We start from the raw sequence: 72,089 nt of genomic DNA, 5'->3' as shown, positions 1-72,089 counted from the left end.
GCGGGTTTGGTTTTATACATTAAACCTAGTTGTCAGACTAAATAGGGAAGGTAGGCATGTTATGTTGAATCAGTGCAGTTGGAACCTCAGGACATTAAAAAACTGAGCTGTAAACTGTAGAGCCTGACCTGGACAGCTGAAATACTCTACAAAGTAGAACGTTATTTAAAGACCTTTTCTGAAGGTAACAAACAACCCTCTGGTTTAAGTCCTGAATAGAGCTCATTAAAAAGTGCTTCTCCAATCAGCATTTTCCAGGAAAATTAGTTGCCCTTTAGCGGCAAGTCAAATACTAAAAATTTTCTACCAAAATTCAGAACGTGCTGATGTAGAGATACTACTATGCTGACCAGAAAAAAATAAATATATATATATGTAATTCAGACATTGTCTGCTCTCATTCTCTCCTGTTGGTCCACTTTGCAGACAGTTTTCACCTCCGGAAAGTCACTGCAACCTTTCCTCTAGGATAATGCAAAGGCAACGCGCTGGAAAACATCACACAGTGTATGTCTTTGGCTTCAGTGCATCTGTGAGAAATACCGAGTATCTGGGAAGCCTGTCCCTGAAAGAGCATGGAGACAAGAAACTATAGCCCCACAACTCTCAAGGAGTCTTATTTCCAAACCAAAATACTTTGTTCTTCAGCCAAAACTATATATAAACTGTTATGTCCTTAAAGCAAATATAATTTTTTTAAATCTCCCTTAAAGAAGTCTGAAAGAAATAAAAAAATCCTTAGCAAAACTAACAATATCTGATGAAATTAATTTAACTATACAATTACCCACCTGACTTATATTTCATCTTTAATAGTCTCAATTTTGGCTACAACAAATATTGTTAATGCAAATATAGGTATTTGTAGAAAAAGTAATAGAGGTTCAACTAAGACTCATACAGAAAGCTTCATATACTTCTTAAGAACAAATCCAGAAATCATAAAGGATATTTCAGAGTTGCCTCATATGAAAAAGTCACAGACATAATTTTATATTGTTTCATTCTTCAGAACAAATTAAACTTCATAAAACATAAAATCCATCTTTTACCTGTCTATTATATAGTGTCACGAAAGATAAGAAATAAATATTTTATCACTGTCAACTTGAATATGCAGCTCCCGCCTTTCTTGCTCCATTTTGAGAATAGTTAAGAAGGAAAAAAAAAAAAAAAGAAAAAGTATACTGAAAGTTGACTAACGTGCTCTGTACTGAAAAGGTTAAAAGGCACTTTTAAAAGGCACTTTTAAAAGATCTTCTAGGTGAACACACCCAGAAATGTTGTTATATAATTCTAAAGCATATTTTTAATTTTGTTTTTCATGCTACAGCTTGTAACTCATCCCAGTCCTGCTTATTTCAACATGCAAGGACAATCTTAAGTATTTTCTAAATAGATGTAAAATCTGAAGAGTTTTGGTTCTAATTACAAGTATTTGTCAATCTATTTCAATTTCACGATTCTACTTAGGTTGCTTAAAAAATAACCTCTTATTTCTCCAATTTGGGTAAGTCTAATATACATTCCACAAATTATTTTGGTTTATTTAACTAGCACATTAAATTGCCTTAATGAAATATGCTGCATCTACCCAAGGTCTTGCATCTACCCAGCATCACCAGATTTGAGCCTATTTTTCTGCATTTTCTCCATTACTTCATACTGTTGTCAAAGACAACCAGGATGTTTTTCCATCATTTAAATATAGACACAGTGGAGAGCACAACACAAGACCGTGTGAAGTGTAATAAGCAGTATGAACAATAAGGCTGTGATGTCCTGATGCGGGTTGTATTGCTCTTAAGAGAGCCACTTGAAACTTGTATTCTGCTTTTTCCAGCTGAATAATGCAAAGTATACACATATATTCCTACACCATTACAACAGCAAATTCTGTACATCCCCCTTAATATACTACATTACTCCATCTTATTATTATAGTAAATGTTATTATTACTAACACTAATATATTTTTTTAAAATATGTACATATTTTCCTGAAGATGACGGTGGAGACTGAGCAGTCAAAAACATGGAGAGTGTTACCACTAAAACCGGCTGGAAATACTTCTGATGGAATAATTTTTTGAAGGAAATTTCAAAAGTATCCAAAGTAAGACACTTCGGAAACTTACATGGGGTTTTGCCAAAATTTTCTTTCAGAGGAAAACGAAGACAAAAGTTCCAGCAATGAAGAAAAATGTACTGCTTGGATATCTTCCAAATGAATCATTTTGTTGTGGGTTTTTGTGCTTGTGTTGCAAGCTTGTGTTTTTCAATACAAAAGTATCAAAAGGAAAAATTGTATTAAAAGGATGTGATTTTTCCAAAGTGATGGACTTTGATTGATCAGCAATATTCTGATGGGTGTGGAAGACAGGATCTGCTATTTTTCATTGCAGAGAAATTTAATGCTTGCATCTGTTACATTCCTTTTCCTTCACCTGCACGGCGTCAGGTAGGGCATGGAATGGCAAAATGAAGGTTAAATGTGCACTACTGAAAGTCTTCTTACACAAGGTGATATTTTTTTTTCTGCAAGCTTCACAACCAAAACCTTCTGTAAAACAACCTGCAGTGGTCCTTATGATGTTCAATAAGTGGCCAAACAGGTGCATCTGTAGTTTAGTCTACAAAAACCTCAGTAGATGTTATTTTCCAGGGATCCAATTGCAAACCATGACACATTCTGGGAAAGGTCCTGCACAGGTAAAGCACCTCCACAAGGTACAAAAAGTCTTTCACCCAGTAGTATTGGTAATGGTACAGAGTTTCTCAAATTATTTTGGTGTAGTTGCAAATTGGAAAAACATTTCTATACTTCAGTGAAGGAGCATTCTGGGTACAAATTCAAAAGCTTCATTTTCTCCAGTGCATAAAAAGAAACTTGCAATTCTACATCCAAATCACTGGGAAAAAAAATAACATTAGGAATAACTCCTGCACAGATTTTTGGCTAGCATCAGTACTTTTGACTAAGGACATTTTCTGTCTCACGCTGGCTGCTTGCTGCTTCATAACACTTGACAAATTCTTGGTTCCTAAAAGCAACCGTAAATGTTTTGTGGATTGCTTCATTTAGCAGGGAGTTCTCAGGACCTCACCCTGGTATTCAGTTTGTTTCTGTCTTCCCTCTTTAGTTTACCTTTATTTTTATACATTTTCAACTCTGATAACTTTTTTTCATCTCCTCCCTCCCATCGACCATAGGAGAGATTTACCATCTGTAAACCGGAATTTCCCCAGGTATGAGAATTTCTTCTGGAGGGGGCTCTATTTTGGGAGGGCTAAGGCATACAGGAGCAGCACTTATAAATCCAGTGTTTGGGAAAAAAAGAAGACAATAGAGGAACTAGGGATTTTGTGCAAGTGCACAACTGCTGTGAATTCCTACCAAAGTAGTAAAATGAGACTACCAGGGCAGCTATTATATAACCTCTCTCCAGAACCACAATATCATACGTTTTGAATAATAACAATTCAAGAGTCCAGAAACGACATGCAAATGCCCAAATAAAGACAGTGAGGGGAAAGAAGTGAAAATCCAGTTGAAGGAGAAAGCTAAATTGACAGACCTGCTCCAAACACTAGCCTTCAGAAAGGCAAGATATCAGTACCTTGTTTGGAATATTTTGCTGGATAAATTCTATTAAAAATTAGATACTAGACTGTAAATATAGGATCGTGGGTTCAATTGTTGTCTCAGCACTCAGGGCTTCTGGTTCATTCTGCAAAGTACAATAACCCAAATATTATACCAAGTCTGCTCAGTGCAGGTTTCCATCACTCAGAAATGCTACCTTTTAAATTACAGTATGTAAATGAAATATTTTACACTGCAAAAGTAACCTCAGGACTAGTGTAACATAATCTGGGTTCACTGCTGTCTGCAGTACTACTAAAGGTAGAAATCTTGCACTAATGAGAAATATCATGCCTGATTTTATTAAGCACATAGACAGGCACTTAAATAATAATTCCATGCTTCTAGCAAGATTAGCAAAGCAACACTCAAGTCAACATGAAAAAAATCAGAAAGTTCAAGTTGCATTAAATATTTGCTTATGAATAGCTCCAATTTTGCTTCGATTGTATGTTTGAAGTCCACTTTCCAAGAATTCTATAATAATTGCCTGTATAACATTTGTTTTGCATGCAACTAGGGAAATTAAGTTAAATGATCTATTTTCTCTAGTATCTCTTGGTTGCTAGTCATAGTAATACCCAAAACGTATATTATTTTTGTCGGCTTACTGACTTTTTGAGTTTGGCAACAGCAAAATAACAAAAAGTACATCAGAGGACATCAATTCCAAAGCATCACAAGCTGATCTAATTCAGCTACACAGGGAATATATTTGCCAGGAAGTACCATGGGAATCCTTGGATATGCTCCTAGGATCTCTTACTCATTTCTAGGACAGCTCTGGTTAATGTTTCCTTCCTGTGAAATCAAAGACAGAGTTCAAGAGGAAAGGAAAAACTCTTGGAGTTCTCCTTTTAATGTAATAGAGTCTATCCACTTAAAAAACCTAGAAATTAGCCTTGAAGAACAATTGCTTTAATCACATTAAGGGGACAAATAAGTACCTGAAATTTCCAATTGGCCAGACATTGAAAGACAAAAAGGCTGATGAGGAAAAGGAACTATATGACCCGCATATGTATGTAATTCATGCTGTTTTTAAATAGTAGGTTTTGAGGAGGATGTTTGGAGGTTGTTGCTGCCGCCTTCTTTTACTGCTCATGACCTACCAACTGTGCAAGTCGATATATGCTTGTCTTCATCTCAGCCATGATTGTCCATGAAAATCCATCTTGGACTAGGCAATATGCAAACAGAACTAAAAGAAAACATTTTCTTTTCCCACAAGACATTTGTGAAAGACTATTCCTTCCTTTGCCCATATTTCGTTGATTTACAACACGTAGAGTCTATGAACATTTCCTACTTTTTTTAGTGTACCTGTTTGGCTATGTGTGCCCAGCAGTCTACTTTACACCTCTACAGTGTTTCTAACCCTGTACGCAAGTTACATAAACTTAAAAAAAAAAAAATCCAAAATGTAGTCAATGTGGAATCAGTTTCAAAAAGCTATGTGGTGCCAGAGAAATCATGCCCAAAACCTTGCTGACGTTCATCCCAGTGTAATCAGCACTATACACCACTTGCATCCACAATGTGTATCTTGAGATATTTGTGAGCAACAGGGTCACTCATATTTTTCAACCTTGTTGCAAATCTTATCCAGAAAATTTCAGTGTTTCAGCTATAAACATGATTAAACTACAACTAACACATAGTAGTTATCATAACATATCTTTATGTAAACTTGTTATTCTGCTGTTCTTCATTTGGAGCAGTGACAAATACAAACATGTTTTATGTTTCCAGCCCCTTGGAGCAGTTGGGTTCCCACATAGCCTGAGCAGATCATGGCAAGGGGACAATGCAGGTGAAAGCCCTCTGATCCTGCGGCTCTTGGCCTCAGTAAAGGCAAAATTAGGCTTGTCAAAATCAAGTGCCCCCTTTGTTCCTCTTCACTATGCATCTGAAGAAAAGCACCCTTGCTGCTTTTCCAGCACACGGCAGCCTAACCCTGGCTAGCTATGTCCTTACTTCCTCTCTGATTTCCTGAGGTCTCTATGTCTTTTCTCATTTCTAAGCTGTCTTCATTACACACCAGTAGGTAAGCACCAAAATGTTCCTGGAAGATCATGGGAGGCCTAGGTAAGATCTAAATTCCTCATCTCTTTATCAGGGAGTGTAGTTATAGGAGGAGGGGTAACAGTTTTACACTGAAAAAGGGTAGATTTAGATTAGATATTAAGAAGAAATTCTTTACCCTGAGGGTGGTGAGGCACTGGAACACGTTACCCAGAGAAGTTGTGGATGCCCCATCCCTGGAAGTGTTCAAGGCCAGGCTGGATGGGGCTTTGAGCAGCCTGGTCTAGTGGAAGGTGTCCCTGCCCATGGCAGGGGGTTGGAACAAGGTGATCTTTAACGTCCCTTCCAACCTAAACCATTCTGCGACTGACTCTATGGGCCCCTGTGTGGGTCCGGCACCAGGGGCCCATGGCCGGGAAGGGCAGGGCTGTGGGGGGCTGGAGATGGGACCTGCTGCGGTGTCTCTGGGGCAGGGGTTGATGGCCCTGGGGACTGACATAGGCTTCTGGGCCCTGGACAGGGTGGGAGTAGCCCCAGGGTTGGGCAGGGACAGGCAAGGCTATGGATGCCTTCAGGGCCACGGCAGCCAAAACAAATGGCAACACGCAGCACTCTCTCACCAGACTCTGCCTCATTGACTGAGCTTTAGTCCTTCTCACCCCCGACCCCAGCTCTGACCTAGAGCTTTTATGGGGTGATTTTTTCTTTCCACTTTGGGTTGTTTCCCCCATGGAGAGTGAGAAGCCATCCAAGAGCTGCCATCACTGCCAGCACCATCCTCCCAGCAAAGAAGGGGAGGTCGCAGGCTGTGCAGGGCTCTCTCAGTGCTACCTAAAACCAGAGTTTAGGCTCCTCTACAAGAAAGCATGTGCCCTAAATCTTAGCGAATACTTGTCAGTATGGATCACTGAGATCTGCTGAGCTACACCTAACATCAGTCCAGCCTGTGATGCCTAGAGATATGTAAGCATTGCCTGGTTTCAGATTTCCACAAGAACTGCTGGTAACCAACTGGAAGAAGGAGCGTGCCTTCCCCCATCTCCTTGGACAGGTGGGGATAGGATAATCCGCATTAGGAAGATATTCTACTGTGCAGACAGAAGCTGTTCCTTTATAAATGTCTCAGAATGTAAAAGTAATCCTATATGATGTGATGGACTGCAATGGATAAGGACCAGGCATGATGAGACAGAAGGGCCTCTTTCTGTTTCCTCAAGCACCCATGGGATTTTGAAGACAATACAGTACAACATCCAGGAATTGTGAGGACACAGGAGACTGTGGTGAATCAGTGTTTAGGTTATTATTTTTTTTGGAGCTAGGTATACAGGATAGACTAGAGCAGTGGGGGAATTAAATACATACACAGCCCTGCTGTTGAAGGGACAGCACACCCTTCTTCTATCATGATCTCTTCAGCTAGGCACGTTAAGAGCAAGGAACAAACTAAGTCCCTTTAGAAACTGTATAGTTCAAGTGTATTAAAGAAATTACTAACCTTCACCCTTGTTCCAAAGGAAATCAACACAAAAATAGAAATACTGACTTCAGGAGGGGAAAAAACCAAACCAAACCAAACCAATAAAATACTGACATCCACATTTTGTAGTAATTTTGGAGAAGTCATCAATTCACAATAACAAATGTAACATGCAAATTTTGTGAATAGGTTAGGTAGAGCCAAGCCTGCCTTTTTTTGGCAAATAAATTATTCTCTCCAAATTTTATTTCCTTCCAATTATAATAAAGCCATGCCAGTACTGAACAACCTCTGAAAGCTCTCTGAGTTTGAGTGCAGTGCTTACAGAGAAAGAAAAGCTTCCTGACACCTGCCATTTTTCCTATGTATGGTAAAAGAGTTCACTGCATTTGAACTTTGATCACGAGCAGGCCTGCATCATTTTGCCCATGTGTTTTATTGAAATAAACTAAAATATGCTCTACCTTATAGCTGGCTATCTCAAAAGAAGTAAATATCTTGTACATCGTTCTGTCAAAGTCTTTTCTCCATTCATTGTTGCATTTTTGAAAAGTTGTTGCTTCGCATTTTATTTTTTATTGATACCACTAGTTATTAGGAGTCTGGAGAGGAAAGGAAAAAAAGTCAGTGGAAAAAAGTTGCAAGTACCCCTGCAGCTGACCTCCCCTGTAGTCTACTCAAGACTTGAGCAGGACATCTGCTTTTCAAGGCAGTGAAAGCTCTCTGTTACCTACAAGCAAGTTAAAATGGCAAAGGAGCTTTGAGAATCGAAAACGCAGCACGACAAGCATTGGCTAGTGAAGCACAGTCCTTGGGAACAGATGGTTTAATACATCACAATAAATCTCTTACCACCCTTTGCAACATAGTAGTTCAGATAAAAATAAGTTTAAGTTACAATCTGTGATCAAAATGTTGTCCTCAGAGGCAGAGAGGAACTGCTTTTGATTTTATTGAGAGTTGCAGATCCATTTTAGAAAACATGTAATTAATTTCTGTTTTTAAAGGAACTGATCTAAAGTTCCTTCTCACCTTATTTCGTAAATATGAAATTCAACCCAAAAGACAACATAATGACTCAACACTAACAACGCCCCAAGCCGAAAAAATGGCATTCAGAATTTTTCCTCCTCACCCAGGACACCTGGAACAGCAGCTCATGATCCACCTGCTTCACAGATATTAGAGAGTGCAGGCCAATGATCAGAGCAAAGTTAGAACGTCATTTGAGCTACAAAGTGCCCATGTTACATACAGCTGACACATCAGAATACCTGCCTTGAGCAACCGGATTTGCATAAATGAAAGAGCTACAGACCATAACTGTCACAAAGATGTCATATCAATTGGACCACAATTCCTTCTTCATTAGGTTTGTGTAGGGGCAGTCTAGGTAAGGGGGAAGAATGAGAAGAAAGAAGGGTTAAATATTTTGGATGACACAGTACAGCTGCAGTTTCTGTTTTCAACAAGTTAACGACTGTATTTTTAGAATTAAGAACTTAAAGGGGACTGGGTACAAGCCAGTAATTTCTTGATCTAAAGAACATTAACACTCATTTCTAATTCATATAAGTTGGCATGCATCTTCAGTTGCATCTGCAATGTTTATTCCATCCTTTGCTTCGTTTCACATGAGTTCTTTCATTTAAACAATATTCTTGTACAGTAGGGGTGATGGGTCCTGAGCTCTCTCCAGTGGCATCAGCAGCTTCTTATGTCTCCCTTGGAGAAGTTAACAGCGGGAAAAGAGTTTGTACTGCATAATTTATCATACCCATGAATGCAGTTCATGAACAAATTGCAGTTTTTACAAGTTCGTTTTCTATTTGAAGCTGTCCAATAAATGTTTTGTGCAAACCAATTTCAGCCTACAAATTGCTCATAAACTGCTCACTGTGAGTAGTACTCCCAGTATTTGCTACTTGTAATTCAGTAGTCAAGCCTTTGGGACGGGTCAGGCCGACCACGTGGCTTGGCGTTCTCCCCTGAATATTGAGCTAATCCTACCAAACACCAAGCAGAGGAGAAAACGGGAGGTTAACCAGGTGATAAACCAGGACACAGTCGGTGTAATGCCCAAGGGCACTGGAGAAGATACGAAGGACAGTAAAGACAAACTAGTAAATGTTAAAAAACAGTGTCAGCTTGGATGTTAGCGGTACAAGAAAATGAACAGCAGTTCCCAGTGAGGAGCTGTAAGTAAGTTTATTCTCCCTATTCTTTATTTAGGCGGATGGCCTAGACCAAGAGGAAATTCAGTCTTGATCTGGCCAAAATTACTAGGTTTCCCATGATAAATAAAGCCGTTTGACTTAATCAACTTGTTAAAAGTTGCATTTTTCACTACTTGACATATAACAAGACTTTGCCCTTCACAGATAATTTATTTCAACCACCAGTTCACAACAGCCAGGTAGGGAAGTAGAAAGGTTTGCGGAAGAATATCACCACTGATTTTCCAGCACTTCTCAACCAAAAAAAAATGGTCATAAAAATATTCTTTGACCTATTAGATATGTTTATACCGTCCCCTACTTCAGACTCCATGTTCTAGAAAATATAGAAATACCAAGCATGGAATATCCCCTCCCACTCCCCAAATAGTTGCCTTAGAATTGAGAGAGAAAATAAAAATGTTATTTCTCTTTACTACACGTAAGTTTAATCACAGTGCATTTTTCTTCCATTTGCCTCAAGGCAAAACAGAAATTTTAGAGAGGACTGAACAGTTACCAATAGATCACAGAGGTAGGCAGAACGGCAGGAAAAGGACATAAAGGTATTATTGGCAAAGCAGAATAAGCAAAGGGGGACTCAGTAGGAGAATTAGCAGAAATGTAGGTCAGAGCTAAGGTCTTCGTGTCCCTGGAGGCTAGAAAAGAAAGTCTGAAACTACAGCAAAGTCACACAGAGGCGTTTTTCAAGGCTTGATTGTACACGTGACCACTGGTGCTGAAGAAACTTCAGAGAAATTACTGTACAATAATAACCGTAATTTCTGTAGTGGATATCACAGGAGTTAAATTCTAAAACACTCTGGCAATTTCATTTCTGCACAGAAAATGGTATTAAGCAAGGTCCAGAGGTTTTTTCTTCCAGCCGTGCAATCACTATTGGAAAAAAAGAGTAACTCAAGGCAAGTGAAAGGAACTCCGAAAGATCTAGGCATCTGCTTCATTTCAGAAGGTTGGGGTTTTTTTGAGATTTGGTGTGCTTACATTTTGCTGAGACTTCAATTGCTGGCCACTTTATTTGCTGCTTCAAACACAGCAGTGGCCCAGATCTTTCCAGTGTAGGAGGTTCCTCCATTTGCAATGCAGACCTTTAACCCAGAATCTGCCCCGGACTGAAACCTTTTGAACATGTGGTATCTTGCCAGTAATGGACAGTTAGTTATCTCCAAATGTTAGGGAGAGGAAATACATGTTGAAGAATAAAAATAACCCATAGAAATATTTTTATCTGATGAGGTGAGATTTGGAGGTATTTATGACAGTTTTCCAAACATCAGTTATGAAGAGAAAAAAATCATCTCCAGCAGAAAATTATCATGAAAAAGTTTGATAATCTGAAAAGCCAAAGTCGAGAATTGAAGCAAGTGTGAAGCAGAGGTAACACCTATCATTGCTCCTCCATCAGCTAGTGGCAATAGCTTTGAGAAGCCAAATATTCATCACCTCCCACCATACAGGTGAACTGTAATTTTGCAGCTTGGAAAAATGTCATCCTTCAATTGTGTCTTGCTTTTCAATAGGTAGTGAAATATTGCCGTCATGTGTGGGTACATACCATAATGCTTTCGATGCTTATCTTTGCACAGATAATTTCGGTCTCTATCATCCAGAGAAATTAAACAAGGTCATATGTAAAAGACTAAGTGCTATGTGAAAACCAGCAACACAGATTACATCAATGCCAGTAAAGCATCATACTAACAATAGTAATAAAACCATTTGTCCAATATTGTTGGATACACACAATTTCAACTCCTGCAGATGGTAGTTATTGTTCAGAGACTTCTAGAATGATAATGCATTGTGCACGTAACAGTTAGGAGGCTTAAAATAGGGATGAGACAGATGATCTTTCCAACTTTCACTCACTGGATTCTTCTCAGCACTTGGTTTCCATAGTCTATCCATTTCATCTGGTCACTTGGGATGTCAGCAAGCAGTGATGATACAAGCATACAGTCAGGTGCTGCTATTTACCAAGCACCATGCTACACCTATTGCTTGAATAAATCTGAACAGCATCTTAAAGCAAAGGAGACACTGCTGCAGTAACATTGACAGAAGACCTAGCTATTAAGCTGTCTACAGAGTCTAGTATCAGTGAAATGTTTGACAGCCGCAGGGACAAATATGTATTAGCAACATTGCTTAATCCATGTTTCAAGGGCAGAATTGAAACCATGCCTTCACCCTATGCAGGCACAGATTGCTGGAAGGATACTGTCATAAATAATAGTGCTGGAGGCCATACCATTATGCACCTCCTCTTCTCCCTCATCCTTCCACTTAGCTCCCCTAGGCCAAGTATATCTCATAAAGCAGAAGATGCACAAGCTCCTGGAACATCACAGAGTGCAAAAGAAGTAATCACAGCATACCTATAGTTCCTGGGTCTTCCTTTATCAGCTCAGAGTGGGGCAGTACCTCCCAGGAAAAACTCAATTTGTCCGTATCATGGGGAGAATCTGTTCATTATGAAAGGTCTATAGGTGTCATGGGAGACCTTTTCATATGCTGGGAAGTGAGAAGTTGACTTTCGAAAAGATATGCTCTAGTTCAGACAGGAATTAATTCAGCGGAGCCTATGGCCTGTGTTAAGCAGGAGGTCAGATTTGATGCTCACAATGGTCCCTTCTGGCTTTATAATCTATAAAGACTAACTACATTAAGGGGGGGAAAAAAGACAAAGAAAGAAACCGATACCAGTATTTTTAAACCTCCAAATTCCCCATCATCCAATACGTGCTCAGCTTTCTTTTTTAGGTGTGTGTCTGTCTGGCACTGAGACGTATCGAAGAAGTGGGCTTAATAAACCACAGCACAGAGCACCTCTTCCTTAAAGGGCGTAATTTGAAAAGCTTAGCAAGTTATACATGCAACATGCAGGTGACTCTCTAAATTAGCCTAATGGAGGAGACTGCAGAGGAATCTATCAATCAAAATTCTTACAGGAAGGTGAAGAGGCATATTACCAAGTGTTGTGCTTATATTCCCATTCCTTTTTTCCCCACTTCCCAAATATTATATAAAAGATTTTCTCTGCTCTCTGCTTGAATAATTTGGCAGAAGATAAGAATTGTGCAAATCTCAGTTCTGTAAGAGCTTTTCCCGAAGCTTTGGTTCACCTGGGTTCATAAATCTCTGGGTTTTGCTTTGAGGTTTAAGGACATCTGAGCTGCAAAACTGCAAACTGATCTCACATTAATAGCGTGCAAAATTGCAAAATTACAAAGCCATAAATGGATTTACATTTGCAACTTAGCAACAATGGGCTGACTTTCCCATTTGTAACAAAAATCTACTGCCAGGCACATTTAACCGTACATCCACGGCACATGGGCACACAGATACACATGCAGCCGATTTACTTGCTGGAAATTCGTGAGTGAATCCAAAGAGTGAAAGCTCATAGAAAGTAAACAATTTGGAGAGTATTCTTTCTCAAAGCATCCTTCATCTTAGGCTTCTGGATTATTTCACTTTTATTTTCTCTTGTAGTACTGAATGCTAAATCAAATAAAACCCAGACCATGTAAAACAAGAAATCAGTCAAACTATTGAGACTGTAAGGTTTGTGTTTATACTAGAATATTTAAACAGAAAATACAAATCCCAGATTTGAACATACACATTCAGGTAAATTCAGCAGGTATCATAAAACTGGGCAACCTCTTTTTTCTCTGCACTAATTTCATAACACAGGAAAGTTCTTTGAAGAATAAATCAGGAAAGAACAGTTGTACCAATATCAAACTAAGTATTATGTTTACATATTTACACTAAAAGCAAACTAAGCAAACTGTAACACAAAAATGGTAAATTTATCTTCATCTGAAAGGGAATATTTTTGTGAGGATAGTTATGGTGGCCTAAAGGGACCATTTTGCTTTGATAAAAACAATTTGTCAGGGGATGGAGAGGATAAGATATTTACTTCACATTTTCCACCCCAATTTCACCCGTGAAACAAAACGGGAGGGGTCTATCTCACTTTCGACAGATGTTTGGCTTGTGAGAAGTCACCCATACCAATTTCCATCATTACTCCTAGGCAGGCACACAGTGCAGAGACAAGTATGTCTCTTATTATCATTATCATCACTGTTTATTCTGGGTGGCCAAGAGAGAAGCCAGGCTTAAGCTTCATTGTCTTAAGTGTTGAGATTTCTTCTGAAGTTGGGCCCCAACAAGTCTTACTAATATGCCTCAAATGGGCACCATTTGGGTTAGCTGCAACTCTAAGAAACTACAAAACAGCAACAGTTAGAGACACAAACTTGAGGAAACATCCGCATCCAGAAACAAACCAATTTTCAAAGAGACTTAGGAGCAACAGGATGCAGACAATTTTGAAAATCCCACTCTTAAGGACTCCTGTCCCTATGAGGTACACGCAAGTTAGGCACATACAGCAAGATCCACTATAAGGCTATGCATTTTTTGGGTTCCTGAGCCATGCAAAAGGTTCAGCTGAACTGTGCAGGGCTCCTTCACCTCCTGGTATCCTTAAAAGATATCCCATAAAGGGGCCCCATTGTTTCTGACTGTACAGATATGTAGGTCCTCCTCTCCTGGGCAGGAGTGCCAAAATCCTTCCCTTTAGATATTGCAGCTTGGAGGAGTGTAGCCTGTTACCAAAATCCATTACCCTTGTGTCTCCTTGTGCCACGCACTTTGCAAGGATCACGTTACATCTGTCACGTCAAAGCGCAAGGACTCACTTACGCTACCTGCTGCTAAGTGTAGGGGAAAAAGGCACTTTGTAGGTAGAGATGGGGCTGACTGACCAGAAAGCAGCAAATCTTGACCCATCTCTCTGTGCAGGGGAAGAGGAAGAGTAAACCCTTCTTGCGTGAAAATACAGACCTGCTTCCCACCTCCACGCCGTACGTACGCTCTCAGCTCTCTAATCTCAAGGGTACATGCACACAAACTCACAAGCACGCTATTACGTCTACTCTAAGCAGGTCTGGTGTGTGTCTTCTCTGTCACTCTCAAGGCAAGTTAGTCAAAAAGAAACTACTTTGAGGCTCCTGCTGCAGCCAGGTAGCTTTACGAACAGGTACCAGCTAGCCATATGAACGCCCATCAGCAGAAACTTAGGCACTTCAGGGCAGGGAGTGTGTCTGTCAGAAACATATGTGACTGGGAAACCTTACTGCTTCCAGGTTTTGGCAACAAAACTGCTGTAATTCTGAGAAGGTTGGTGCAGCTTCGTCAGATAGACATGGGCAACAAGAGATTGCTATGGGCTTACTTAGATCTAGAGCCTTGCCTTCACTAGCAGCACTGAGAATCCTAATGCAAAGGCAATGATCTTTCCTGTTGTCATTTTAAACACTACATTATTTATTCCCGCTTGGAACAGACCTAGTAAACACAGTATTTAAAAATTACTTTGTCTTCCTCTATGAGAGCTCCCAATGGTTTTGGACCTGTGAAGCAAGAGAAAGAAATATCTGCCAAAAAACCTCCTTCAAACCAGGAAGCATTAGGAAAATGTCTCAGGAAAGCCTAATCCCTCAGTATTTGTAATTCACAAAAGTTTGGCTGAGTCCCCAAGCCCTTGGATGTTTCTGTGAATTGGAATCACTGGTCTTTTTAAAAATTCAGTCCTCCTTCAGAAGCATTTGAAACGCTGTCGTCTTGCTGCTCATTTAAGCTCAGGTAAAAATCAAAAAAGCTTTATGCCCGCACTGCCACTGAAGGCACACCTACAGCACAGATGGGATCCTAGCTGGCATGGGTGACAGCAGATCTCTTGTCATGGACTTCAGATCAGGCTATGAGATCCCACCAGGGATCTCAGGTATGTGCTAAGATCACTGGTCCCTACTGAAGCCTGTACCAGTGCGTGTTCATGCCTCTTGCTAAAACTCAGTAAATTCCACAGTTTCCTGTCCAAGTGACTCAATAAATGTGGAACACCAGCAGTAAAGCAGTTTTTTTTTTAGAGGGCAAGGAGGACTTGGTCTTGGCAAACCATGCTCTGCTACCACCGGCCAGCTTTGCTTTCCAAATGTGGCAAAGTCCTGGCAAAAATAAATATATAAATAAATAAGTGAAGCAATCAGCATGAGGAAAGCAGGCAGAGGAGAAGGCCTTGCCCAGCAGCAGGCTGAGAGGGGCTGATAATGAATGACTGATGATGATTACATGCAATTTTTTACTTCCTGCAAAATGAGAGGTACTGGCCAAGTCAGACCCACAGTGCCATAGAGTCAGGGTGGAAAGCTGTCTCAACAGCAGATCTCTGCGCCTTCGGCAGGTGGAGCGTCCAGCTTCAGGAGATGAGTTGCTCCGGGCACCATGGAGCATCTTGCAGGCAGCAGCTCCTGGGCCACCGCCACGGGCAGCACAGCCCCTTGGCAGGAGCAGTCAAGGGAAAGGAATGTCAGGGGAATGAATTCAGAAGGGGAAGGGGAGGAGGAGGAACCCACATAACAAAAGTGCTTAAGATTAATGAATCGGAGATGAGAGGAAAGTTTACATATGCACTTGGAGAGCAGGAAAGGATGCTCACGAGCTTCCTCCTTGACAAATGTGGGCAAGAAGGAGGGAGGAAAGAGCTATTAATCAGTGGTAGAAACAGACTTTTTTTCTTCCTCTCAGGAGAAGCCAGGCCAGGTAAACTGCTTGCAGTGGTTGTTTCCAGCTTGCCCTTTACAGAGGGCTGCTCAGCAGGCCCCACTGCTGCCTGCAATAAGCCAGCGGCCTTTAAGCCCAGCTCCTCCTTCATCTCCTAGCACAAAGCGGAAAAGAGTCCTAAAGACAGCATATGAGTAAAAACCTTCATGTTCATGTTTCATCCACTGTTGTTATTCACAGCACAACTTACAAGCGTGGCTACCTGCCAGTCAAACAAATACCACTCTACCGAGTCCCCTAAACAGCCATCTGATCCTTTTCTAACTGTTGTTTAGAGTTGTTTAGGGGTGCCCATGGAGTGATGATTAACAGCCCCAGGCGCTGTGCAAGCACTTGGAATATGCATTTCTTACTAGTAGGGACATTTTTTCCTTCATATTTTTATTGGTTGTGTTTTATTAGTCACATTGCTCTTCAGCCTCCCTGCAGCATTGGCAGCAATGCCATTAGCTCGAGATGAAGGTGCATGTCCTCCCTTCATGGCTGAGGTGAGGTACCACAATAAAAGCAATATCAATAAACAGTTCATTGCAGAAAATTAATAAGCAGTGTGCTGATGAATTGTTGGCAGCCGGTAGTGACTGCAGAATAGGTAACACACTTAACATCAAGTCATTTCTTGTTTTGGTTGCTAAGAAAGTATTTAGGAGTCTTGATAGCATGTAGTAAAACAGACTGGAGAAGGTATACAAATATTAAGTGAAGTCCAAGCACATTAATTACTTAGTAAGTGCTTGTAATTATCTGACAACTAGAGCACCTTGCTTGATCTGACATATGTAGTGTTACTCCCTTGCACCAACCACAAGAAACATTGTGGAAACATTGGCGCTGTGTGATAAAATATGCCGCGCTCTCACCCCAGTATCTCAGAGGTCTACACAGCAGGGCAAAGCCTCACAGCATCCCAGCAGTTGGATACGCCTTTCTCTACCCCTTTTACAAGTGGGCAGGGAGGAGCAGGGACCCCTGGAAGGTCTTAAACTGTACACTGAGGTGAAAATGAACAGCATCATCGTGCACCAAGGCTCTCATCCAGGAATAAGGACATCTGGCTTTTAATTCCTGGCTTTCTCTGGAGCCTCATTTTTCCATACGTAAAATAAGGATGATGATAGCACATCGTACGCACATAGGTCCCACACGATGACAATTAACATGTCATCCACCTAAAAGGCACTTCCACATCACACTTTAATAGTAAGCCATGAACATCACTGCCTACAGGATTGCAGTCTCAGGCGGCAAATTCTTCAGGGGTGAGGACACCCTTTCTTTACACACGGGCAGAACAGAGCACGGGGGGAGGGAGGGAGTGATTTTGCCTGGTATTTCTAGGTGCTGCTGCAATCCAACCAACAAAGAGCACAAGCACTCACACGGTATTCTCCATGTATGGTGGCTGAGGTGGAAAAATGCAGAAGACGTTACACACCAGCAGCAGTTTTGCAAGGAGAAATAAGAGATGCTACTACAGCTAACTACTCTTTTCTTTCCCCCCTCCATTTCCAGAACTTTCTGTAATGCTTTATGGTTTACTCTTTTTATTAAGTTGTTTAAAGGCATGAAGGAAGAAATTATGTGAAGGAAAGAAAAAGATTAGCGTATTTCCAAACACGCCATTAAGAAAAAAAAAATGAAATCACCTGATCCCTACCAGAACTTCACTGACTAAATTGTTAAAAGGGGGGGGAAATCCTGTACAACATCCCATCCAGATGGTAGTTCCAGTGCTCCGTGGTCAGCCTGTTTATTAATGAACATCTGTTTTCCTTACAAAACAGGGTGAACTTTCTACTATAAATTCTCCTTTCACATATTTCTTGGAAAACGACATTAGGAGTTATTCACTGTCACATAGATAAGCCAAATTTATTTTTAATTTTAGAAATTGCATGTTAATTATAGCATTTCTGTCACTCACTAGATTATTGATGAATGTATTGCTAAAACATATAGCTAGTTGAATATTGAAAAAACAAAAAATATTACTTTGTCTTTGAAGATACTTGGCTCCAGTCCCTTTAGTTGTCCTTTCCTTTTAGCTTTCTGCACAAGTGGATGAATGCTGCTGGTAAAGATGATAATGGACGCCAAACTTCAAAGCATTATACACATAGTGATAGAGTTCCCTAAAATAATGAATAAATTTGAGCATATCACTGTCTAGTCATGGATACTTTTTCAATGAAAAAATTGCTTTATTGTGATTCAAGGTAAGTTCCTTCTAACCATATCTTATCATTTACTGAATGTTATACATTGAATTACATAGAAAGACTGAGATTTGGTAATCTAAGAAGCAGTTAAAGTTTGGAGACAGACCAGAGTTATAACTACAGCACCATATGTAAGGCAATATTTTAATTACAAATGAGAACGTGATGGAAAATTTCAGTCCAGTCTCAGGATTTTGAAACACCACAATCAAAAGACATTGAAAGAGAATGTTGGGATGCAACCATTTTAAAAATAACATTTAGATTTAAATTCAGAGAGATTTAATTGTCCGTTAATGACATATACCTTCCAAGAATATAAGGATCTGAAACTTGTCTGCTACATTGTTTTTTTTCTCAGTACAACAGCTGTTTTAAAACAGTGGTGCAGAACAATAGTGCTTTTACAATGTCTTTCCTTTTGTGCTGTGACATTACTTTAAGAGAGAAACAAGCTTGGAGCTGGCACACCTGCTTATGCAGAAGATTCAAAACCACAGACAAGTGATTTCTGTTTGTTTGTTTGTTTGTTTCTTAACACAAAAATTTCAAGGCTTTGAAGTTGTAAGAAATACATGTGTGTGTGTGTGTACAAGCATGTCTTTGATTCTATGTTCACCCTGATAACCAAGGTGCATGACTTATCTTTAGTTCAATGGCTGTGAGATCACTATGACACGATAGGTCAAAAAATTGAATAAATGGGGTATTACTTTGCCATTGGAAGCCACAATTCTGAGGGCGGTGAAACTGTGCTACATAAAGACCATGGCTCCTTTCTAGTTTCAAACTCTGCAGCATAGCTACCATCAAACTCATCTTTTCACCTCCGTCAGAGCGGTAAGCATTTCAGTTAAAAAATATGAACAAAACAAACGTAAAAACCCCAAGCACTCAAATGCATGAGACAAAAGCCAGACAAAAAAATGTGGTTAAATTGTTACATTGTCTGGGTTGTCCATCCTGCAATCTGCTCCTCCGGAGAAAGCGAGGACATTCCCATAGGAAACAGGGCAAAGCAGAACAACACTGAATTCAGAGAGGAGACCTTGGGAAGGGGGTTTGGCTTTTATGGACTGAGGAGGTGACTCTCTTTTTCTGATTGCTTTCTGTCACCGCTAATCAGGATTGCCACTGCAGGAGTTAACTGACCTCATAGAAGCAGGGAAGCACGGACTTCATTGTGGCTGTAGCTGGAAGCCCCAGTGGGCTTGGAAATTGAGGGAGCCCCAGACATCCCGCAGTGGCAGCTGGGTGGCTCCCACCTTCCCCTTGCGGTTGCCATCCCCTCCTGACCGCTCCTCTCTCTTGGGAGGATTGCACCGTCCGACAATGAGCTGCTCAGCAGTGGACAAGAACTCTGCCTCTGGTGCGAAGTTGTTGCCAGAAGAGTTTTGGCATCCAATCTGAAGTTTTAAATAAGCACTTAGAAATCCAAATGCCCCAACCCACACCCATGGAGACTTCAGGAAGCAAAATTAAGCCTGGGATTTCTTTTGTCTACAAACTGTGAGCACAAAAGAGGTTTTAAGTATCTGGCCTTAAATGCTTCTAAAACTGCAAGTGTAAAACCGCACAGAAACGTCCTCCTCGAGGAGGGCTTGCAGCCGAGCCATGGAGCAGAAACTGCTCTCGGGTCTGTTCCAAGTCCATTACAGATGACACAAGTGGTATCATTTTTCTGTGCCTCACTGCCACACTTGGACTCTGCTGCTCAGGCAGTAAACAGTTTCCAGAAGGAATCATCTCTGTCTATGTCTGAGTTGCTCTTAGTGCAGTGGAGCTCAGCTGAGGCAGTATTGTAACTAACTGTTTCCCTGCTGCAACAGCAAATCTCTAATTATAGGCCTAATTGAATGGCCTCAAAAAGGGAGCAGAGCATCCTCTCCTATGCATATACATTTAATAAAAATGGGACTGGGAAACAGAGCTGTTAGACTTTGCATCTTTCAGAAAAAAATAAACACAGTAGGATATTTCAGGATTTTCAGGGTCAGCTCGTGACACCCTTGCAGTGCTGTGCATGGGGCATGTACCTTTTAAGCTCCCAGGTTCTTTCAAGAGTCCTGGCCTCAGTAGCTAACACTGTTTTACCACCAATCTAGGGATCCCTTTCTAACCCTAGGGGAAGTCAGTGTGATCTACTGGATAACACAGTGGCCTGGAACCGAACAGATTTGTCTCTAATCCCAGCTCTGCTATTAGTTGACAGACGACCTTGAGTACTCCCTCTGCAAAGCTTTTATTTCCCATATGCAAAATGGAGACCCTGACAGTCACTTCATTTTTAAAGAACTTGAAGATCTACTGGTGAAGATGTCTTAGGTAACAGCCACATATTATCATTAATAACTCACGGTCCTTATGCAATAGTCTCTGTGCCAAAGATGGAAGTCATTCAATTTGCAGAACTGCCATTAATTGCTCTCTTGCTGTTAAAAAAGAAGAATAAGAGCTTGAAAAACTCTTGCAGTAGGAGTAGTGGGGACAAAATCAAGACCAGCTTTCGTGTGAGACTGGTTGAATTTATTATTGATGCAATTGCCTACAACAGAAAGAAGGTAGGCCCGCTGACCCGAGGAACTCCCTCACTATACTCTTTCTGGAGTGTCCTAAATGCTCTTCAAAATTATAGAGCTCTTTTCAGATCCTCAATCACCTCATCTCTAATTATGCTGAAAAATATTTTGACCCTTTGCTCAGTTTCAGTATTCTTACTCACAATAGTGTAATGCATTTTAATTAAAAGCAGACTTTTTGATGCGGGTTTTTTTTCCTTCTTCACTGACACCTTGAAATTACAAGGTACTAGGAAGCTGCAAAATAAAGTAGCCTGTTTGCAGGGGTTTTTTAAATGAAGAAGGTTATAAAAAGAGAAATTCTTGTGGGTGCAAAGCAAATGTTTGGTAAGTAAGTTGTAAGCACTTCTCTTTATTCCATAATTATAAGTGAAATGTTCTTTAATGTGCAGTAATAATGTTCAAGATACGCTATTTTGCAACTAATAATAATATACAACAGCATGGGGCATGATAGCTAACAAAGTTTTTTTAGCTTAATATATTGCCCACATCTATCTGTCTTGTTTTCCAGTGCCTTGGCTTTTCAATCCAGCCTTTATGCTGGAAATCTGAGACTGAGTGGAGCAGTAGTTACTTACCTTTTTAAGGAAAGAGTCTGAAGCAAGACTGCTGAGTAGCTCAAATAATTCCCATACAGAGCAGTGTGTAATAGATTTCTTTTTCTTGTTTGTTTGTGTCAAATAGAAAAGCTGGAGATGTGACTGCTTGAATCCTTTAGTCCTGGAAAGCCCTAAGTTCTTTCCAAACTTGCACAATGTTATGCAAACAGGAGGGAAAACTGACAGAAAAAAGCGGAGGTCATCAAGACCCAGCAATGTGCATCAATTTTGCTCGCTAATGAAGGAATAAATTCATCATCGCAGAGGTTGCATTAGTTACCTTAGACATGCACCATTTCCAAGATTTCTCGAGGGGTGAGAATACTGCATACCACAGCCAGCTTCTCCATTAGGCTTTTAACCGCAATGCTTCCTTGTTTTCCCGATGAGGAGTTAGATTTAGAAGCACAGGGAGGGGAAAGAAGCACACACACAAAAACACCAACCCTCTAGCTAAATTAAACTAAAACCTAGGTGAAGCCTCAGTGGGAAGCCTGCTGCACAAATTGGATCTCCAAATGCAGAAAAAATTAATTATGTGATGCACAGCAATGAAGTAAGCAACACCTTGAAGTTAACCTGGACAGAGCTATTGATTCAGCAAAAAAATAAGCACTTTGCTTCACCCTCTCTGTTGTTCTAATGTTAGTTTGGACCATTGCCTGACCATTTCCAGCTAGTGTTTAGTTCATTTGCAGCTGCTCTAAATGCGTGCTCTTCCCCAACATTTCAGACAAAAACTGATCCCATCTGAGTTAATATGTTGGTTTGAGGGAAAATATTGTGTGTGCAAAAAAGAGTTTGTTGTAAACACAGCAGAACAGACCTTGCCACCAGCCTGGACCTCTGAAGTGGACGGCTCTCAGGGCCTCTAGGGAAGCAGATAGAATTGCTCAAGCAGTTTTGCCTACCTCTGCTCCAACAGTGCCAGTAAATCACTGGCAACTGATGAGTCGTCCTCTACCCAGAGATACAAAGCTTTCTGCCGTCTCCACTTTTACATGCTGCGTAAATGGCAGTGCTGTCTAGAAAGATGACTTGGGCTGTGCGTGCGAGTGATGCAGGGAGCACACAGCCTACCCAACTGCAGCAGCAAGTGCGCTTTACCTTCATACAGCTGTTATTAGTCTGTTCTGCAGCCTGAGAGGGCCTTCCGAACAGCAGTGCCCACCTTGCTGCTCAGAAACACCCTGAGAGCCGCAGCGTTGCTGACCAAAAAGCTTTCTGTTCCAGACCCACCGTGCCGATCACAACCAGCGCCTAGCTCTCTTGGTGCAGCCCGGCACTGAGGACTGATGCTGCTAGAGCGTGCCACTACACAGGCCTCTGTGGTCATCCTGCCTCTTCGTTCAGCCACAGTCACACCTCCTGCTTGCCTTTGGGTATGGGCATCTTTAGCAACCACCTCCTCCTAGGGATCGGTTCAGCCGCGTTGTCTTGACTGACAGACACCTGAATTAGCTGGGAGCAAGCTCAGCCACAGGACACTTCACGTGAGGGGTTCTTGGTTCCAGGTTTTTTATTTCCCTCCTTGGTTTAGCAGAGCCAAGATTTATTGACCTTCAAGCCATGCCACAAAACCTTGCTGTTGTTCTTGGCTTTTCCCAGGGAGGCTACGGAGGCAGACTGAGGCCCTATGGAACTTTCTGCTGGAGTACTTTTTCAGATCCTGAGCTATTAAAGTCTCTGTACTTTATAATGATTGCTGTTGTGCCTGAAGTTTCAGTCGACTGCCTCTATATAAAACAAAAATTATCAATCAATATATTGTTCTTTACGGACAATGATAAAATCCCATTATTTGTTGGTGGTTTATCTTTTTTACTTCAGCTTCCACTGTTTTACAGGAACATGAAGGAAATTAAGACACATTTAAAAGAAAAAATTTACCTTTTGCTTCTTATTTGTCAGACTAGTCAGGGCCAAAACATTGCACGTAGGAGCTTCTAATCAACTTTCTCTTTTCCTGTCCTCTACTTTTGCAACAATGAAGACTAAGTAAAATTTTCCACTGTCTTAATTAGGAAGAAAGCAACTTCGTCGCAGAATGAAAATAAGGCACTCCCCTCCCCACCAGCACTGCAGAGTCCTTTCAGCTGACTCGCACAACAGGCTTGGAAGAGCATGATCTCACTTTGCAGAAGATCTTAACAGCTGACATCTGGTGGATTGAAGTGTGTCAACACTAAGGCATTATTCTTTAGGGCAGGAAAAAAGTTACAGTCATGAGACTGGGATGAGGATACAGAACTCTAGGTATGGTGGTGCATTATTTCACTTTAAGAAGAAATGAAAATGTAGACCGATTCCCTGAAGAAGTTTTCCGAGAAGTAAATCTGTTAGACTGTGAAATAGTTTTAGAACAGAGAGAGTCTGTAGTATACAGGGGAAAAAGTAGTCCAAAAAAACATGAAGCCCATTGAAGGCTTCTGTTGCATTTATTAATTCTAGGCAAAAAGCAAACTGGGCTGGATTCACAAAAAGTGTTAGATGGCACTGTAAACTTTAGCTTTGCCATTTTTGCCATTAGCCTTGGCACCAAATGGAAAAGTCAGCAGTCAACTACAAATGGAATTCAAAGAAGATGGCATGGTCTGCAAAAAAAACCTGAGACAGCTCAGGTGAGTTTTCTCATAAGCAAAAGAAGTGGCATAAGACCTCCTCTTCAAACAAATTTAAGGGCTTAGCTCTAGGCTGAAGCTTAGCATTTTTCTCCCCTTGGGATCTGGATCCATGTAACATTCCCTGTCCAAGAAATGAGTAAGAAACTGAGCCTCAAATCTTTCCTTCACCAGAGTGGAGTTTGACTCTACCACATGCTAGTTTGCTGCTCTAAACAGCCTATATTAATTATAAGAAGAACGGTAACATCCACATTACATTTTCTGAGCAGTATAATGTATTCAAAGGATGTCTGCCGTATTAAATCCTAGCTACAGATAGAGTGTGAGTCCTACTGGGGCTTAAGCATGGGTTAAGCTCAAAGTGCCTTCACTTTATCAAAACAGCCAATTTTGCATACATTACAGAAATAATAGCCAACAATCTACATAACAAATCTGTGGGTGTCTCTAGCATCACACAAGAGCTCTGAAGTTCAACATGTCAGACAGGAGTATCTTAAGAGACGTTCAGTCACAGGGCTTCTCCCCCTCCCCAAGTTATGATGGTAGCAAATGAAAGTGTAAAACCCTAGAACAGAATCACTTTCCTGGCTTGTATTTTCAACTTCAACATTTGACCTTGGATTATCTGTTCCAGGAAATTTTCCATTGCTAAAAAGCTCTCTACGCTCATGAGTCACCCATGACCCTCTGTCCCTCTGAACACCAAACTATCTGACCATGCCAAACATCTTGACCGTGAGTATGGTTTGAACTTCAGTTTCTCCAGCTCACTACTTTCAGCTCCAAACGGGAAGCAAACTACCAGGAACAACGAAAACAGTTTTCCCATCCCTGATTCACTGACCAACACAGGACTTTTCTGGAACACATTGCTTCTTAGAGTTGGTTTGAGACCTGGAGCAGAACTACATGACAGGGCGTTAAATATGAAGAGGACTAAGCGAACAACAAACATACGACCAATGAAAACCTTGACGGTCTTAATATATAATACTACATCATTATGATTTCAGGTAGCCAGTTCAATTAAACAGTTAAGTGCTTTAGTGACAAAAAAAAACCCCAGAAAAGTTAGTCAAAGTTGTCATTGACTTCAATGTCTATTTTTAACACACTCAGTCCCTTGGTGCCACTAAGTTGTTGCAGGTTAATTAATGACTGCATAAATGCAAAGAGCTTTACATTTCCTTTCATTTAGGGAACACAGACTACGTTTCAAGGAAAAACAGAAAGCTCATCAACCTGAGTTATCCAAAATGATTCAGAGCAAAATATAGACACTAAGACAAAGCCCATCATTAATATAGTAGGGCAAGGACATCGAGTATGACTTTGTTCAGAAAGGGGGGCATACCATTCCCAGTGAATAAAGTTAATCATTTCTCTAGGCCTTTTTTCTCTCCATGAGTTACCTGTTAAGTCCCAGTTGCTTCAAGTTTGCTTAATGTAGCCCTTGGATTCTTCATAAACATATGGCACAAATATTAATGAGTCACTGTTGCCCCAATGTAATTGGTCATCTAACCAAATGGCTCCGTTTGCATTCCTTGATTGGATTACCTCATTTTCTTTACAGAAGTGTCTAAAAATTGATTGTAGCTTGGTTTCTTTCAGAAGGATTTTTTCATTACCAACCCCACCTTCGCCCAAACTACCTACCCCAACTCCTTGGCCTTAAAATGTTTTCTTAACCCTTATGTTCCTGTGCAACAAGCTCATCCTCTGTCTCCAGTTTTAATTGTCAGCCTATGTTAACGAGCTTGGCTATGGTAGCTTTAGCCTAGATGACTCTCGTGAGTGTCATTTACACACTTATGGATAACACTTTTTCCTTCCATAACTTCAGCTGGTCAGCTAAATATTCACAAAATAAGAGACTGGAAGAGATTGTAAATGCCAGTAAAAGAAGTGTGTATACATATTTGGTTTGGTTTTGGTTTTGTTTTTTTTTTTGTATATTCATCCTGCTGGAGGCAAAAGAAACCCCTAGCATCTATAAAGATCTGAACCACACATGACAACAACCATTCCTCCTAGAGTTAAATGCTAATACTTTTAGATAAACAGAACTTATTTATAATAACACCATCTGCGGGATTCTGATAATGTTGGGGGAGGAGATTAATTTATCTTGCATTTTAAATAGAGATGGCCGCTGGCATCAAAATCCAGATCTAGCTTTTAGCTACCTAGTTATCAGGGAATTTCACATTCAGGATACTGAATCCCTCACCAGAATGTCTCCGCAATACCAGTGGACAAGAACTATGAGGTGACATAATGGTAGCACAGATCAGTTCCTCCTTCTCCCCAAAGCAGGCAGCATGCCCAGATGGAGCACAGTGCAGAATTCACCCAGTAATGAAAAGATCTAGGAGTTAGGACTGGATTTGTTGTCCAGGTTTTTAATTGGCACATCATGCAACATAAAGGTCTCAACATTTTTTGTAATCATGTGAGATTATTACTGTACTTTGTTGTCCCTGGAAAACAGTATGCAGCTTCACTTCTGGACAGAAGCTTGCAGACCCAGCAAACCTCCACTAAAAAGACTATATAATACAAACATAATACTTCCCACCCTAAACCTGTTGCCATGCCCTTTCCATTTTCTCATTTCATTCAGGGCCACTTGTACTGCACTACCAAAGGAGGCGCACCTAGGACAGGAGCCCACACAAGGCACTGTGCTGCATGATCCCATGCTCAATATTATACTTGGTAAGTTGCAAACTTTTACTATTCAAAGTACTTGCTCTTGTAAACTTGATAGCTACCACAATTGTAGCTGCTGAAACAAAAGTCGTTGGTATGGATGAGTACTAATGTTCTCTATCTTCAGACAAGGCAAAGTGACCTGAGAATTCAGTGTCACACATAACACTGTGGAGACACTGGTTCTGTGACACCCTACGGGCTTCACAGCAGCACCGTATGGGGGAAGGAAAGGAACTGTGAGACTTTAGATCCTAAGTCCTGCTCTCTTTTGCATACCTACTCCTTTACCCACCTGAACAATGACAGTAGATGGTATATCTGATTAAAGAAAAGAAATCTGAAATGCGACAAAAATCCATGAAGCAGATAAAATCAACATTACACTCCACCTACAACAGTTTTTAATTCAGTTACTTAATCATTTCCTAATAGAGATCAAGAAAAGATAAGAAAGAAAACACAGGATGATCCCCTCTTTGAAAACCAAAATCAGTCTTGCTAAGATAAGTCTAAACAAAAGTCATTTATCATACACCAGCATTTCCTTCCTGTGACCTTTTAACTCCCTATATCCCTACTACAGCCTTTTTGACTAGAAAACCCAGATTCAACCTGTAAAGGTATGGGAAAAAATGGCAGGCTTCAGTAATGAATGACCATATAGGCACAAAGCCATCAAATGAACAAAGAGGCATCAAGAACCCAAATTCTGGCATTTGCTAACTTTGGAATATTTAAGTAAATTTGTAAACCAATATTCTTGTAATGATTTTTCACTTAGGGCCTAGGGTTTGCAGGTGTGAAAACAATGGATCTCTAAATAAGTTGCATACAATTCTGTACATTCATCTCTCAGTTGGACAAGAGGGTTGCAGAGGGAAAATGGCTGCTGTTCTTGCCAGACAGGACACTGTACACTTGTATATATAATGCAGGCTTTGAACACATAGCCAAGCTAATTTATGTACTGGAAGCAACATAACAGTGTTAGTGCCGCCAGCACCATCAAGGTGAATTTGCTCCCAGGTGTCTGAACCTCGCTCAGGAATCTCCCCACAGCACTCCACGTAGACACACTGCACAGACACACACACACACACACACACACACCCCTTCTGCGGCATGCTGCAAGGTGTCTGAGGAGCAGAGCCGTTAAATAGATGAGATGCTGCAAGAGGAGAGATTGAAAGACACTTGAGAAAGGCTCTGATACACGTGAGGCAACATCACGTATGTGTGAGCGCTACGTGTGAACCTGATACATGTCAGGCAGCATCACGGAAGAAGCAGTGGGTGTGTGCACCTAAGGATTTTTCTCTAAGTAGCCAAATATATCCATGTCTCCTGGCCACCCCACGCCAGGCTCCAGGTCTCGGGAAGAGCAGCAGCTCAGGAGGGCAGGGATGAGCACTGCCGATGCTGCCACAAAGGAAATGGATCGGAGAGAGCAGCAGTGCTTGCCAGGGCAGTGAGGACAGGAGGCAAGGAAGACGGACACCGGTACTTGTGCTCAGTTCTCTAAGAGACAAGCACTGCTGTGGCAATACCTGGCTGGAAAGTGTGGAAGGGAGTGACGGCCCTCAGCCGATCTCAGCAGGAGAGGGGAGCTGGGGGCTGAGGAAGGAGCTGCTGGCTCCCCTGGCCCCAGCAGAAACCTGCGGGAGGCTGCGGGGAGGTGAGAAATCACCCTGACAACACATTTCACCTGGCAGCCCGACATTGTTTATCAGCATAATAAAAAGTGCCAATACTTACCACCTGTCTAAAATATGCAGTAATAATAAACATGGTTACAGGGCATATTATGGTCAATGATGAGATATTAATTTATACCCCTGGAAGAAGGGAAGGAAGGCAGAGGCTGCGATGCCTTACAGGGGGCAAAGCTTGCCATGGATGAGGCCAAGGCCTTTTTCTCTCTGATAAGAAGAAATGGAAAATTGCATTGATTTTTTTTTTGTGTGTTTTTTGGTTTTTTTTGTTTTTTTGTTTTTTTTTTTTAGTTTTAAAATAATACCCCTGTTTATATGATCAAGTTACAGAAACAAATGGCCAGGATATTACCTTTCCGTTCCTGTGTCAGCTGGTAATATCTGCGTGAGAGAATGCTTTGATTTTGTACAGAATTGAAAATAAATTCATTCAGGTATGTGTATGTAGGGGGTCTCCCAATGTCAGGGCTTCCCTGAGGTGCCGGGAGCGGCAGGGGGCCCCCATGGGGGTCTGTCAGGGCTGGGCCTGGCATCCAGGGCACCGGGTCAGCCCAAACCCCAGGCCTGGAGCACCCCCTTGGCAACAGGCTGAGGCTGGGACATGGCTGAGGGAGTTGGGGTTGTTCAGCCTGGAGAAGAGAAGGCTCCAGGGAGACCTTCTAGCAGTCTTCCAGTATCTGAAGGGAGCCTACAAGAAAGTTGGAGAGGGACTTTTTACAAGGGCGTGTAGTGATGGGATGAGGGGTAACAGCTTCAAACTGGAAGAGGGTAGATTTAGATTCGATATCAAGCAGAAATTTTAAATTATGAGGGTGGTGAGACGCTGGAACAGGTTGCCCAGGGAAGCTGTGTAAACCCAATCCCTGGAAGTGTTCAAGGCCAGGCTGGATGGGGCTTTGAGTAACTTGGTCTAGTGGGAGGTGTCCCTGCCCATGGCAGGGGGGTTGGAACTGGGTGATCTTTGAGGTCCCTTCCAACCTAAACCACTGTGTGATTCTATGGGCCTCCAGGTGGACCCAGCTCCAGGGGCCCATGTCCTGGCAGAGCAGGTCTGTGGGGCAGACGGACGCTGCTGTGGTATCACTGGGGCAGGGGTTGGTGGCCCTGGGGGGCTGACATGGGGTGCTGGGCCCTGGGCAGGGATGGAGCCCCAGGTTTGGGCAGGAACAGTAAGGTCTGTGGATGCCTTCGGGGCCATGGCAGCCAAAACAAATGGTAACATGCAGCACTCTCTCACCAGACTCTGCCTCATTGACTGAGCTTTAGTCCTTCTCACCCCCAACCCCAGCTCTGACCTAGAGCTTTTATGGGGTGATTTTTTCTTCCCATTTTGGGCTTTTTCCCCCATGGAGAGTGAGAAGCCATCCAAGAGCTGCCATCAATGCCAGCACCATCCTCCCAGCAAAGGAGGGGAGGTCACAGGCTGTGCAGGGCTCTCTCAATGTCACCTAAAACCAGAGTAAAACTTGGTTATTTCTAGTGCAAATTTGGATGGGTGGCCTGTCTGCCAAGTAAAAATATATAAATTATCTGTGCACAGCAGCATTTTTACCTACAAAGGCCAGAGAGTCACCTTCCACCCATGAATACGAGCTTTGTGAGTAGCTCTGTGTGATAGAAACTGCAGGTGGTTATTTTAAGTGAATGTATTTTAGCAGATTTATTCTATTTTTTAATTTGGAAAGGCAACAACTATCTTTCAGGGCAGGATTTCACAGGGCTTTTTCTGCAGTTTATACAGAAACTTGCGGTGGTCAGTCAGGCCACCCATGTTGAACACAACCTCACAAACATCACCGATTATCTGCATAGTACAGAGAACTTATGCTGTATTTTGCCTTTGAGTTAACATCAGCTGTAAAAACACTGGCATTTGAAAAAGCCAGACTATGCATAGAGTGGTAAGGGCTGGCACCAAGTCACTCAACAACTGCATGTTTTTCTATATTATGGTACTGGTTAAGAACATAGTTGGCTGGGAATTTTTCAACAAAAGACTTATTTTTGGCCATGAAATTTCAATTAGCTCAAACTTAATTTAATGTCATGGCCATCAGTGTGGTTCACTATTTTCCAGAAAATTATATGACTCAAGAGCACATCATAAGAAATAACCATGAGCTTAACTGTAGCGAAAGAGGTGGACGTCTTCCTACCATGTCTGTAGCTTCTTACAGATAGCCCTCTGCCTGTAACTTTAGACCTACGATAAAAGGGGGAGTTAGCCCTAAACTCAGAAACATGGTTACGTACAGCAGCAACTGAGCAACCGAGCACTCCCACGCTTACGTGTGGGGTCATCTAGGATAACACTGGGGTTTCACTCACCTCCTCTTGCAGCAGAGTTGGGAGGAGAAAGCAGATGGAGGAGCACACCTTCTTCCTGACTTGCTGCCCTCCTGCTGGAAGGCAAAGACAGAGTCCAAGCGCTCATGTACGGGAAGGAGGAAGAAAACCAGCAAAAGGTCCTGCTGGGTTAAAAGCAGACATCCTTGGGCCACCTGCAGGCTGAGCAAAGGGGGCAGCTACAGCATCTCAAGAAGTGGGGGTGCACAAAGGACTGGCTCAAGCTCTTTGCCACGTGCTCCCAGGGACACACGGATTAACGGTCAGGTTTCTAGTCATGTTTTAGCTAACGCTAACTCAGTCATGCCTAGATTTTAGCAGGGCAAACTACTCTTCGTGGGCTTCTTAAATACAACTTATATTCAAATATATGTGGCCAGATAAAAATGTCCCTGCAGTGTCTGGCTCAAGAACGTTAATTAGCGCATTAAAACAACTGCAAGTCCCAGGAGAGAAAAACCTTGGGATGCTGCTATTTAAATGTAAACCCAAATTTTACTGGTGGCCTTGCAGAAAGATTGGGAGCTTTCTGTTTGCTGTCAGCATTTGGGTCAGAGGTACTTTTACTACAAGGAACACTAGAGAGCAAAGATGCAGGAAAACAATTATTTTCCTGACTGATTATTTGGGGCAGGGATTAGACCTATTCATGGCTTTCCTGTACATTAGTACCATCTTTCTGTGGCATAATATGTGGCGTGCCCCCCCTAGAAGTGAAATAAAGAAAAGATGACAGTCTCACAAATTGGTGAATTTGAGGGCAAATGAGTTCTAGAAATCTCACTCGGAAATTCTCTTGGTGTGCTACATAAAGTCAAATGGAAGATTCTCCCTCCCCCCGCTTCCTCTAGTTGTCTCAAGAATTATTTAGAACCGGCCTCATTGCCTACCAAAAATCTATGCTCTTTCTCTCTCCCACACGTACACACATGCACTCCCACACTGCCGCACTGGTGTGTGCAGACATCTCTCCAGCTGTGTCCTGGAGGTTCCCGGGAGCCTGAAGGGAATGCTCATGAAACATGACTTTCACAGATTCTCAGTCCATCTGGAACACTAGGGCAGCATATGGTGGGGCAGCACAGTAACTGTTTGCGGACATGTCAGACTATTTTTGCCTTGTGTATTACCTGATTAAGGTAAGAGAAGACGTGCCGATATAAGCCTCTTTCTCCCACATTAACCCTCTCCCATTTTATTTTTCAATTTAAAAAGAAAGGACGTTTCGGCCAGCCCTGCAGGGATAGTATTCCCAAAAAAGGTGCAAGAATGCTCGCGTAAACACGCTGTTGCTGATACAATTATACCAGCTTAGCATAGGCAGAAATAAAAAAAGAAAGGTGTGCAAGGGAAGAATGTTTTTTAATATAAATTGTAGGGTTATCCCTGGGGCTGAAGAAAAAGGTACAGTTAAAAAAAAAAAAAAGATTAGGAAATAATAACTAAAGCTGCATGCTTTATTACTTCAGGTAAAAATATCTTATGAATAATATAATCATTGTCTCTGGTTATTGGGTATGAAAAAGATAAGTGTAATCAGTGTACTGTGATACAGGAACATTAACACTTTCACATTGACTGGATACAGACTTAGAAATGAGTTAAGAATCACTGGGTCATCTAAGTGGAGGATTATTCTACACACAGGCCCCTAGGTCAATTTAAATTATTTAATTTATCTCAGTGACCGCAGGGGCCTAGCCGTCCCTGTGCCTGTATTTTTATCTTGCAGTCCTGTTAGCATAGGTTTAATTCTGGGGGATCAGAAAGGCTAGACTAACAAGGCAGTGTACCAAAATGCAGGCTCATGTAGGGTTAATAGTAGAACCACAAAGAGAAATGACTCAAATTATACCAAGGACATTTTATTACCCAGCAGCCTTAATCAGTATTTTTTTTTTTCACATTATTATACCAAGGGTCCTTTCAGTGCTCATTGGCTTGTTACAAGCATTAAAAGAGGGGACGATGCTTTGCAATTAATTCCATGTCTTACCCTGAGTCTCACTATTTTCTTTGAGTAGAGTTGGGAGGAAGCAGACAGATGCAGCCTACCTCGCCGCTGAAAGCTGTCCAAAAATTACCGGGAAAGAATGTGAAATAAGTTTACTGGCGTGCTACATTTTCACTCATTTCTTTCACAGACAGTTGGGACCACCGTAGCCATTTACCCACAGACCGTATTTATTGCCGAGGCATGCAGGTTTTTGGTGACCCATCATCCCTCCCCACTGCCTGTGATCACCAGGCTGGTTTCACTAAGGGGTCAGTATGTGTAATACTCCCACTAATGTGTTTTGGAGCTGTGAAAATTTAGCCCTTTGGCTGAAGTGAAAGATTTTAAGGTAGCTGCTAGTTAGCAGCATTTCTCTAGAAGTTTCAGTTCTGGTGGCTTTCTAGAAAAAAGAAAGAAAGGAGAGTGCAGTAGGGCCAAAAGAAAGACACCAAAGCACTGATGAGACAAGGCAGGGAAGAATTAGTGGCTAGAGTCTGTACTGAAATATTGACAAATATAGTCATGCTTCAATTTGAATTTAAATTAAGTCAGCTACACAACCAGCTGTACGAGCATCTTGACCCCACAGACAGAAAAGATGAAAAGCCTGCTCTCAGATCAGGTACAACACTGTTGAAGAAAAAAAATCAACAACACCCATGGGCTGATATAATATGCAGCCAGGCTGTGAAATTCCCAATGGCCTTGTGCTCTTATTTTCCAGGAAGTTCGGAAATTCATGTTATCCCTTTAGTCGTACTCTACAATGGATCAATAGGTTTAAGCTTCTCATTGGTTTCACTTTTGATGTGAAACTGATATTCTCACAGATATTAAGGTATTTCCCCTTGTGTGGTGTTCTTTGAGCAAGCAGATGGTAGGACGTTACCACATCTCTGCTGCCCCTTCAACTGTGAAAAGCTTCAGCTGAAGTTATCAGAGTTTAGTGACCAAAAATGAATTTTTAGAAAAAGAGAGATTACCTGCACTGAACGTCTTCCTAGTGTGATATTTAAGGATGAAACAAGTAATGGCGAGCAGACAGCCATCAGGCGTCCTTATGGGAATCATTACAAACCCAGTTTGGACCTCAGCAGCATCTAAGCAAGCACCATCCAAGGCAATGTTAAACGTCCTGTGGAAGGTTCCTTATCAGGTAGGATTCAAAACTTGGTATGCATTGTTTTGCAGCTCCAAAAAGGAAAAAACGTCCAGTGAGGCAAGTTGCTTCTCTAACATTTTGCTTTTCCTTTATTCAATTTTCATTATTTCGGTTCACTTTAAATTCTAAGCATCATAATATCTCAAACCTGAAAGAGAATTTACCTGAAACAACCAACTTTTGCCTACTTGCTGCCTGCGAATCTGCACTAGCTCAAGGTTGTGGAGTGAATCTCAGCCTTGGCTTTCTCGAAGCAAATTCACAGAAGGTTTCCTCTTGGGGACTTTTCTTTAAATTTAAGCCAAAATCTGATGCAAAGAGAGAGTTAAATCTGGGATATTTTTTTCCCCAAAAGTAGAACAGAAATCTCAGATACCTCTGCAGAGGCAAAGAAATACAAACCTGGATAAAGCTTCTGCACCTTTAAGTCATGGCAAGCTTTCAAAATTTTTTACTAATATCTCACACAAAAAAAGCAACAAAATCACTGACTTGGTTCTGGAGTAAGAAAAGAAAGGGTTTTTTTTATTTTGTTGGGGTTTTTTATAATTAACCTCTGAGAAATCAGTCTTGACAGTATTCCCAAAGACAGTGCTTCCCCCTCTCGCAGATTAGCCAAGGCTACTCTCAGTGGTTTCATATGGCATGTTCTTTTTGCTAAGCCAACCTTTTCCACCAGTGTCAGAAAAAGGACCCTTCCAGTCTCCCTGTAAAAACCTGTTTACATGCAGATTTATTCAGTCTATAAGTAATGTTTCAGGGGAAACTCAAGGTGGAAGTTGTTGACTCTAGATATACTGTTCAATGAGAACCTGAAATAATGGTTGTTCAATGCTGTTCAATGCAAGTTAATAAGAGCTATTTACTTGGGGCTTATTTTTTCCTTTTAATTGCATATTCACAACACCAATGATATTTTAAAATAAAAAGACTTCCATTTTAAAAGATTATTTTTTCAGAATGCATTGAAATGTAGGTGCTCCAAGAAAAGTCCTACAATATACTATGCTTCAGTCAACCAGGTAGAAGAAAACAAACAGATACTCCTGAAATTAAATCAGAGTTTCTAGATACCGGAAAAAAAAAATCAGAGGAATCTGTAGGAAACAGCAGTTTAAGTAGAGAGTTGTGAAAGCCTTGAAACAAAATGCCACAGGCCAGCTGCAGAACATGTTAGCTGAAAAACTTTAGGGCACCTGTTGAAAATTATTTTGAAAGCATTGGTACGTCAAATATTCTTACTATTGCTTCTCCAAGATGCTCAAGAGAAGCAAGGTTCTTTATGTGCTTTCTTCTTTGAACTGACTGACAGGCCTAGATGTCCACAAGCGTAAAACTGTCTCTTACAAAACATTACAGATATGTTAGTTATCACCCCAAAGCAGCAATGCTCCTCGCCTCTATCAGTATTTCCTTTTTATTGAGGAAATACTTTGTTTTCCTTCACCGAATAAGTAGCGTACAACCAGCCTCTCTGGTGAAGCTTCAGCTTTACTCCTCTTATCCCTCAAATTAGTGGAGGAAAGTGAAGTTTATAAACACACTGGAGCTTGTAACATTAGAAACACTTGCCTGTGTTTGCAGCTCCCCAAATGCACAGCCTCATTTGCTGCCCGATCAAACTCAGTAGTTGTAACAGTTACCTATGCAGGTCTTACTCTAGAGTTTAAAATTCCCCACCTACAATATATATAGTTAGTCTTAATAAATAAATGACTTGGACCATGCATTATATATCATTCAAATCCATGAGGACACAAATTATGTATAATACATTGGCTGTGTAATTTATTTATTAAGCAAAACGTGAATTTTCCATGCTTGTGTTTTGAGGCACAGTTTGTCACACACAGCTAAATGATGTATTCTTATTAGTCCCACTCAATTACCAAGTCATCCCTCTGTGCACTGTATATTTGTTAATGATAGTGCCACAACGCTGCATCTACAATACCTGTGATTTTAGTGATTCATAACCACTCACTAAAACTGTGAAAATGATAAATTGACTGCTGTTGATTAAATGCCGCCAACAGTATGTTTCGTATGTGTTTGTCGCAGTTAGGAGTTAAAGAAACAGCATTGCTCCAATCATTTAAATATCTAATTAAGCAGAACCCTGGCTAGAAAGAAAGCTTGTTGGAATGAAATATCATTAAAAGGGAAAAAAAAAAAGTATAGGACTGATTTTTGCACGTGTGTACATGAAGACTTTTCATCTCAACCCCACTGATCATAAATATGTCATGAACAAAACAAAAGCAAAAGATAAAAATTAAAAAGGCTGAAGAACTTGGAGTGGAGTTCTCCCAGACTCACTGCACAGCTGCACATGGTTGATTTGATGGTTTTAGCTGATATCCGAGATTAGCTTGAAACAACAGTGAACTCCAGTAACATGTAAGGCAGTCCTTGATGACAGCCCTTAAGACCGGGGCAAATAGAGTGGAGAGGAGATCATGGGGGGAAGCTGTATTCCAGTAAAGCAAATAGCACCTCTCAGCCTCCCACTGTAGGGAAAACTGTTTGCACATTTGTAGCAAAGGAATGGCAGACGAAGGGGGAAATATCTCTTTCAAACTTAGATTAATTATCTTTATTGCTTTGCTTAATGCTTTTTTTCTCCCTTTAGATTAATCCTGTATAGAGTCCTCAAGCTAATACTGGAAGCAGGGTGGAACAAGACCAAGAAAAGTGAATGTTTCTGTGCCAACAACTTGACTCCTATCTGAGGATGCTAGAGCAGACAGAGTAATAAAAATAAAGACTTGCTAACTTACGGTCATCTTATTAAGATGAATTGGAAGGGTTTTTTTCCCCCCTCCTTCATTTTGATTTTGGAGCTATGTAGACAGACACCAGAATACATTAGGGGGTTCTGTCTTTTTTCTTGTTTCCTACCCACTCTTCACACAAGCAACGCTTCCATATTTCTGTACCTAGATAGTGACTTTCACTTCAAATCAATTTGCACACTGTGGCCAGAAAACTAAGAACTTGTGTGTGAGACGATGCTGGTATGTGGCAGGGACAGCACTGCTTAACAGAAGCGGAGGGGAAAAATATCTGGTGCAAAGTCTGTATCTTGTATAGTCGATCGTAGGTTTTCTCTTTTAAACACAAGAACCGTGACACATCCAAAAATGCTTCACTTTTTAGATCTGCAAAGAACACATATGTGCAGTTTATTGTACCTCAGGAGCGGAGGTCTGAGCCAGTTCTGGCTAAATTTTAACTCGTGTCCACAAGGACAGTAAATATTTTAGACATGATGCTTACACCACAAAATCACCTCCTGCAGCAGAGCCTTACTAGTGTGGCATGTACGGTCTCTTTCATTTTGTTTTCAATAGGTATTCTCTCTCTACAGGAAATGTGTCCCCAGCATTGCACATGACTTCCTGCTCCTGGATCCGTATGCACTCAGTCAGAGTTTTGAAGCAGCAAGTAAATTAGAAGAAAAGAAAAGATATTTGTCTTTCCTATGAACTGTTTTCTACAAGGGGAACAAATGTTAATTGTGATAAAGAAAGCAGCTCCAGGCTACACAATCCTGTCATGGAAAAAACTCTCTTTGAGGTGGTTAACTCTATGGTTAAAGTAACATGTCTAAATTAATAAAGAAAATAAGGGCAAAAATTGTAACTTACACTGAATAGCTCTGAAATTTAGACTAATGCCTTATTTCCAGAGCAGTAAACCATCCAATCCTCTTGTCAGTTAATGGGTCTGTTAAAGATATTTTGCCCTTAAAACACTTTTTTTATCTGTAGAACTTACATGCCACATTGCAAAGAGCATGAAGACTAGAATATTAAATATCGTTCTGGTACAAGGAGGAGCCGGGGAATTACAGGCTGGTCAGCCTCACCTCTGTCCCTGGAAAGATGATGGAACAGCTCGTTCTGGGAGTCATCTCAAGACATGTGGAGGAAAAGAAAGCTATCAGAAGTACTCAACATGGATTCACGAAGGGGAAATCATGTCTGACTAATCTGATAGCCTTCTATGATGGCACGACTGGATGGATAGATGAGGGGAGGGCAGTAGATGTGGTCTACCTTGACTTAAGCAAGGCGTTCAACACGGTCTCCCACAGCATCCTCATAGGGAAGCTTAGGAAGAGTGGGCTTGATGAATGGACAGTAAGGTGGATAGATAACTGGTTGAAAGACAGAGCTCAGAGGGTCGTGATTAGGGGCACAGAGCCTAGTTGGAGGTCAGTGACGAGTGGTGTTCCCCAGGGGTCAGTACTGAGTCTAGTCCTGTTCAATATATTCATCAATGACCTGGATGAGGGGATAGAGCGCGCCCTCGGCAAGCTTGCTGATGACACAAAGCTGGGGGGGTGGCTGACACACCGGAAGGCTGTGCCACCACACAGAGAGACCTGGACAGGCTGGAGAGCTGGGCAGAGAGGAACCTTATGAAATTCAATAAGGGCAAGTGTAGGGTGCTGCACCTGGGGAGGAGTAACCCTATGCACCGCTACAGGTTGGGGGCTGACCTGCTGGAGAGCAGCTCAGTGGAAAGAGACCTGGGAGTCCTGGTGGACAACAGGATGACCATGAGCCAGCAATGTGCCCTTGTGGCCAAAAAGGCCAATGGCATGCTTGGGTGCCTCCAGAAGAGTGTGGCCAGCAGGTCGAGGGAGGTCATCCTCCCCCTCTACTCTGCCTTGGTGAGGCCGCATTTGGAGTACTGTGTCCAGTTCTGGGCTCCCAGTTTTGAGAAGGACAGGGAACTGCTGGAGAGGGTGCAGCAGTGTGCTGCAAGATGATTAGGGGACTGGAACACCTCTCTTATGAAGAAAGGCTGAGGGACTTGGGTCTCTTCAGTCTGGAAAAAAGACGGCTGAGGGGGGACCTTATCAACACTTGTAAATACTTAAAGGGTGGGTGTCAGGAGGATGGGGCCAGGCTCTTTTCAGTGGTGCCCCGGGACAGGACAAGAGGTAACGCGCACAAACTTGAGCATAGGAAGTTCCGCCTAAACATGAGAGGGAACTTCTTTACTTTGAGGGTGGCAGAGCACTGGAACTAGCTGCCCAGAGAGGTGGTGGAGTCTCCAACTCTGGAGACATTCAAAACACGCCTGGATGCGTTCCTGTGTAACCTGCTCTAGGGGACCCTGTTCTGGCAGGGAGGTTGGACTAGATGATCTCCAGAGGTCCCTTCCAACCCTATGATTCTATGATTCTACAGAAATCAGCCTGGAGGAGAGAAGGTTCTGGGGATATCTCGTAGCAGCCTTCCAGTACTTAAAGGGGGCCTACAGGAAAGATGGGCACAAACTCTTTAGCAGGGCCTGTAGTGATAGGACGAGGGGTAATTGTTTTAAATTGAAAAAGGGTAGATTTAGATTAGACATTAGGAAGAAATTCTTTACCCTGAGAGTGGTGAGGCGCTGGAACAGGTTGCCCAGAGAAACTGTCAATGCCACATTCCTGGAAGTGTTCAAGGTCAGGTTGGACAGGACTTTGAGCAACCTGGTCTAGTGGGAGGTGTTCCTACCCGTGGCAGTGGGGTTGGAACTAGATGGTCTTAAATGTGTCTTCTAACTTTAACCATTCTATGATTCTATGATAATTCACCCTCTCAAGGGAAAATAAATGTCTGACAGAATCCATTGCTCTTTTTAGAAGAGGCTTTTTTGGTGAGACTTGGGTCTATCTCGGTAAAGGTTTAAAAGAAATAAAATACCAGATTTAAAAAAGAGCTAAAAGACTTGAATGGGGTAAGAAGGAAAGAAGGAAAGAAGGAAAACCTGACCACACTGCCAGACTGGTCAGAGGTTTTTCTCAGTACAGCATTTCCACTACAACCTCCACCTGAAGCTCTGAGCAACTTAGAAAATCTTCATGAATAATTTCTTACTCAGAACTCAATTCCTTCAGTACTCTAGAGGATAAGTCATGCCTGAGGACAGGTACGTAAAGTACCAATAAAGAGCTGGCTGCCCGCTAGAGACCTTCAGAAGCCCTTGGAAATGGCCATCTCATGTCAAAAGAGCAAATAACACAACAAAGTTCAACAGAACAACTCAAGGACATCAGCTCATAACTGCCGAAGAGCCCCACTGTTAACTTATTCAGTGACCTGCCACAAACACAAAGAGAAACTTGCTAGAAAGCACAGAGGGAGAAAGAAAAGACAAATAAGTATCCAACAAGAAAAGAAAAAAGAAAAAAATACATTTCTGGACTAGAACAAGCTGGGGAGAACATTTGTAGGGAGCTGGCTGTTCATGTACACTTATATGTACGTACACGTCAGCCAATTGCCCATGGAGAGGACAGGGAGAAGCGAAAGTCTGGGGGTACTGGCAAAGCTGCTGCTAGGGTTAATTTGGTCTTCAAGTGAGGTTTGTGCAAGGAAGTATCTGAAGCACGTCCTCTAACTGTACTTCAACAGTAACAATAAGTACATATAGGAAGAAAAGGCAAAGAGTGTCCCCAGGCCAGAGACCAGAAAGATCAGGAACTAATGTCTTCTCATTGTTTTTTTTCATGCTTACCCCAACCAGACCCTAAACGTCTTACCACAGTGCAAAGAATAAACGTATTATGCACCAATGGAGAGGAGATCTGGAAGCATGGTTATACGTCTAAACTGGGAAGAAAACAGTGTCTGGAGCCAAAGTAATGAAAGTGTCCTGATTTTTCATGACAGATTCACCATCCCAGCAATTAAATACTTTAAAAAGGCCAAATCTCATATTATTTTGCATCTGAAAGCCCACAGGGAAAAAGTAAATAAAAAGCATTGCATAGAAGTGCCACACATTAATTCTTCAAACACAAAATTCTACACTATAACAGAATCCTATTGAAACTTACCTTTCAGAAAAAGTGCCTAACCAGATTTTAGCTACAAATAATTGGGGGAGAAGGGAGTAAAACAACAATTTTGTCAAAATAAAGACCCAAAGTATTAGGTGTCATAGAAAATGCACATGTCATTCTTCCATAAATAAAGTTGCTAAGCAGATTTACTGTGAAACAATTTATGCTGTGTTATGTAAATGGCAAAATTCTTAAGCCTGCTCGGTTGTAAAGAACAAACCTGTGAAAAGAATCCATTTTTACCATCAGTCACACCATACATTTAGCAGGTGTCTGTTTTACCCACAAGCCTTACAGATATGCAAATAAATATATAAAATGCCAAATGTATCAGCTATTCTAATAACGTTTTGCTCCTGATTTTTTTCCTAAAAGGAATGAACAATTGTTTTATTAGACCTGGATGGATGTCCCTTTCCAATTTCTTTATAATCAAACAGAAACTTGGCAGTGAACCAAAGCACTTATTCTTCAGAGAACACAATGTTTTAGCTACTACTTAGCTACTCCTACTGTAAAAGACTCCTATCAAGGACCCTACCATGAAGTATACTCATTATAGAGAATAAGCTTCTCAGCTGGCTTTTTGCCTACCCACTGCACAAGCAACACTGAAAGGCAGGTTAAGAATCACAGATTTTGCTGTTTAGAGTCAAGGAATCAAGATAATATACTAAGAATTTAACAAGGACAAAACTATGAGTGAACTAGAAGGTATAAAAGAAAAATCTAAACTGAGGAGGTTGGAAGGAAAGTGGAATATGAAAAGAGGTAACAGGATGATAGGGAGGGAATAGGATGATGGGGAAGAGAATAGGATGTAAGTGGGAGAAAAAGATTCACAATAGCAAGGGCAAACGAAGTAAAAACTGATTTCAAGAAGCTGAAAGCATAACACTGAAGCGTTTGGAACCAGGAGGTCCATTTACTTGCCACTGAGCATTAAGGGAATGAATTGGGGAATGAAAGCAACCGACTGGGTGCACCAAACCCTGCTTTTGTTTACAGGTATGAAAGCAGATAACAAGGGTTAAATGAGCAGGGTGGCTGAAGTTACCCCTTGCATGGCATGTCTGTAAGTCACATTATAGCTTTCAGTATCTATGATTAGCCTTTACTGCTAAATGGGTGCTTACCTACATTTTCTGATATTAGCTCTGCTCCCTCAATCGAAAGGGAAAATCTCAATTAAAACCTCCCATCCCCACAAATTTCAAACAGTTGTAAGAAGAAACTCAATCCATCTTTCAGTTCATTCCTGCTACAGGCCCAGTATTTATTTTCCGTGCACATCCACAGGAACAAAAATGTCAAGTGTTCAAATGTCTCTGAAAAGGGTGACTGCAGTCATAACTGGACTGTTTTGAAGCCAATGAAAGGACAGGAAATATTTCTTCCATACTTGCTTGGTCTATACGATGGTGTCAAAAAAAAGAATGGGTTGAAGGTAGGTGGAAGATGCACTGCCGACCCAAAGAGAAAAATAATGCCTACAGTTTAATTGGTCACGCTGTCATCACACATCTTTGATACCAATATTTGAATTCAGAAATAGCGCGTGTTCTTCTGCCTACGCAGATGAGACAAATAAAGAAAGCAGGCAGCACAGAGGCACAGGCAAAAGGTGCTCCTCTGACTGCCCGCTGCTGTCTGACCGGCACATCTACAGAGCCACCCGCTCTGCAATGCATCTAGGAAATCAGTGCACCTGCTAAACACAGGCAAACAAGGTCCAAACAGTAGAAACAACCTGCTTTGGTTTTGAGTTGAAGTTTCATGACTAAAAGAGCCAGAAGAGATTTCATGCCACCGGGTGGGTTTTTCTTCCGTTCTTGCAGGTGTCCCCTACCGTTCGCCGTTATTGCTCAGCCTCTGTGATCAGATCTCTGAATGAAGCTTCCCCTCCCAAAACTGAAGCAAATGATTATGCAAGCTACTGCCATAAAAGTCAGCCTTTCAATCAAGACATTGCACAGTTGCTAATGCAAGATTGTTTATTTAAGGGTGTTGGTTTTTTAAGTTAAGCCATTCCTGAAGCTGTTATGGATGTTAGTTTTCTAATCTTTTTAGCTATTTCTCACTGATCACTAAGGATGATTGGCTGGCAGACGGTATCAATCAGCCTGAGTGCAAGGATTTGCACAGTACTGTATTTCCAAAAAATATGCAGTGAATATTCAAGGCTCTATCCTGACTGGGTAACCTAATTAGTCTGTCTGATTGGAGCTTGTGTTCTGTTTTCAAGCTGTTCACTAGCAGCAAAGGTGTCACTCAGTTCCACACTTGCTTCAAGTAAAAGAAAAACTTCAACTTGTATAAGAACAGTACCAAGAGAAAGTGGGACATACAAATTAACAAAAAAGAAAATTCTTAATAAATAGAAATAAGCTTCCTGATTTATTTCTATCTTATGTTTGCCCCCACTTACTGTCTGCATGCAAGTAACATTGCTGTCTCCCTTTTTCCACCAATAATTCATTTGTGTTCATGGAGCCAAAAAGCTTCTTTTAAAATTCTAAAATATAACAGAAACTAGAACTAAAAATAATTACAACTTGTAATTATTGCAGAAGGGGCATGAACAGATATGATAGAAGAAGAGGACTGTGAAGCAGAAACCATGAGAAAAGAATCAGTACAAATTGGAAACTGATTTAGCCCTCAAAAGTTTGTTGGTCTGCTTGGGGAAATGGATGGGGTGGTATTCATTTAAAATTTATTTAAAGGTCTTTTCAGTTAACATGGCATGCCTTCTTAAACAATGTTTTTACTTTTTGTATTGCAAAGTATTTGTTATAATGTCTCTAAATTTAAATAAAATAATGTACACGTTCAGTCCTTGAGCCTACATAAAGTCTTAATGGAAACAATGTTGAATGTTTTATTGGCATTAATGCCTTTAAGGCATTCCTGATAACAGAGCCACTGACTTTTCTATTTACTGATACCTTCAGGTCTCATCTGCCAGAAAAAAAACTTGAAATCATCAAACAAGTATTTGGCCTTCCAACTTGCTCAGTTTAAAGTACAGTTAATACCTCATTAAAAACAAAAACATAAAACAAAACAAACAAACCTCCCATACATTTCTAGTTTGACTGCTTCCAATAAATGCAAAGTTATAAAAGGGGTCTGTCATTTATAAAAGGGGGTAGACTTCACTTCTAATGCAAGAAGTAAACTTCGATTTCAGGGGAAATTTACCCTGAGACAACTGTATTAGTCAATACATAAAATAATGACAGTTCCTAGGGAGTAAGGGAATTAGAGATTAGTGATGTATCACAGGCTGCCAGAATTAGAAACACAGGGGCTAGGAGAAATTTCATTCTGAGCAATAAGTTTAACTAACCCAGAAATTCTCTCTCTCTCTCCTTCTACAAAAATAAAAATAAAATAATAAAAGAAAAAGCTAAAAAAGCAAGAAGAATGAGTTTACTTGAGCTGTATGGAACATACATATCCAAATGAGGACATGGAAGAACTAGTCCTAGGAAAAACCTCAGCACTGTTCATTACAGTTCTCCATTAAATAAAAAAATGAAAAGAGTGACTAGTACTTTGGGTTTTTTTAAAGTTGTTTGGGAGAGATGATGGGTTCTGATCCCTTGGAATGCTCTTTTTGACCATTCTTTCCAATGCCAGAACTAAGTTTTTTCTTCAAAAGCCACAAGCTGAGAGGATCACCCATAACCTGATTCCAGAAGCTGTAGATTTAAGGGTCACAAAAAGGTTCCTATTTTTCCCCTCAGAAGACTACAGGATGCATTAAAAAAGGCAAATATTGAGGGCTCCATGAGTCCCAAAAGATGGCCTTTCCCAACCCTAACAGATGCAGGTGGTAAACAGCACAGCAATTGTTATATATTCAAATAACATTCCAATATCCCAAGCAAACTAAGGTACTGGGACACAAAAACACCAACCATCATCCGCCAATATCTGTTGAACCTGAGTAAAACAAGGCTGTCTGAGAAACTCAAACCACAGTTACACTTCTGTGCTTTTGTCCTTATTTTTCCACAGTTCTGTATATAAGTTCTTACCATGCTGCCAGAACAGACCTATGACATAATGCAACTTAAAGTTATGCTTTGAATCTATTTTTGGCACTGTTCCATGCAGTTCTCGGTCTGTTTCCTTAAATAAGAAGCACGTTAATTATTGGGATGCATTTTGAACGAACACGCTATTTTGAGTACTGCTGTCTTCTTGATAGCAGATTTCAGTCTACATTTCAGTTGCAATCTACAGAAATGCACCACAAATCTGAAATTTCAGAAAATCCAGAGTATGGTCCACCAAATCCAATTTCAGCTACATGGGATATGAAACCAAAGTATTTCCACGGTGCAAGCTATTATAAATTTCTGTCCTTTGTAGCTGAAATCAGGATCTGGACCACTGAATTTATTTTCCCCATTTGTCTCCTGTGAAAACCAGTTCTGTGTAGGTGCCCACAGCAGAGACTGATCTGTTCAGATGCAGTTGTTTGAGCTACTTTGCATCACTTTCAGTAAATAGCAGCCTGCCTTCCATTTTTTCTTTCTCAGACATTTTCTTTCTTCTTAGAGAAAGCTTTAAAAAAAAAAAAAAAAAAGTAAGTGCTTTCTTCGTGAGTCTTCGGCCTTACGTAGTGGCCTGTCCTCCCAGTGTCCTTCCCCAGGCCCCGAGTCATGCATCACTCATCTTGTCACATTGAACTCCAGATGCTCCTACCCTAGAGAATGCTCTGACTCTGGCAATTTTTCTTCATTCTCACTAACAATTTGGTAATGAAATATTGATTTTTAGTTAGATTCATATTGATGCTATTAGGTTTGCATTGATAAATCATGCTGGCCTCCTGTCTGAGAGGCTAGAAAGTGCTACACTGAACCCTGGAGATTACAATCAACTCATTGATGTGTTAATTTGATGGATTTTTTCGTTCTCTTAGAAGGAGTAGGAGGGGTAGGGGAAGATTTTTCAGTACGGCTGTTGTAAAGTTTTCACAGTGAAATCAGGGACAGTAATTGTGGATTTTTCTATGTGCATTCGCTTTAAAAGTATCTTTCTGCCTATTTGTCCAGAACATAAAAAGAAAGGAGGGGGAGAAGGACTCTGGGCTTGAGAGGATATGACACACCTTGTAAACAGAGCTCCAGACTCCCACATGGAGTGGAAAAAATAGGAACAGTTAAGTCCCAATTAAACCCTTCAGAGGTCGTAGTCAAAAAGCATTTCCTTCTGCTAAACAGGTCTTCATGTAGAGCTAAATCCCAGGTGAAGTGAAAATATTGTGGAAATGGGAACCCCCTCTGCTGGCCCTATTCTACCTGGAGCCGCCGCGGTGGGATAGCTCCCCCCCTCCTCTCTCCGCCAAAGTGCCACTTAGAGACCCAACGTCCACATGCATCTGCAGCCTATTTAAAACAGCCTCTAGCTTTGATTTATGGTACTGTGCAAATGTAATGCCTGTCATTAAGGGACAATACGTGCCGAACCAAAGGATTACATTGTGATTTCCTTCAAAGGCGCAGGGTTTCAAGGGGGTACAGCAGCCACTATAGCACAGGGGGAAAAAGACTTTTAGGGAACACTTAAGTCAAAATTCGCTGTATCTTTTTTTTTTTGTAAAGCAAAACCATTTCATATTTAGGCGTTGCTTTACTTATTTTCCCTGAAAGGTCATTGTTCCCCCCTTCACCTGCATCCCCCACCATGCTCCTGATCACCAAGGGACAGTAGCAAAGCCTGTTCAACAAGGGACTGATCCTATAAGCAGAACAGACCAAAACTCTGCTTTATTAATAAAACCATTTCCCCTACTGAAATAATTTCTCAAGTCCTTAAGCCAGATGCACTTTATTTATTAATTTTTTTTATTCCTGTCCCTTCTTTTCCTGCCCTTTTAAGAACACTGGTGATCAGCTTGCCAAGTCAATGACAGCTTAACCAATTCTGAACGTCATACAGCCTATGTTGGACCAAGGGAGTTACCAAAAGAGCCTCAGTGAAAGACATTGCAGCTCCCTTTGATTAATAATTATTGTATGGAGTTGGGGGGGTGAGGCGGGGTGTGGAAGAAGCTACATTATCAACTCTTCCTGCCCTTCCAAGAGGCCTCGCTACTCCATTCAAGGTTGAACCATTAAAAATAATAATACCACTGCACATAGGACAGTTTATTATTCCCTTAGCTATTCTGTTTGGGTGCCAGTTGAAAGAAAGAAGGGGAACTTGGAGGAAAAGAAAAAATAAGGCTTTCTGTGCCATGTGGAAATGGGCACCTTTTTGCTGGAACTTGCCTAAATAAACCACCTACATGCTAGCCATTTTCTAATTAGCTTCACTTCAAGGCTCCCTCCCCACCACCCTCTCCTTCTTCTCCCTCCCGGATGAAAGCATACAAAGAGTTCTGTCCTAAAGAAATATGTCCCAGTATATAAGGAGGCAATCATCTGTACCTTCAAAAGATGATGTCAATGATGAAACTGTTAGTTAAATTCTGTTGTACTATTGACATCTTAATGCCACAAACCTAGCTGGTACGAGATCAGTAACGTAAACAGCCGAGTCCAAATTAATCTCTTTGAACCTCACTGCTGAGCTGAAACCTCTGTTTGACAGTCTAAACTGCCAACTTCATCTTCTTCTCCCAGTTATACAGTAGGCTAAACGTGAAAAAAAGCACCCTGCTAATGTGAAAAGGTTTCGTGTGTAGCAAGGAAATTTAAGCTCTGGCAACCATTTCGAGCACAGCTCTTCCTCTTTGCACACATGTAGTAGTTTGCATTACCACATATGTTGTTAACTAATTTACTCATTTATTTAGATTTTTACAGCACTTATCTCATGCTCCAAGTGCTTTTAGAATTATTTAAACATTCAGTGCGACACTTAACATTTAAATTTACAATTCAGTTAAGAATACTTAGGTTATGGTAGAACAACCAAATTTAAAACTAATTTACTCTACCAAAGCACCCTCACAGAAAACCCACAGGGAGTTAAAGCTCTCAGCCCAGATCTATCCCAAATGCCTGCCTGAAAAACCTGAGGAAGAAAGGAAAGTCAAGCCTCTCTGTGCTGCTGGAGCTCAAACCAACAGAGGCTCTGAAGACCAGGGAAGGAAACTACGTTCCAGGATCGGAAACTCATTAAGAAAGTGCCCTGCCAGCTACTCTATTCCTTTAAAAACCAATTCCAGCCATTCTGTCAATGGCTTACCACATCCCAGACTACTTCATCGGGAGTTATAAATCTGCGTCCGCTGAAGTTCACGTCAGCTCTCTCCTGTGAGCGCAAGGTGGCTCAGGGTTTATACCCACAGTCAAGCTACCATGGCTAAACAAGTTACCAGAGATCAGTTGAACCCAGATAACTCTCTTTGAGTGCCCTTATAGCCCATCATAAATATGAGGTAATTCAATTTAGCCTGCAATGAAAATAGATTAAGCTAAGTCAAATCACCTTACATTTGTCAAAGGCGAGGAGGACACATGCGGACTGTTTCTGCAGCTTAGCTGATGCATGGTAACCCGTTAAACTGCAGTAACTCAATTGCAGGTCTGAGCCCTAAACTGCAGTCACTCAGAGGGGCTGAACTTCTTGACATGAAGTGTGTCACATTTCCAGTAGATTTTTTTCACTAACCTTAACATTTATAGGTGACCAGAGTAAGAATGAAAGCCATGCCCCGCAGTTTACCTGAGGGCTGTAACCAAGTATGCAAATGCTCGCATCAGATTGCACATTTGAATTAAATCTGAAATTTTTGGTCCTCTAAAATGAAACTCTCCCACTGACAATTTAAGAAACTTTCATGGACCACAGGGCACCAAGAACTAAATGCAAAGGGCTTGAGAGAGCACAGAGTTTATTTAAACCACACTGCAATGGCAGTATTACAAGGACAAGAATTACAGGAATGGTGGGAAGAAAGGTGGAAATAAGATTAAGGGCTAAAGTCTGGAAATTGGTCTTTTCTTTATGATTATGTAATATTTGTTGATATTTTCGGGAACCGGATGACTAGGAATAACTTGGGTATCCAGAAATCTGTATTTTCTGCATGACAAAGTGTATCAGGGAAGTTTATACTGCATATAAACAGTAAATGATTCTGTGATTATTGTCCACTTACCTAATTATTTCCACATCAGATATCGTCAAAATTTGTCAAATACTCTTGATCCAATTGACTGAGGTTTTTATGTCACCCCTAACACTGTAGTATGAGGTTGCTTCCATACAGTTCAGAGATAAAATCCATCATCAACCAGCCCCTAGAAGTCTCAGGATATTTCACACTTGGGCTTTGCAATTTCCACATTTTGGACCTTCTGCACACAGCTCCTCTTCTTTGAGCCTCTCCTGTTTTCATCTTGCAAAGCTCCAGCTAACCTTACTTTCCATGTTGTTTTTAGGCTTAGTCATGCCATCTCCTGCCCAAGACCCTGGTCACCAGGAGAACTCCAGCCTCCTTGTTGTACAGATGGCAGCTGTGTCCGTGGTGGCTTTTCAGTGGCGTGCAGATGTTCACTTTGCTCAGGAATGGAAATCTCACCAACTGTGGCAAATCATGGCAGCGCTGTAAGATGTGTGTTTAATTGACAAAGCCTGAAGGACCCACTGGGAAGAGAAAGGAACTGAAACCATCCAAACCATGATGTTTTTAGTGAATTAGCCTGGGCAGAGGATGAGACCCAAAGTCTCTCTCCAAAAACCGCAGCAAGGAGCAATGTTTTACCGCCAGCTCAGCTCCCACCTCCTTCCCCGACGCCAGCTTGGCCCTGCGGTAAAACCTGGGGACTGAAGGTGCTGGCAGGGCCACTGGGGTCAGCTCTTTCTAGGAGATGTCTCGTAGCTTGCTGTGGAGGCTCATGCTGCTGGCCTTCCCCTGACCCTTCCCCTCCCCGACCGCACACCACAATTAGATTTCACTCAAAGACAAAACCTCTCTTCCTCCCTCTCACCGTAGGGGTCCTGAGGAGGGGGAAGGGATAGAAACATCATCTACATGGAAAATAATTTCCTGCTTGCCAGCGTATCTTAAATTGATGCAGCCAACAGCATTCCTTGCGAATGTTAAATTAATTTGGAAAGTCTTCGTGTATTGTTCCTTACCATGAAAAGCACTCATCACTTCTCGCTGGCTATCTGCCCTGCCTAGGAACAGGGAGGGAAGTTGAACAGGCCACGGCAAAAACGTTCGTGAGGCTGCAGCCTGTGGCTTAGCATGAGAGCTGGGAAATTCCTATCGCCCAAAATATTGGGCAGCAATGACAGCTTTGTCTCGAATGCAGAGAATTCAGAATTTATTAATGCTGCCGCACCAACTGTGAAAGGAAGATTGAATTGTCCTTAAAGGAAAATAAAGGTAAATAATGATGTTCTTTTGGCTTCAGAGTTACTTAAAGCCTGCTTAAAGGTTCGGTATCTAAAAGCTCTCTGGACTAACAACTGTATAGGTATGGAAAACAACATTATCAAAATGTCAAAAGAACATAGAAATATTTAAAAACCTAATAAATCTTCTTCTGATTAGTTTGAGCTGTGCATGCAAAATTGTACTGGGTTTGCTTAAATGTTATAAGGAAGCAAGAATGATTCAAATTAAATTCCATAGAGCAGGTTTATTTCTTTGTTCTTTTAAAAAACACTGTATTTTCAAAATTTGATTCTATATTATATTTAATTTTCCATTGCTGCTTTACCTCACTGTAGGTGCCTCCAAGTGTAGCCAGTCTCTCTTCCAGTGCCTCTCAACTATTAGCTCTATTTATTTTTTTTTAAATTATTGAACTTGCTCACACTTTCCCCCACCTTATATTTCAGAGGACGGTGTTACATATTAAGCCATTCTGTCTTTTACCTATCCAGTAATTGTGTGGGGTTTTTTCTTTCCTACTCAGAATGGATTTTTTTGTTATTAAATCCACGTTCCGCATCAGCCTGCTAAGTTGAAGATTGACCTTTAATTTCATTTCGCTTTTAGGCTTCCATTTCCTTCCCTAAAAACTATTTTTGGTATTTCATTTCTAATTAGAAGTGAGTCTGAGCTACAAAAAAATCTCTAACCTTCTAACCTCCTGAGCATTCAGATCCAGAGGTTTGGGCAGCCGCAGCCAGGCTGGCCAGCTGTGGAGGCTGGATCTGGATCCAGGCAGTAATTCCAGTTGCCTGAAGGTCACAACTTCGGAAACCAGCGCTTCCATGAAAGTCGTTATTTAGAAAGGTCCCAGCTACTTTATTCTAAAAAGCTTAGAGTACACCGACAAGAGGAGGACAAGACTGTTTTTCCCAGTGATTACCAAATTCCCATACAAGAAAGGTCTCCTGGTTCACGTGCTCAGGAACTAGAGTATTGCCTCATAAAACAGACCAGAACTCCCCTGTTATCGCTCAACTCATTCGCTGAAGTTCTATTATGAGACATCATGAAAAGAAGCACTTAAAAAGCCCATTTTTAAAACTGACCTCAATAACACTTATAAGAGACCAGATTAGGAGACAAAACAAAACAGCCAAAACAGCAGTTATGTCCTTTATTCTGCAGAATGGGGAATTCTCCTTTCAGGTGAGGGCCTGTGTTAGAAAGCCACGGGACCAACAGAGCTGCGTTATTGTTCATCTCATCGCTCCAGATGATGTTTGCTGTCTAACCAAATCTAAAATATTAATTAGAGTAGGAGGTGACTTCTCCTTCCTGACCTCAAAGTTTTCACCACATCTGCTGAAAAGGTATAGCACATATTAAACATATGTGCTTAATATGTTCGACATCCTAAACAATTTTTCCCACTATTCCCTCCCCCATGTTGCACCACCAGATGCCTCCTCCAGAGGTATTAATGGGCTTGCTGGCTTTTCTGACCCGTGTTTCAGGTCATAATGTGGGTAGCTGCCTTTTCCAAACAGGGGTTTTTCAATTTCTGCCTTGCAAACACAGCCTGTGCCCATCCAAGACCAAGGAACAAAGTTGGAAAGATCACTCTCTAGTCTTTCCATGTAAGATCTGTTAAGAGTAATCCAGTCCTAAAGACAAATTAGTAATGATAGCCACAAAGGAGGCATGCTCTCCTGCTTTCCTTTTCCAATTCCACAGCAAGGATTTCCAAATTGGGCTTACTTCATTCGAGGTGACCAGGAGAACTAGGACAGATGGAATTTAATAGCACGCACTATCAAGTATGTAGATCTATCACAGGGACAAAGAGAGACATATTCATGGATTTGTAGATTAATTAACTGAAGGTTACTTGCCATTAGAGGTGGGGGAAAGGCTACTTAAGAAGCCTGCTTAAGCAAAGACACTTTAGCAACCATATTGATTTCCCATGTACACCTAAGCGGCAGTAACAATTTTGCTTCTCCAGTGAGGGCCTGACCTTCAGCCCTAGGTTTGCCTTCCCAGAGCATCCTATATAACACCAAATGATGATACATGATAACAGAAGGAAACAAGAGAGATCTTAACAGGCTCCAAGTGCTTGATGGTTTTCAGGAAATGACTTCTCAAATGTAGGTTGCCAGCCTCTGCTTAAAACCAACACTTTAATATACTGGATTGGCATCAGCATGCAAAGGCCCAGGTAAATCCCAGAGAAGCTAATCTGCCACAGGGCTCTCAACTATTACTCAAATCTCTGGAAAAATCAGTACAGCAAGCAATGACCATCTCTATCCTTTCTTTCATATATGAATCGCAAGAAAAAAGATTTTTCTTCAAAATCATTAATTAAAGGGGAAAACATTTGCCATTTTCTCTGTGTCCCAAGGTATATATATTGCTAGAGAATTAACCCTGATTTTTTTTGATTTTTTAATAGAACACTAATTTCAAAGCCTGCCTGCTTCCCTTTTCCAGTCTTTTCTGGCTATCCCAGAAACCTTATTTCTAACCAACTTCTGGCGTAAACTTGAGCTAATGAGCTTTGTTGGGTGCATCGCATGTTAGGTGAAAGACTAAAAAGATGAGTGCATTAGGTACGCCTCATCGAGTTTAAGAGTACAGCAAAGTGGTAGTGGAAAAGACATGTACCTGTGACTATCACATGCAAATCCAACCCTGACTACTCCTTCCTGCTGGCAGCCCTGGTCATGGAAAAGACCATGCTCACAAATAATTTGTATGATAGCTGATTGCTGAATAAAAGGAATGCAAACTAAACAGAAACCCTGAAGCTTCTGTCCAATGGACCTATTTCACGAAAGTGAGTTGGATATTTTTGAGGGTAATATTTTAAGCATTCAGAAGGGGAAAAATCGATCACTGCCACGTATATTTTCCATCCATGTATATCTTGTATCAGATCATCTGGCCTGGGTAGATTTGTTAAACAGAGTGTTTGCTCTAGAGCTAAGCTAGAGATGGAGAGATTTCTTTGTACCCAAGTCACAGCCCTTTAAACAAGATTTGAGCACGGCCTCCTGAACATGCAACGCCTGTGTGTTTCCTTTGTATGTGAATCAGGTAGAGGTCCACAGGCCACATTAACTGGATTGCAATCTTCTAGCAATTACCAATAGGCAGCCTGTCCCTTTGTGCATACCTGCAGGGAAAAAATGGTATTTATCTGTATAACCTCTATTCCACATTTTAAAATCTTGCTACTTATTCAGATTAAATCTTACTGTCATTGTTTCTAGAAGCTATCAGGCCTTGTTGGGAAAGTAGTTATCTTGCTTCTCTGGTCTGTTCTTTGCACTAGAGATAGGGTTTTGTGGAGTTGCAAATCAGAATTAGAAAAAAAAAAAAATAAATTCATCAATCCATCAGGGTTTTATGAAACCAGCTAATAGATGACACAAATAAGATGCATTGCTTTGGTAAATGAATAGAAAACAAACAAAGGAAATGCTTATCTTCCTGTTTTAATACGTTACTTCACTTTTTTCTAATATTTAAAATCTGACCACCTGCAAAAGATTATCAAGAGCCTCTGTGGATTTGCAGGAATGCTTGCAGTACTTGGAGCAAATGAGATACTCTCGCTAGCACACACTATTCCCTGTCATTCAGCGTGCTAACAGCGAGAGACAGGGCCATCAGCAATGCAATTGTTATTATTTGGTAAAGGCTGGTGGTGACTTATGAGTTTCAGAATGCAGCTTCCTCGTTTGTTTAATGTCGAGAGATTACAGTTTCCATTTACCGCGGTTTTATAACATGCAGGTGGGAAAAAATTCTCTTTTCTGAAAGCCTGGAGGTAACCGGTGCCAATGCTGAAATATTCCTGCTCGATTCTTGCAAATGAACCTAGGCCGTATTTGGGTACAACACAAGGTCCAGATCCCATAACCCATGCCCACTGTCAGCTGCTGCCAGGGGCTTGGACACAGCGCCCAGGTGGACAAGAGCCAGGTTGAGACCAGCCTCCGGTGAGATGCTGGGGCACAGCCGACCTTGGGTGGAGGTGGCTGGGTGAGGAGTGGGACTCCCACAGCCCTCCAGCCCTAATCCTAGCTCTGATGTCTTCCCATCTCAGCTTCCTGATCACTGAGGGGGATAAATAGAGTATTTCCTGATATTAGAATGGGGTCTTGCACCGAGGAACTACGATGTCCTGGAGAAGGTATCCATCTGTACGTTAATGTTTTAGAAGGCTGGGGAGGATTTTACAGACCACAAAACAGCAGGTCTGAAAGATGTTTGAGGCACGGGCCCTTCCAGCCTCTTTCCCCTGGATAACTGCATCCTGAGAGCATGGCAGTGGGGATGGCTTCAAGTGGGTGCCACCACTGGTGCTGCATTTCTATTCCACTCACCCATGAGGTGCCAACGACCCGGCTGCCAAAACCAAGGCTTTGGTTTGGGGATTCAGGCTGAGCTGTGTCTTCAGTGTCTCAGCTCTACATTGCTTCAGATCAAAACCAGTCTGTTAAGCAGGCTGGCAACCCCAAATCAGTTTACCAGAGGGCGAGCGTGGGCAGGCGGCTATGGGGCTCTGCCCAGGAGGATGTCACCCTGTGCTACTTGACTGCCTGCACTCCATTTACTCACTCGAGAAGCAGAATTGGCAGCACAGTAGTGTCTGTGATGCAGCACAGAGGTGGGAAATAGGATGGGGCACTAAAAAGGTTGCTGTTAGTGGCCCCTAAACAGGGCAAGTTGGTAGGACAGCACAAGTTTTAGGCAGAAAAAAACAACCCTCAGTTCTCCACCAAGGGAGTTTCTTTCTTTCTTCAAAGGAGGAGAGAAATCAGACTCTCCCATCAGCAGCAAAAGCTCAGCACAGGCATGAAAGGAAAATTTCCATGTTGAATGAGTCCCCATAAACATTTGCAGAGTGAGGGCAGAAAAAGGTAAAAACTCATAACACATATTCTGGCAAGTCATGTGGCAAAGACAATGAGGGGACTTGCAGTCTGACGCTGCCTTGCAGATGCTGATGGGTGAAAATGGATTTAGTGCTGAACAGGCCCCAGTTAAGGGATGTCTGGTTGTGTTTGACTTCTTACTGTGAACCAACAATACGACATTGGGAGGCTGAGTTTGGGGTTAAATTCAAAAAGTTTCAAAAGAATGCTTCAAGTTGATTTCAGGTTCAAGAAAAAGAGAACCGAGGTGGGAGGGTTAATAGCAGGGTTGTGTTCTTGGTGTCCCTCCCTCTTTCCTCACTCATATTTGCTGTAACAATAATTGTACCAATGTGATATATATGATATATATGTACTTAGCACAACTTTGCAAAATTGACTGCTGTGAGTTCCTGATATACCATGAATGTGAGTATGTAGGCATAAACATGACTTGGTTAGGGGACTTTGAATCTTTCTTTTGAGATCTGCTTGTATTGCCCAGCTTTGTCCCATCACAACATCAGCCACGGCATGAAATTGAAGTGACAGAGGGGCCAGCCTGGAAGACCCTGGGTCAACTTGGTGAAAAAGTCTCCACACTAAAGTTGGGGGCCCAAGTCAAAGCAGTCTGATTCCCCTAAACCACAAACACCAGCGAAACTATGATCCAGGCGTTGCACCTGTAGCTGATCTCACCTAAAAACCTCAGACAAAATCTGAGGTTAATCTTAGTCACATTAGCATTAAAATTCTAAATATGGTCTCTCAATTGTCCCTCCTCATCAGAGGCTAAAGGCACAGTGTATTTAATGTGGTTTTCCTCATGTCTATAAACTAAGGAGATGCTATTCTACCCCTTTCTTCCAAGCAGGGAGCAGGTGCATACTTCCATGGGGAATTTACCCAGCGTAACACAGGTAGTTCAAAAAAAAACCGAGGAGCTCTTCTGAGTCCTGTGCTTATTTAGCAGATCGTTTCTCCTCTGTAGCTATGAGAAGGGTCAAAAACCATATTCAAAACTCACAGCCTTGGCTCAGTTCCAAACAAGGCTGCAGAGCACAATAGCTTCGCCCAACGAGAACTGGCATTTTTGCCTTTACTTTTTAATACTAAAGCTTCTTTCCCGTTGCTGTTTGTAAAGGCTGCAGAGGCGCGGACACACGCACTGACCTAAGCCACAGGTAAAAAATGAGACCAAAGCTCGGAGGTTGGTGCGGGATTCAGTGCTCTGCCTCACAGCCCTTGTTAGCAGGTGTCAGTCTGGCACTCTGGGCACTGGCGATACCCTTCATTTAGTCATGAATTGGACATTCAGGGAAACTGGAGCCCATCATAGTTAGACCTGAGATAGGGAGGACAACAAAACAATTTTGTTTGCATGCCAGGAGATGAAGAGATCTTCCTACTAATTTTAAGACCTTCTGAGGCAGCGACAGTTCACTTGTGCCCTAGAAAAATAACCTTTCTCGTGTGAAAAATCATAGAATCATAGAATCTTCATGGTTGGAAAGGACCTTTGAGATCATCGAGTCCAACCAAACAACCACATACAAAAGAAGAAAGAAAATATGGCTTAATATACTTCCTTTATAAGTTAGGTTGAAATGGACTCGTTGTCTATCCCTTCCCCCATACACAAAATTCTACCCTTTGTGTTTAATTATATCTCACATTTATTTTGGGCTTTGTGTCCAAAGATATCCTAAGTCAAAAGAGAAAAATCACTTCACCCATCACTGAAATTCAGTCACCTCTGGGATGAAAAATGGCAGTCAAGGGGACAGCTAGTACATAGTAACCTTGGCCAAAAACCCAGGTGCAGAAATCTGCTACCACCAAAAGTGCCATGGGACCTGGCTTTTAAAGACTTTCCCACAGTAAATTAAATGAAAGTGTATTTATCTGCTTCAGCAAAATGAAATGTTGAGTCGACTCAGCCAAGCCTCAATCACTCGTTTTGGAGACTCTGGGCATTTCAAGCATAATGCAGAAAACACCGTGCTCTTGCACTTCCAGCTTATGGCAATGATAGAAAAAAGCTGTAACAAATCCGTGACCAGGTAAGACACTGAATTTCTCCAGAACCTGGGCTCTCCAAAACCACAAGATGATGGCAAATTCAGAACTTAGATTCCCTCTATTACATTTGCTCATCCACACCCTATTACCAGTTCAAAAAAAGGAAGATTGCTTTTGTCAGCGTTGGGACTGAGACTCATATTTATCTGGCACAAGATACCAATACACATTAACAAACATGCTAATTCATTGCTAGTTCAGTGCAATATTATTCACCGCACCAAATGATCCATTTACAAAGTTATTTAGACACTTATGCATATAAGATTCTTCCGAACAAAGGGTTCTCTTGTTTCAACAAGTTTGTGATGGGTAAGAAATGCGATACTGGCCTTTTGAGCACATTTAGCAGAAGTATAGATAATGGGCACTGCAACATTACTGGTTTTTCTTACGAACACCAGACTTTTTTCCTTCCATGTTTTTAGGCCTTGGAAAGACAGAATTTCATTGGAAAAGCAGATTTAACAAGTGATTAGAGGGTAATCACTATTCTCTTGTAATATGCAAAGGGCAGTTTTGGGTTGTGAGGTAGCCTGTGGGTCATGTGAATTTAATTGTCATATCCAGAGACTTATACCACATTAAGTGTATCCCTAGTGAAACAGCAGAGTTGTAAATCTGTGAGATAGATATATATATATATATGCACTATTTTATAACAGAGCTATGGGAATACTCCATTACCTATAAAATAAAGAAACAACGTTAAATATGCCAAATCAATTTCCTCATGAAACCAGCAACAAATACTTAGCTAGTTACTACAAGAGACTCCAATGTTCAGCTCAAGTTCCACACACTGTCCCCCTTTTTACCATTTCAGCTAGTGCTTGCAACACCTACATAAAAAGTGTCAGCTAAAACAAACCATCTTGGAAGACGTGAGAGGATAAAATCATGTGTTAAGTTTCTTTTCCATATTTCTCTGAAAAAAATCTTTACAGTAAAGGGAGCTAAAAGAAGCAGAGAGGGACCACAAGATTGCCTGTATATGAAATCCACACTGACCATCTTGTTTGTGAAATTGAAGTCCTGAAGCTGAAATCTTGACTCACTTGAAGTCATCGGGGATTCTGTCATTGATCTAAACGGGTTCCAGGATTATTCTGAATCCTCTTCACCACTCCTCTGCAGCCTACGCCTTGGGTCTTCTCCAGCTCGCCCAGTGACTTTCCATTCCTTTACTCTATCCCACTCCTGAAAGCAGACGAGTCTCCTGTTTTCCACCGGCTGCAACTCAGCTTTCTCCTGGAAAACTTCTTTTTTCTCTGCTGCCTTCTGGAACTGTTAGATGACCTCCTCCTTTCTGAGTTAGGGTTTAAGAAGGAGCTCAACTAGATAACATGAAAAAGCAGTTTTCAGACACAACAGCACACCAGTTTGTCAATACAAGTCTTGAGATAGGAATCTTAAGCATCTTTTAGTGGGCATTGCTGAAAAGACAACATTTGCCATTTCACGGTGATTACATTACTGTGATATCACCTCTTCCAGGTACGGAAAGATATCAGTTACTCAGGTATCTGAAGCAGAGTGTTTGAGGAGTGTTTGCTGTAACAAAAGAGAGTCAGAAAAAATGTGAGTGAGGAGTGCTGTAAAGAAAAAAGGCCATAGTGGAGTCTGAAATCTAGTATGTTACTGCAGCCTCAATGCAAATTTTTTTGCATTATTGTTATTATTTTGGCATCAGGCTTTGCACTGAGACCAGAGCTGCAGCCAGGATTTTCAGCCTTAACCCTGAATTTCCTGGCTTTTATGGGTTTAAAGCCAACCTTTAATGTTACTCAAACATAGCCCTATGTAGCTGAATTGATTTAACAGTGTGCTTTAGCTAAATGGAGAATCTCCATAGCAGTTACTTCAAGGGGCTCAGAAGCAGCTCACCTCCACTCGCAGAACTCCAAGGGACCCTTTCAAATCTGCCTCCCGATAATGTGCTAATTCCTGGACTCCAGGGGCAGCCACTTTCACAGGAGGCCTATGCTAAATATTATTCTTAGAATAGCAGAAGGACCCCCTGGTTATCCTTTTACACAAGCCGATAGTGATTTGGGGCCCATTGTTTTGCACAAGAGGACAGCCTAACTCACATTTTGCATCCATTCAGTCTTTAATGAGCAGATCTAATCTTTCCAAGCCGAAGCTGCTTGAAAAGTAAGACCGGTTTACCGAGGCTGCACATAGGGGTGGTCTCACAGCACTGAATAAAGCACCAGGTTATATACGTTGTGCAGGACACCATGAATACATTACAGACATGCAGCTTTACATAAGGGGGAACTGATTTAGTATTTCTACTTGCTCAAAATACCTTAATTATTAGGTATTTAGGTGATCTACACCAAAGTTTTCTTTCTTGATTTAAGTAACATTCTGCAGACAGAGATAATTGTTCAAAAATGACTCCGCAGTAAAGAAATGGCTACAGATGCTAAGTATTAAAAATGAGCAGCTGGCTGTGTTTTGCTTTCGACAAACCTCTTGTTTTCTTTTTCTACCGACTTTTGCTCTGTCCTAGCATCTAGTTATGTATTTTGTGAGCATAAAGCAATCTCGCACGCTGTAAGGCCGAGTGTGCTTAAAACACAAATCATGATTCAGAACTGTAATGTGGAGATTCGAAGCTGATCTTGAAGCTGATAATTATTGGCTGTGGCTCCTCACTGCTTATATCTGAAAGCAGAAGCGTCGCTTAAAAAGGGAAGGTTGTCCTCTGTAGAAACGAAATAGCTAATGCAGAAGTGGCCTAACGCTTTAACGGAGCTAAAGGTACTCTAGACGGCATGTACAGCGGGACAGAGTACACCTGATCAAATAGGAGCGCTCCTGGGTCTATGCACCTGATTAGCTACATCCCATAAGGGCGTTCTGCTCCGTTGTGGAGTCCCAGGATAGAAAGGCTTGGTTGCTTTTTGTAAGTAATGAGAAAGAAGGAGGGAGGGGACCCTGTCCTCCAGGAAGATGGAAGGAATAAAGGGTATACTTGTAAAATGTTGTAAATGTTGCATTTAAATAGAAAAGTCTTAAATTGCGGAGCTGGTCCATGTAATAGAAGGATCAGTAATTTTAAAAGAGTGCCAGAAATGAGCCAATTTCACAAGCTATTTGAAGGATATTTTCATGTAACTTTTGGCCAAAGCAATGTTCCAAAAAGTCTGAAAATTGAATCCTAATTAGTTACAAGGATCCCTCTGGCTCAAGTTGACTATTATATTGTGCTCCATGCTCCCAAAGCAGATGAGAGCCATCACACCTTGCCAACATATGACAAGGAGAAAGGTAAACTCACCATGCCATTGCTTTCAGAAGAGTTTAAATCAAGAAAAGAGAGAAAATTACACAAATCTTGAAGGAGAATTGCCATTCTTTCCACATAATAACAGTCATCTGGGATAATATGCCTGTATTTCACTTGTCAAAGCATGCTGTTTACTATTTGGTCTTTTAATAGTGAATTTAGTGAACATTAAGAGACATTAAGGCAAAGCAAGCATTTTTATGTTATATCAGCTCATTCCCCTGCCCCTCAATACACAGGTCTTTACATTCCTTTGTGTGTTCTGAAGAGACCTTATACATCTTTCCATATAGGTTAAGCTGACACTGCAGAAATGAACACGACTGATTTAAATCTTTATTAAAAATATAAACGTCTCGAATACTAAAGCTGCCTATTCATAAAGCAGGGACTTTTGCTCTTGCACACGCTGAATAGGTTTGGGGGTTGCTCTGGGGACAGGAACATTCTTTGAATTTTGGGTTAGTGTTGCCCCCCTCTTCCCCCTGGTGAATTTTTTCTTGTTGTTCTACAAGAAATGAAATGCTAATCTCAGCTCCACCTCTACTGGGTCATCTCCAGGTCAGCAGATTAGAGAAATCAGCAGAAGAATGAAGACAGTCTACTCCAACTGCAGGGCAGGATGACCCAGTTATTAATCAATCTGATGGCAGCGTTTGAACAATGACAGTCATCTGTCAGAAAGCAGGAGGTGGCTCCTCATTAACACACCACTCACCTGCCCTGAGCTACAACTCTTTTATAATAATATCTATCATTCACCTCCAAGGTGTTGCTTCTTTCTCTGGCTACATGAAATAACAGACACTATTTTCTGCCCCCTCCCTGGTACTTCATTTTCTTGGGGTTTACTCAACCTGCATTGCCTTACCGAAAAGAAAAAAGAAAAAAAAAACCCAAACAAAAAGCTAAACAAGACAAAATACTCAAGAAAAACCAGAGAGACCAAATTTACTTTTAATTTTCTAAGATTTTCAAGCCTTCAGATTAAAATAAGTAAACTAAGTGAGTTAAAAATACCATTTTAACACGGTAACATACCGTGGTTATAAATCGGCCTCTATCTCCCAATTAATAGGTCAATCCTTATTTCTGCCAATCTGATTTCACCACAACTGTCCCAGCAGGTTCCCTCACTCCAGCTTTATACTGTCCTATACCTTTTAAAATTGCTCTGGTTTGCTCTGACAGTTTTCAATCCACATGCAGGTGTTAGGCCAAAATAATATTTTAAGCAAATAATTATTTCATAAAATGCTGCTTATCAACACACATTCTTGCTATTAGATGCGCACAGGCGTGGAAGTCAGACACAGGGCTGGTGACTAACCACTGGCAGACCTGGTTCTGCCGTTACCTATGCCTAGGAACAGGCTCACACCAATTTCCACCAGCTTCCTCGAAAATCTGGACACAAGAGGTATAATTAAAGGGAAGGTAATATACAGGTAATGTAAACTAAAACTCACTCCACCAGTTGTATTCAGTATTTTACACTGGGCCAACAAGCTGCAAGGCACCTACAGATTTCTTGCTCCCCTGCCTTTGGTTCCAGTGCTTTCATTACTGTTCGCTCTTTAAAATCTCCTCAAAGAACTGGGGACCTATATAGCCTTTCATTAGAGAAAATCCCCATGGTGCTGGCTATAAGCAGAGTGGGTACTATAATTTTAACTCAAAGGTCCTACCCACCCTACAGCTCCACATAACCTGCTGCTGCTTCTCAGCAGCTCCCCCTGGCCCCTCAGCCCATGATCTTCTCCCCCCTATTCCCATAACCTCCCTGCTTCTGATTTTGTGCAGGTTATTTGAGGATAAGTTTACACATAGCAGGGGTCCTAAAGGGCTGAGGATTAACTGTAGTGGAAGTTGTAGCACCTCTCTTGAACTTAGAACTGTCATGAAGCAGTTCCTGAAGCGACACCAAAACCCCCCAGCGATCAAGAGGGGGGTTCAAGTTTCTCAGCAATATTAGACTATTACTAATCACATAAAGTACAGCAGTGCCTCAGCACCAACCAAGATCAGAAGCCTTGGTGCTGAGAACAAGCTGGCGGAGGCTGTCTATGCATCCTGGAAAGCTTGGAATGAAAAGAGACATGAGAAATAAATGACGGACGAACTTCCAAGCACAGCAAGCAACATGTTTGCTGCCAACCTTACACGAAAGCTACCACGGCCTTTTGCTGGATGTGCTCATAAAAGGGAGATCTACCCCCAGCTGTTCTGGGTCTCCTGTACTAAACCCAGCTGTGGGCAAGCCACCTTCCTCCCACAAGCCAGCCCCTGGTGATCAAACTAAGAAATGAAAGGCAGCAGCTGCTCATCCATCATCAGTAGCAGGTAGCACCTCGTCCACGTCTTTCTGGAGGAGGGCTGCACTATGGCAGTCGGAGCAGAGGGAGGAACCGCTGACTCCAAGTGCCCCAAAAACGCTGAGCCAATCTCCATCCAAACTATGTCTGTCTGCTCGAATGGGCTGGAAATTTAGCAGAGTTATAGAAGCGCTGGTATTTCTGGCCTCCTTTCCACTCCCACAGCAAGCACAGCCTCTCGCAGGCTGTCTAAGCCACTTCTAGTTCCAGTTGGGCATTACTAGTGCATATTAAAATGGGGAAAAAGCTAGCTCCGCAAATGCTTTCCATACTCAAAAAAAAAAAAAAGATTAATTTCAAATCTGGGAGTCCAGTTCATTTTTTCTTCTCACTTTCTTGTTAGCAGGCGTGCATTATAATTTTATTGAATGGTGCAAATTCATATTCTAACTTTGGGAACAAATCAAGGCAGCATTCTCTGTATTACACTGTTTTTTAGCATTAGACACCAGCAAAGCAAAAACCACCAAAAAAAAACCCAACAAAAACTTACAAAAAATATGTAACAAAACAGACAAAAAAAAACCCAACCAAGAAAAAAAAAAAGCCAAACGCAACCGCATTTTAGAAATGCTAGGATCACAGTCTTTCTGTCTAAACTCTGTTTGTTTAGGCAATTATATTGCCCGTTACTTACCCATAATGTCCTCCTTTTAGTTAGAGTGCTCTGCGGATGATTTGATGCTGCTAATGTCTAGTTTTCTGGGAGGAGAGGGGAGAAAGGAAATGTTACTCCCGAACTCTGACCTCCGTGGGTGGCTTTCTGTGGAGTGCACTCCACTAATTGTCTTCTTTTTGAGCTGCAGTGGATGTAATTGCATATATAAGGCCTGTGTTTTGCTTGTGTTACTTTTCCACCGTGCGGGATGGTGTGTCCACAATGGCGCATTAAAGTAATAATAATGAAAATAGTATCCATCAAGTAATTTCAGTGCTGTTACCGCGCTGGGATGTACCACCCTGTGAGTGCTGGGTGGTTACACCCGGGCTCCATCCGCCTGCGTGCCATTAGCCCTCCGCCCTGGACGGCGGGGCAAGCGGCACCCACCTCGCAACCCCCAGGTTTGTGGCTTTCTTCCCATCTAAAAGAGCATTTTGGCAGCATGGTTGGTCCTCCCTCCCCTGCTATAAGCACCCGTGTGTTTTAGTGTGTGCGCATCGTCAGTACAGCTCGAGCCGGAGCTCACCAGGGAGAAGCACGCAAGCCCTCGGCTTCGTCCTCCTAGGAAGGAAGGAAATATTACCACCGTGTTACAGGTGAACAATCTGATCTACTTAAGGAATACACCAAGCATTAGCACGTGAATCAGTTTAAAACTAATGAAGGTGGCCACGCTGTTATTGAATCTTCCTCTCGCTCTGCTGATGTGCCTGCAAACCCTTCCTGGCTGGCTGCTTGTGTAGAAGGGCCCCGAAGCACACACTGGGGCTCGTTTCTCCCCTCATAGCTTTTTTCCTCCAAATAATGCTTTTTTCCCCAGGAAAAATATAAAAGAAAAGCTTCATTTTATTCCTTCTCTTACTCTCGCTTCCTCCTCCTCTTGAACAGCGCTACTGGTAACATTAGTTCCAGACTAAAGTGATGTGTCTCATATTTTGGGTTTTTTTCCCCAGTGGAAAACTCTGTAAATAAAATATTCATAAGAAAATATCCACCTGCCTTTCCCAGTATTATATTTCTGACTAAAGCTTTTTCTTTATTTGGTCAGGAAATTTGTATTAAAATCCTACTTTCTCTTTTATTAATTTTGTACAAGCGTATGTTAGTTTTGGTACAAGTATGCATGTATTTTTGTACTGAGTATCCCTTTTACAGTGTATATATGCATGTCTAGTCTTTCTCTATATACGAATAATAAAATAATATATCTCCCTCTCGTGTTCTTTGTGTTTACATATATATATATGTGTGTGTGTGTGTGCATTGCCCTGTATGTATATATATGCATGTATATATGGATAACATATATATAATTGCCCGGGCTTTACAAACGGATGCCAGCAAGCGAATACCTGTCTATTGCTCTGTCAAATGTGACTCGCTGGGAAAGCTATTGGGTTTATAGAAGAGACAAACATTTCAGGCACGCCATTCTGGGGTAATGAAGCATGGCAACAAAATATACCTGTGCAACATTTGATAAAGATGAGCTGACACACCAGTCCAAATAGGTTCTTTTGTGTGTCTGCACGTGTCTACCATCATTGCTTTCATCTTAAAACAGGAAGGTAGCAATAGCAGCAGCAGCTGGCAGGAACCACAAGAGGAAGAGCAGCTCACACAATTAAACGTCGTTTACCTCTGGCCTTTATTTCACTCCTCCCTCCCCCTAATTTATTATGTGTTTTTGCCATCTCTATGCAAAAAACACCGGCTCAATTTTTCTTTCTTTCTCCGGCTATCTAGCTCTTTTTACAGGGGGACTAAACAAGACAATAGGCAAAATCCCATGGCATTTAGCTTTGGATCTTAACTTGAAATGCTTCTTAGTGGGGTTTTTATGGCCTTTATTGTTCTTTGATTAATGTAAAGTAAAATTAAACCCTACAGTTACACATTAGTACATCAGCTAGAGAGAAGGCAAAACTGCGCTGCGTACCTCGCTTTACAGAAAACATCTTTTGTTGTGTTTAATCTTTGAAGCAAAGGAAGGGAAAAAGCCTCGTCTGGTGCGGGGACCTTTGAAGGGAAGGGAAATGTAGACTTCAGCTGTGGTGCTGAGCGCTGCAAGTGACACAAGTTACTCCACTTTCCTCATTAGGGGCTGGGTAATAGCCCTTATTTAAGCACAGCTTCCAATGAAGTCCACAGGAATTGCCCCAGTATGTGGAGCCCAGCAAAGTGGTCTCATAGGCTCTGCCTGACCCCCAAAGATTCTACTTTCAAGGGTCCTGGTAACTAGAGATAACCAAATTTTATGGTATGGTCGTTGTTATTATTATCATCTGTGTCTGCACCAGTTTTTACCAAAGAGAGCTGGCTGCATAAATCTTTCTTGTAAGTTGAATTTAAAACCACGTTTTCATTGCCTAGAGATGCTATGCATATGTGTATGCTTGCAAATGTCTGTATTTAACTCAAATGAAAGCTTAATTATGTGTAGTATTCTGGCTAACATCTACTGAAGAGGCCGAAGTCCTCTTCTGTATATATTGTAAATGGCCTATATGCTGTGTTTGTTGTTTTTATTAGACATGCCCTGCTCTCATCCCTTCTCCTTGCACACAACCTCCTCAGTATGTGTGACTTTCACTCTGCCAGGTGGTAAATTCATTTTTACGCTGGGTTTCCACTGGATCTTTTCCTCCTCTTTTTCCACAGACGTTTCTAGGCAGAATGCATAACAGTTGAAGTAAAAATTTCAGTATTAGGGGGTTTGAGTGTAGATTGAAACCAGCCAGAATGAGTTTGGCCCCTTGTAATCTCTCTACTGGAGCAACACGTAACTGAAATGGATCTATTTTTTACCCCCCTAATAAAACTCCTGCTAAATCTGAAAGATGGGTCATAGATTTGGTGTTGTGTTTTCCTCAGAGCAGCAGTATTTTTATTATTTACTACTGCTTACTGTGGCTGACAATAAATGCCTCTTAACATGCTTATTCTCTTCAATTTTCATCAGTAGCAGGAGCATGGGAACTTCAATTTCAACCTCTGGTTGTCCCCCACCTCGCACCCATTTCATGAAATCTATTGTATCTTTAGCCAAGTTCACAAGTTAAATGACACATATGTGGCCTTTCTGTTCGTTTTATCTGACACTAAGACAATTCAATTGATGCTCAGCAAAAAAAAAAAAAATCCCCAAATTACAGAGCATCTCTGCCAAGGGTAAGAATAGGTCAAGAGCCAAAGGAATTTAAGCGAACCGTCTTTTATACACAGGAAGCAGTTAACATATGGAATAAAAGAACAGGGATAGCGATTGATGAAACATTTGGGAGAAACTTAGATAAACAATCATAAAAAAGATTTAGACAAGGGCTTGGAGTAGCCAAAAAAATAAATAAAACTAGTATAGAGTGTGCAAGTCACTTCATCGTCCTTCCATTCTGAAATAGCTGAAATAAAATGGCAATGAGCAGATAAACTGCAAAATATCATGATGATTTAGTAGCCATTTCTTTCCATCAGAGTCACTGTTTTAATTTTCATTCTTCCAAATTACAAAGTAACAATAAAATATCCTTTTCGATTTATGGCAATGAGACCCTTTTAATTGAATTTCAGAAATGAGTTGATTTGACTGATGGGTAGGTAATGGGCATATACTATTTACAGTGGGAAATGCATTTCCAGTGGAAGGTTTTGAAAAAGCACAATGAAATAGATATTTATAAGCAGGATTTTGGATGGCTTACATACACATACACACACACACACATGCACACACACACCGATATATACGTTCACCCTGAGGTACAACAACCAATATTTCTGTTTAATCTTAAAAGCCTCTACTGAAGAAAAAGTTCATGAGCACTTAAACCATTTATTCCAGTAACAGCCAAATGTACAATCGCTATGACCTCATTATAACTCTTACTTTTTCTCTCTGTGTGTAGAGACATGGGATTGAGGGTGTTTTTTTCCTGAACGTTAAGCCAAATCTGGAAATATTGGCGACTTACAGGCCATCTCACTCTGCCCAAGAGTTAATGTGGAGTAGCCTACATCAGCCATCACTTTTTGCATTGCAATGGCAAAATTCCAGCTGACTTTAATGGAGCCAGAATTTCACCCCAGGTGCACTATTACAATTGACTAGGGCCTGATAGATTGATTCCTGAGATGCTCTGGATTCCAGATGTGGATCTCATAAAATTGTAGTGTGGTGTGTGCAAAGCTTTTTTTTTTGCTTTTTTTTCCCCCATTAAATAAATAATAATAATAAAACACAGTCCTTATAAGCAGTGCAATGGAGAATATGTGATAGTTTTTTTCTGTCTTCCAAGAAACATCTCCTTCTTCTTTCTCTACTACTTATGATCTCACATTTATATAGCAAAGGGGAAACAAAAAAAGAAAAAAAAAACAGCCAGTGAGCTGCATCTGGTTTAAAATATATGTAGAGCTGAGTCCATATGTGCCTGATGAAATTTTATCAGCAACACCTACAATAGAAAGTCTAATCAGAAGCCAACTGTGTTAAGTAACAGAGACAGAAAAATACCCTCCAAAGCCAGGCAGTCGGAGGACTGTAACAGCAACAGAGTAGAAGAAGCCTTCACCTGCAGGAGGACAGCGTGTAATAAATAAAAGGAGAGGAAAGGAGGAAAGATGTCCCACTCTAAAATAAGCCCTGAGCGACCTGGAAGCCACACAGTGCCATCAGCAGGGCCAGGGTTTCCCATCCTGGGCCTGTCTTGCCTTGGGGAAGGGGGGACTCCTGCCCTCTTGTACCCAGGTATCTGTGCTGGCTCCTCCACTTGCCCTTCCTCTTCTCGTTTGCCCTTCCAAGTATTTGAGATGAGTCCATCTACACCCATCTCCATGTCTATCAGGAGTCTAGGAAGAGGCAAAAAAAATCTCTATTCCCAGGAGCCAAGTGACACTGGGACAGTTTCTGCTCAGTAAGGACCTAAGAACAAAATTTGAGCCTTCTTTTCCCTGCTACACTCAGCAGCGGCAGGCAGGAAAATTCTCTGCAAGACAGAGATGGAGAGACAGGGACAACAGAAAAGCACAAAAGAGGAAGATGTGCAGCCAGCGGAGTTACTCTTTGGTGCTGCCTTTGGTTTTCCAGGGGTCAGGAAGCTGAGGCAGAGCAGAAGTGAAGGATCCCAGGTAGGGACATGATGCTCGGTGCTGCAGCGAGGGCTGGTCTCGTTGTGTTTTCCCACAAAAGTGTGGAACACGTATGTGCTGCATGTAAGATAAAAGCAGAGGTGGGAGGAACGTGGTCCGTGTGTGAGCAACAGGAAAGACGCTGTGTAGGATAAGCTTCCAAATATTTCCCAGCAAGAATATGGTGTCAAAAGCAGAGGACAACAAAGGAAAACAAGCAAGGCAACCAAAAAGACGAAACAGTCAAACGGGGGATACCTGATTTGGGGGTAACGTTACCTGGGGCTGTAGACCCTACACCCACTCAATTCACAGAGCGCAATAGCCGCAAAAGCGGGCTGCACATTATCAAGTGAAAGCCCAGAAGTTGTTGCAGGTGTGTTAGATGTGGTTGAAAGACAGAATGACAAAGAGGGAAGAGGTTTCATGAAGTTACATGGAGCGCAGATTAAAAACAACGCACTATATCAAAAAAAGCAACATATCCACTATATACGCTATAGAGGCATGCCAAAACCAGCTATAACTATCCCTCTGTTTGTGAGCAATATAATGATATTTTAAAACTCTCTGAAAAGCACTCAGTAGCCGCTGTATTAAAAGACATGTCTGGTCTTGTATTTCTCAACAAATGCCCCTGTTTACAACTCCTGCTGTGGACACAAAAATATTTTGTGTGTATCTGTGTTTGTATGGAATTATCAGATGCATCTGCCCATGGAAGGACAAACATGGACAAGGTCAAAGGAAAATATTCTTTAGAATAGCCCTTAAGCAGGCAGAGGAATTAGGCCTGATTTATGAATGTATTTCCACAATTCACTTGAAAATTTGTAATGTCTGTGCAGCCTGGCAAGAAAAAAAGGTGAGGGTAATGTGAAGGAATGCTTCTATTCCACTTTATTGTAAAATTATCCCATGTTACCTGCTCTAATCCCCTGAAAACAAATTAAATCCTCACTAAGCTGACTTTAAATCAATAGTTTCATTTAAGAATAGTGTGACTTAATAAAAATAAAAAACTAACTGGTCCAGCCAATTTAAGAGGGAAATAAATCATTGCCCAAGGAAAAAAGCAGATTTGACTTGTATATGGGCCACGGTTTTGTTGAGGGGACTAACCTGCTGTCTAAATTAACTCGGGATATATTACAAATCTCATCAGCCTCATTCAGAAATCTGCTCCACTGTACTAGGAAAGAAGATTGCCAAAAAAAACCCCCACCAACCTAGAGATGTTATGAAATGAAACAATATTTCTGAGAACACTTAGTAAATCATATAAGAAAACACGTCTTCGAATTGCCCTGAAAGATCACCTCACACTCCAGCATCTCCCTTGTCTAACTTGTTTGGAGAGGATGTTTGTGGAGCAAAAAGGATGCCATATTTGCGGCTGGGGCAAGAGCAAAAATAGCTCCGTTAGAAACGGGAGAGAAAGGAGCAGAGCAATGAACAGACAGGCAAGCTGCCAGCTGTTTAATTCATTCATATAGCAAAACTAGTTAAAATAATAACTGAATAAATTATTTATAAATCTATAGATTGAATTATCCACGCAATCTTTGCAGCTTGGTGAAGATATTGCTTCAATATTATTAAGTGTAGATATATTTATCACTAATTTACTTTTTAAATGTTATGAAACTTGCCTAATAAAAGTCTTAAAGGTTCGGATGACCAGAATATAAACAGGGGCCACAACGAAGCAGCTTACTCAAATCAGTGCGAGTTATGCATTGCATGTCACTGACAGCAGGAGAATTTAATAATCCTGACTCCAGTTGACTTATTCTAAGCGTTCCCGGATGAATACCTTTCTCTGTCACTTACCACATTTCCAGGCATGCCTTTGAAAACTATCTTTTAAATAACCTATGTCAGGGCACCCCACAAGTTGGCAACAAAGGATAGGACTGGCTTCTCTAGAAGCTCAGGAAACTCTTTAACTATGCACCCGTCTTGTAGCCCACTGTGATAATCTGTAGGAGTTGACGAGGTTTCTGGTTTTGCCTCAAATACCCTGGATTCAAGGAAGGGATTGCAGTGAGCTTGCAGACCTGGCGTAGAAGAAAGGCCTCCTCATGCGGCATTCCTACTCACTTGCCTAATTCCCCACACATGATCCCAAAAGACGTTAATATCTTCATCTCATTTTCCTCCCTTACAACATTCATGGACTGGTAGAAATAAACACTAAAGATTTTGGTGGTAAGTGATAACTGGGGAAGATGAGAGGCATGTGAAGGAACGGTGACAGGGTATAGACTTTCACCTTGGCATTCTCTGTGCTGCATCATCAGCACTGTCTTGCCAACGTTGGCAGGTCCTACATAAAACTACCTCGCAGAAAAGTTTCAGTACAGTAGGAAAATGAACAATAAAATGCCCAAGTTTATAAAATTGCGAAGTTGTTCTTCTCCAATTAGTTTTATTCCTAAGCACAGATATTCTCATAAAAAGTGAGGATATTTAAAAAAACAATAAAGCGCTCAAGAGTGACCAAGTTTGCAAGGAACCTGAAAGAGTTTGACTTGGAGGGCTCCAGAGGAAATGTAGTATATTGCAGAGCGAAAAGCTCCAAACTGCCCTGAACCTGCCTGACAGAATACTATATGACTGTGTGTTTAACTGGTAGTTTGAGTTGCGGTTATCCGTATTTGTATTCCCCAGTAAGTGCTCCTAGGCTCTGTTATCCCACTGTGATTTTGAGATATGAGGTCTTAAGGAGAGTTGGATCAAGTAGTGTCTCACAAGATCATCTGCACTGGGCCTTTTTTTCTTTTTTTCTTTTGCTTATCATTTTTCTTATCCTTTCTTGATTCTGAACCTGACCATTTATTTGTTACAGGGATAACCATCTGTGTTAGAGCTAGAATGAAGGATCATTGTACACGTTACATTTATATTTGATGGACTCCTTCTTGCTAGATAAAAATATAGTATGCTGTTGTACACTGTATCAGACTAAAAATACAGAAGTTAATTTTCTTTCTGGCTCTGAATTATTTAATGAGCTTTATGATGAGCTTCAAGATTTATGACTACATCGTCTGTAGCACGTTGACCTTGGCTCGACACCAGGTGCCCACCAAAGCCGCTCTATCACTCCCCTCCTCAGCTGGACCAGGGAGAGAAAATATAATGAAAGGCTCATGGTCAAGACAAGGACAGGGAGAGATCACTCATCAGTTACCATCACAGGCAAAACAGACTTGGGGAAATGAGTTTAACTTATTACCCATCAAATCAGAGTAGGGTAATGAGAAACAAAACCTAAAACTTAAAGCACCTTCCACCCACCTCTCACTTTTTCCTGATCTTAACTTCACTCCAGATTTTCTCTACCTCCTCCCCTCCAGTGGTGCAGGGGGACAGGGAGTGGGGGTTCTGGTCAGTTCATCACATGTTGTCTCT

Source organism: Larus michahellis, chromosome 2 (assembly GCF_964199755.1).
Source record: "Larus michahellis chromosome 2, bLarMic1.1, whole genome shotgun sequence".
In the NCBI taxonomy this organism is placed as follows: Eukaryota; Metazoa; Chordata; class Aves; order Charadriiformes; family Laridae; genus Larus; species Larus michahellis.
This window is presented reverse-complemented; position numbering follows the sequence as displayed.